We start from the raw sequence: 70,089 nt of genomic DNA on the forward strand, positions 1-70,089 counted from the left end.
CAAGGTCGAAGTTGAGTTGGTCGAAGGCGCGTACGAGGACCTCGAGTTGGATTACCCTGGAGGAGACGGTGAGACGCATCTACGAGACACAAGCCACGCCATTATACTATGGCGCAAGCGGGACATCATCCTCCCTGGGCGACAAGCTGTGTCTCGTGCACCATCTCCTCCGGCTCCGCCATCTCCTCCTTAGGCTCCTGCACCGTCTCCTCCTCAGGCTCCTGCACCGACTCCTCCTCAGGCTCCTATACCGACTCCTCCGCAAGCTCCTTATCCAGCACCTTTCAAGTCAAGGGCCCCCCAAGCTCCACCGCCTGCCCCCACAAGGGCAACGAAGAAGGCAAAAATTGACGCCGCCAAGAACAAGGACCCGGGGTACGATTGCACGCAAGAGGAGCTTGACGCTTATGTGGCATCAAAAGTCAGGAGACAATTGAAGCCTCGAAGTCCAAAAAAGAAGATTCCTATAGACCCGAGTGTCAGGAACTTCTTCAGGGGTATGTCTGCACCTGCCAAGGAGGCCATAAAGCTATCGGACTATGAGCGAACACTCAAGAAAGCATCTTCTGAAAAGTCCAAACCAGTCCCTCAGCTTGGAGAGCAACCAAACCAGGAGATCGAGCCGTTGGTGACCGGTGAAGATTTTGGAATAGAAGAATTTATTACTGACACCGGGCTAACTACAGATCAATTACTACGAGGCGCACCAATCGAAAAGACGAAAGTGAAATACATGTACGAACTCAGTAAACCGCTTGTCAAGCCTGAGCAGCTGCAGTCCCTACCCACACAAATGTACAAGTTCCATCAACTGTACATGGAGATGAGCGCCACCGGTAGAGAGATGATCGGAGCGAGGATCAGGGACACGGACTTCTTGCAAGGAGATGACATTCTCTGGATCAATTTCAAGGGTATCTACGAACTATACCAGCTAGACGCTCTCGACATCTCTATTATGAGTTGCTGGATTTTGTAAGTATCGTTCAGTTAGATTTCTTATTACGTTTCCTTTAATTAATTAGGTCCTTGTATATAAGTAGACTATATATAATATATACTTCCTTTTATCATTGTAGAATGGAGATTCAAAGGGCCCGACGGCGGGGGTTTTCGATACTGGATTCATCGACCCTCAGAAAGTAAACGTCGCAATGCTCGACCAGTATCCACAAGCCACAGAGGACAATCTCGTCCATCTCCTGAAGGCGCAGCATTACAAGACGTTTATACTATTGCTGTACAACACAAAGTTAGTTTAATTTTACTGTCTTCCTATACCAAATTTCATTCCCGTACGAACATGCTAAGTGTTTCATATGTAATGCATCCCACGCACATTGCAGATTCCACTTGGTCCTTTTACTCTTCGACCTGGAGGCCTGCACCGTCAACGTATATGACTCAATGGATAAAAAAGAATCTACGTTTGACAAGGTTTTCGAACTTATAGACAGGTACTGTCATAAGTTCCTATGTTAATTAAGAATCTTGTTATAATTAATTGCTACTACGAATCATAGCTTTAAACTCCATGTAGGGCTTTGTATCGGTTCCGTCATTTGGTCCGCGGCAAATGGAGAGAAAGACTTACGCGGAAGTTCAATTTTCCTGTGAGTACACATGCTCTACATTGAATCTCCCATTCAAATGCATACAAGTGTATATTAATTAGATCTCTCGCCATTTATCATTTATTTATAGTGCGCAAAGCAAAAGCAGGGAACTAACTTGTGCGGCTACTACGTGTGCGAGTATTGCCACTGCCTTGCAGACCAAATCATCACCACAAGAGAGCTCGATGTACGTACAAATAAATTCAAAATTTCATTGCGTACATATCGATTTGTTGTTTAATTACTAATTAATTTCATACATTCATATAGTTTATTCGCATGAGAGATAACCTGATCACACACAAGGAATTTATTGCGGCGGTTCAAGAACAACTCATGGGATTCATCAACGAACAAATCCTTGATCCCAAGGGTGAATTCTACTACGACGGAAATACAATTCATATGTCCTTAGCTTCTGAGATAACGACTACTACTACGTCGAAATCGTAGCTAGCTAGGACATCATAATGGATTGTAATTAATACATGTCTATTTTTCTATATGCATGTACACATTTTCTTTAATGTAAATATATATATATATATATATATATATATATATATATATAAACCATGCAACAACAGGGCCATGAAAAAAAAAAGGTTAGCTCGTTCTTTAGTCCCGGTTGGTAACGGCTCAGCCATGGCTGAGCCATCTTTAATCTCGGTTGGTGTTACCTCGATCTTTAGTCCCGGTTATTTCACCCGGGACTAAAGATAGTCCCGGATTGGTAATCCCGGTTTGAAAACCGGGACTAAAGGGGGGTTACGAATCGGGACTACAAACGCGTTCTTCACCCGTGAGTGTCAATCTCAATGTGTTTTTTTTGTAGTAGTGACTTCCCCAATCCACTGGACGTGATGAATTTAACCCGCCCCCTTGATCCACGGAAGAGGCACAATGCGGGAGGTGATAGGTGTTGGCGACGGGTGTCAACGTTTGCAACTGCAGGTGCCACTCCGTACGCTCGGCCTAAAATAAGGGCAAAATTACAGTTTTTTCTTTTGATGTTCATATTACGTTCTCTCACATTTCTACTACTATTAATTATGATGGTACAATATAAATTCATCCAATCTCTTGGATGTAAAGATATTAATATGTGTTAGATTTATCTCTACTACGGGCCGCAAAGAGGCATAAGGAAATAAACTGCTAGGAGAATGCAGGGTATCGAACAAAGCTTGAACAGAGGTGGCAATTTAACTGGCAATGTGGGCGCGCGGAGTCATGGACCTTCTTCCCACCGATCCTTACCCTTAACTTGAGCTTGTCGGTGAAGCTGAATCGGTTACTAAACCAAACTAATTATTAAACTCTGCTGATGAGTCTCACGGCCTTTTCCAGTTTCTCTATGCAGCTGACCAACAAATAGTGGTGTGGCTTCGACCATCTGAGGATCAGATCGATGTGCCGCTTTTTCTACAGAACACAGGACCATCTCAATATGTCTCATCGCATCGAATGTCCTATTTGGCGAATGACATGCAATGCATGTTAATTTCCTGCTAATTCTACCGTTCGCGTGTATATCGATCGAGCCCTGAAGAGAGATTAATTTAAGCGATGATTATCCGATCGAGACCAGTCGTTGCCAACGAACTCCTGCTCACCAAGTACATACGATCGAGCGAGTATATATATACGTACATTCATACGGCCTTGACGGCTGGGGCCCACACCAATCAACGCCGAAAAATACACCCCGTTCTACGTACACGCCGGAACATGCAGATGTATATACATACCGGCCAAAATGTGATGCAAATACAATAAAGTAATTAATAGTCGAGACGTCGACGCATGCATGCACGTTGCAGAGCTCGGAATTAAACATAACATGGCCTGTCAATTCTTAATCTCTCGATCACTGAATATATGTTATTCATGCTGAAGAATCTTTTTATATTTTATGTATATATATCCGAAACTAACAAACCATCATTATTGCGTTTGTGAACGAATGAAACCGATTAAACGAAAGCGACGGTGACGCACGCACGCAGCAGCTGCCAAACAAACATGTTAATACACACCGTACCTCACATGCCCTGCGTACACAAACACGCACGCTGCTAGGTCGATCGATCAGCTCAAATTAGGGCGCGATTGCCTCGCCATGCAAGCAACTGCTCCTCGACGACAACTACCACGATAACGACTGTTCTTTTGTTCCTTTTTACTACATCCGTCCTAAAAAAATTGTATTTCTAACTCTAAGACTTTGTTCCTAAAAATTGTATTTGTAGCCATATAGGGCCTAGCAAATTAATTAATCTAGATGAGATTCCTAATGTGAGCAGCAAATTTTTGGTGCCAAATCCATTTGGCGCTAAAGCATGTAATTTGAACTGCTAATGCTTGTAATTAAGTATGCTAATTATATGGGTTAATTCTCTCAAACTTCCTTTTAATCATTTGTATATATGAAATGTGTGCATGCAGTGGGTTCATTAAATAAGACTATTGTGGTCATTTTCCAATCATACTGTTTTGTCCTAAATTAGCTAGAAATATAATTTTTATGGGACGGAGGGAGTAAGAAAAAGAACATATATAATTACTCGTAAATACGATTATCTATATAGAGTCAGAGAATTCGAACCAAATAAGCTACATGAGTAGGTTTCTACTCGCAAATATACATGTCCAACTAAAGAAACCTAATCAAGTGAGCTACGCTTAACCCTCACGACGACGACAATTTTCATGTTCTCCGAGCTTTGAAAGAAAAAGGGTTTGAAAAAGAACACACCAAGTTGCTAGTTTAAGGAGCTTTCAGGCAATTTAAGCCTAACACTTTCCATGGCATGTGCTGACAACGAGCTGAGGCGAGAGGCCCCCTGATTTGGATGAAGACTCATCCATCAACTTAATTTTTCTAATCCCTTTATAGCTGAAATGTTGGACTTGGCCTGAACTAGTCCATACACACACACAGTGCGCACATATTTCTGCATGTTATACTAGCTGACCTGACAGCCTAATATACTGTACCTAATTTTGCTTTTGTGTTTGGGTCTAATTAATTAAAGTGGAGCCCTTTTCAGAGGGGGGGTTTGGATGCATCTCCAGGAGTAGTCATCGTCTTTAGCTATTTGGATCCACTTCTACTTGGAATAATAACACAATACCACATTGTGTGTGAATTTGTCTGCTCTCATGCATTTGAGGCCACTAGGCATGTGGGATGTTGTCCATCTTTGCGTGTCCTCGAGTTCACATATTTATTTGGGTATTAATTCATTTGCAATATGAGGCTCTGGGTCCTATCAATGTATGTGTACGTATGGGCATTGCTCCTGCCGTACAGTCCCAGACTTTGGCTGTCTTTGCAGCTTAATTCAATTTATTTTTGGATACGTCGACCACAAGCAAATTAAATCATATGTCATCATATACAAGCATGCACGGTTAATTTGTGATCAGTAGCTATATATACAATTAAGTAGTGATGAAGAATGGCTGGTCAATTTCTTGACGATGGCTTGTTTGAACCGGATAAATTAGAAGCAAATTGTTCGTAAATTGGTGCTGATTTCAGTCCAGTTTCTCCGACGACGACGACCCGAATCAAGTGGAACTAATGTATCCCCCACTTGAGCGAATTCAACCAAAACAAAACAGAGAATTACGTACGCTGCTGCATTTCTGTTCTTCTGACTTTTGGGGGGAGGAAGAAGAGGAGGAATTAGCGGCTAAACTAATCATGGTACTAACATGGCCGGCACATGTGCTTTTGTGGCCACACTAGCTATACAAAAGTTATTCCCACTTTCATTTGACACCGACACTGGTAGTATCCTCATTCTTCCCCTTGTTGCAGGCCCAAATGATGAGCACGAAATTACTGCCAGTGATTGACAAACTCTGCTTTCAATTATTGGAGTACCTGCATCTTGCCTCTCTGCTGGACAAACATTGTAGGAGTACGCTACAGCAAGTGAAATATGATACTGCTCTGAATTAATCTATTAGAAGTTTAGTACTATATACCTTCGTTTAAAAAGGAAAAAAAAACTTCATTTATGATAATGAATTTGAACAAAGCACTACTTTGGTTTAATTGATTAGTTCAAAATAAGAGTTTATGTAAGTGCAAACATGTATACTCACTGTAACAGATAGCAGGTAGTAGTAGTGTCAAGTACACTAATCAATTAACCCAAAGTACATTCCGGTAAGTAACTGCTACAGCTACCACTTTTGGCAAAGATCTGATCACAAGGCTCACAAGCAACCTCAGCAGTTACACCTCCTAGCTAGCCCCTATGGTTGGTTGGTTGGCAAAGTTGCTTGTACTAGTTGCTACTCTATCTCTCTCTCTCACACACACACAAACAAGAAACAACTACAGTACAAGCCCTATACCAAAAGCAAGATTGGCTCTAGGCTCTAGTCTAGCCACAATGCACTTGCCAAGGAAGCAGCTGCAGGTAGTAACAAAGGTGAAAAGAGCGATAGTGCATGCATGGTGGTGGCTTGGTGGGCAAATCCCGATACGTATCCTAATATATGATACTAGGATTCTACCAAACTGAAACAATACTAATCCCGTCTAGTATCCTAATTTTCATAGTATTTTGATATTACTATTTATTTTCACATGATCCTACGAAATCTTAGGTAGTATCTTAATTCTAAGATTCCTACTATCCTACAAAATATTATTTAAAATAAGATGGATTGATAGTAATATGAATAAATATACTCAAGTTTACATAAAAAACAATTAAATTTATCAAAATCAATATTATATGCTTTAACTTTTCAATATATTATATATTTTATATAAAAATATGTACTTTGTAAAATCTATGATTCTATCAAACAAAAAGGATCTTACATAGGGTGTGTTTAGTTCACACCAAAATTGGAAGTTTGGTTGAAATTGGAACGATGTGACGGAAAAGTTGGAAGTTCATGTGTGTAGGAAAGTTTTGATGTGATGGAAAAGTTGAAAGTTTGAAGAAAAACTTTATATCTAAACTCGGCCATAGTATCTCGATACTGAGGCCATGTTTAGTTCCAAAGTTTTTTTTCCAAACTTTCAACTTTCCATCACATCAAACCTTTCATACATATACAACTTTTCTATCACATCATACCAATTTCAACCAAACTTCCAAACCTCGGTGTGAAGTAAACACAGCCTGACTACGGGTGTATTTAGTTCATGTCAAAATTGAAAGTTTGGTTAAAATTGGAATGATGTGACAAAAAAGTTAGAAGTTTGTATGTGTAGGAAAGTTTTGATGTGATGGAAAAGTTAGAAGTTTAAAAAAAAATTTGGAACTAAACTCGGCCTACCTTCTGGTGGTAGGGGCTGCAGCTGCACCATCTTGGTTGCTAGCATCTCTCTTATTAACTCCTATCAACTGATCCACCCTCACTGATCACTCTTGTAGAGTCTTGGTGTACATTTACTCCTACTGCACTGCACTACCAAACTCTCCTTCGGCCCTCACCTCACACCTTCTGTTACTGTTAGTGGGCCCCACATTTGCAACCTTCTCTCTCTACCACTCTCTTGCGCAACTCCTCCTCTATCGATCTCCTTCCTATATATACATGCTCACTTGGACACAACACATTCCATCTCCCAAAGCAGCAGCAGCAGCAGCAGCAGCAGGCCAGCAGCTAGCATTATCAGAGAGAGAGAGCAAAGTGTGCTCTCTTCTTCCTCTTCTCTGCTACTAATCAAAGCTAGCCAGCTAGAGACATCTATAGCTTGGGAGAAAGAAGAAAGCTGAGAGCTCTTTCTTGCTAGCTAGCTAGCAATGGCGGCTTCTGCTGCTGCTCCGGCCACCGTGGCGGGGCTGCTGGTGGCGGTGGCGGCGATAATGGCGGCGTCGCCGGCCGGCGCGCAGCCTTCGCCGGGGTACTACCCGAGCTCGGTGCACAGGGCAATGGCCTTCTCTCGTGACTACACCAACAAGTGGGGCCCGCAGCACCAGACCCTCTCCGCCGACCAGTCCTCCCTCACCATCTGGCTCGACAAAACCTGCGGTAATTTGTTTCATTAGATAACTAATTAATTATATTAGCAGCTAATTATTTGGGTTTAGTTTTAATTAATGGTAGTAATGTTCTCGTCGGAGGAAGAGAAAAATTCTTTAATATACTTTGTCGTGTCACAGCGACAACAGTCGCCGGGCAATCCATGTGGGTCATTTGACGTGCCCAGACTTGTGTTTTTTTTTTGTTTTTTTGGTGACAGTTACAACACTGGCGTAATGTTAATGTGGGTTTTTGTTTGTGCCTTCTGAAACTCTGAAAAAGGAGGGGGAAGCACACATGGTTTTCTCTGTCCTTTTTACTGTTTCCAGTCGTGTGTGGTCCACGTCAGAAAATTAAACAGAACTCTTAACAATATCTCGTGTTTGTATATCCTAATCTTTATCTAAATGTGGTAGCTTATAAATTAATTAACCAAGTTCACCTTTTAGTTTACGTGAAAGAAGAAATGGGTAATTTGTTGGTTAATCCTGCCGCTAATTGTGATGGTAATTGATGCACAGGGAGCGGGTTCAAGTCAAGGAAGTCGTACAGGAATGGCTACTTCGCCGCTCGCGTTAAGCTCCCCGCCGGCTACACCGCCGGCACCAACACCGCCTTCTACGTAAGCTTAGCATATTTCATCAAATCAGCCTCAAATTTCGACCCAATTTCAAACGAACAACGGGTGAATTCAAGCTTAATTTGAACACTATTGCAGCTGTCGAACAACGAGGCGCACCCGGGGTTCCACGACGAGATCGACATGGAGTTCCTGGGCACCATCCCCGGCGAGCCCTACACCCTCCAGACCAACGTCTACGTCCGCGGCTCCGGCGACGGCCGCATCGTCGGCCGCGAGATGCGCTTCCACCTCTGGTTCGACCCCACCGCCGACTTCCACCACTACGCCATCCTCTGGAACCCCGACGCCATCACGTAAAACCCGATCACAAATACTTGTCAGTTTTGACTATTAAACGTTCGTCGCTGACGTAAATTGATTGGTTCGGGTACAGGTTTTTCGTGGACGACGTGCCGATCAGGAGGTACGAGAGGAAGAGCGAGCTGACGTTCCCGGACCGGCCGATGTGGGTGTACGGCTCCATCTGGGACGCGTCGGACTGGGCCACCGACGACGGCCGCCACCGCGCCGACTACCGCTACCAGCCGTTCGTCGCGCGCTTCGACCGCTTCACCGTCGCCGGGTGCGCCCCGTCGGCCCCCGCCTCGTGCCGCCCCGTCCCGGCCTCCCCCGCCGGCGCCGGCCTCACGCCGCGCCAGTACGCCGCCATGCGGTGGGCCCAGCAGAGCCACATGGTGTACTACTACTGCCAGGACTACCGCCGCGACCACTCCCTCACGCCCGAATGCTGAGCTACTTTTTTTTTTTTACACTCGCTTATTTTGATTTATAAGTGGATTCACGAGTGCCGTTGCCGTGCTGATTCGTGTGTGTTGTGTTCTTGTTTGGATTTTGGGAAAGGTAATGTGGGTGTGTGTGGGCCGCTGCCCTACCGCTGCTGCCGCCTGTGAGGCCGGTGGTTGAGGCGTTGGTTGGTCGTTCGTTTCGTTGTTTTGGCATGTTTTTGCCAAAAGGGCACTCGTCGTTTGCTATTTTTTTCCTCTTTCTTTTGGCTTGTGTTTGTCCGTTTTCATTTCACATGCTTGCGTGCCCCAAAGGGGCAGGATTAAAGGTGAAGGTGCATGATCCGTGATATTCTCATGCCTGCTTGCTGTAAACACAGGATATATATATATATATTTGTAATATTGATACGTCTCGTGTCGGTAATGATATTTATGAACCACTGGAATTAATGTGGTTGGTTTGTGTAACATTTGTTTTTATTCTCTCTCTCCAAACATTGATATATATCCATTTTCGTCAATTCAGTTTAAATAGAAGATCTAGTTACTTGTGTTCCAAGGTTGTGTACCATATTTCCCTGTCTGAATTTTGATGCATACGCGTCGGGTGACTAGAACTTTCGTACTACTAATTAATTATCGATCAACTAGTAACATTTTTCAAAACATCATTTGATTGATCCTGGATTTTTGGATGACTCAGTCCGATGGCCAGACACCTTTCTTCAACCTCTCTTTTTTCTCCATTTGCTCTATCTTCTTATCTACCATCAATTGAGCTTTATACTAACCCTGTACGTTTCACTTACCTATTGTCTCCTCAACCACTACTGATTCTTTCCTCGATGATGGCAAGCACCAAAGAAGTTAGGGCATTGGGGTGTTGCAGCTAAAGTACATATACATGGAGGCCTTGAGCAGTCGGTAAACTAGTGGCGGTCAGCGATGAAGACGATACAATGTGGAGAGGTGAGGTGGTGCCACCGGAGCTATGAGTAAAGAGGACCGGATGTAGGCGGTGTTGGCGGCATATGAAATTCAAAGCAACTTAAGGAGTATATATTAGGCCATGTTCTTTTCTCCAACAAAAACTGGATAAAATTTTGGATACTCGTGACACGCTTTTCAAACTGCTAAACAGTATGTTTCGTGCAGAAGCTTTCTATATGAAAGTTGCTCTCAAAAATCACATTAATCTATTTTTTAAGTATGTAATAATTTAAACTCAATCAATCATACATTAATACCACATCGTTTTGCGTAAAACATTTAATCTTCATCTTCAGAAAAAAAAAGACCACCTTAGTACGAGATGGGTAATTGAGCACGTGAGAGTAGCTCTAGTGCGAATCTAAAACCAATTTCAACGCTAAAAATCCGAACAGTACAATCTATTTTAATACCCTAGGGATCGAATAACCAAATTTTTATTCGGCTTTTATAGACCGAACTTGCCGAACGAACACTAGAGCTGATCTAAAAATAGATAGATGCAGAGAAAACCTACCTATCAATTGAATGCACGTCCAACTGCCGCTATGACACATGGACAACCTCATTGAAGCAACATTGATGTTGCTATAGCTAGATTTGCGGAATTTTCTGTTCTAAAACCCTATTTGCATAATATTCTATTGATTTATCGCTGCAAATAGGAAAATTTGAAAAGAAATAAAAAAGAGGTTGCATTGATATCGAGGGGACCAGGATACATGGGAAGAAAGGTGCACAAGCGAAAACATTTGTTGACCATTTCCAGTGGCGGTGCCACTTGCTACAGTACAGGCGCAGGCCCTCATGTGTGGACCCGGGCACGATGCTTCCGTGATACACTCAAGATGCTGTGACAACAGTAGCATCGGTATTATTGTTTCTTCTCCCTTTTCGTGAAGCAAACAGCTGCGACAGTAATAACTAGTCTAGGGTTGTGTTTAGTTCAGCGTAAAGTTTAGATTTTGATTAAAATTAGATATGATGTGACTAAAAAGTTGTGTGTATGATAGGTTGATGTGATGGAAAAGTACTGAAGTTTGGATCTAAACTTTAGATATAAACACAGCCTAGATGAATATGATCGATTTTGGTTGGTATAACCCATGTCACGCACCTTGTGCTTTTGGGTGTACATATATATACATGCATTGGCTATGGTGTTTTGTCTGGTACACATGTGCAGTAGTCGTGGCATGTACTGTAGGTGTCTGTACTAGCTTAGGGAGTGTTTAGAATCATGGGTATAAAGTTTCGGCGTGTCATATCAGATATATAGACATATATTTAAAGTATTAAACGTAGACTAAAAATAAAACAAATTATAGATTTCACCTGTAAACTGCGAGACGAATTTATTAAGCCTAATTAATCTATCATTAGCAAATGTTTACTGTAGCACCATATTGTCAAATCATGGAGCAATTAGGTTTAAAATATTCGTCTCGCAATTTACATACAATATGTGTAATTAGTTATTTTTTTATATTTAATACTTCATGCATATGTTCAAATATTCGATGTGACAAGACGAAAAATCTTGACGGGATCTAAATACACCTTAGTAGGAAAACACTGTTCTCACGGGTACTGTTTTCTTCTGTGGTACTCCAACGAGCAATTATTGTCCGTTCATCGTCGATTGGACGGGTGTGATTTACGCAAAGCTAGTATATATGGTGCGTAGTTCTTTGAGTTTGCTCAATGGAGTTTGATCAATCTAAGTCAGACCATGTATGGTTTTTCTTGTTTTGGGGACGAAATGCAAGCCTAGGGAGATGGCGAAATTCGTAAAAATTGATTGATTTTGTTCAAAATTCGACAAATCCTGAGCAGTTTGGGTGACGAAATCAGACATCGTTTTGGTAGGTATCGTTTTCTTCTACTCTATAATATTATTACTTACACAGTTCGGGAAAGTAAAATCCCCGATCCACCGCCCAAAACAAAATATCATACATAACAATACCCTAACCCTTTATCCTTTTAGAAGGTAAGGGTAAACGGACTATCAAAACAACCTTGCGAATGAAACAGTACAACAGTAATGGATGTTTCTTAGGGTGATCACTACTAGAGAAACAATTTTTCTGAATGAGAACCCTATAGGTGGACCATAATTGTTGCCGCCTGCAAAAATCGTTTTCCAGGGGAGTGTTTCACGAGCCACATGTGAAATACATTTTCATATGCAACTCCTTAAGAAGTCCGCTTATGCAAATAGACTTATTTTTTCAGATGAGCATTTTAAATGAATAAATGGAAAAAATGTATTTTAGAAATCTAACTTACCTCCTATTTTTCTAGTCGACACTTCAAATTTTTTCAAGTCATCATCCTTATATCCTCACCTTCTCTCTCGCATCCTCTCCTGTATATATTATCTCCCACTCCTCTCTCTCCCTCGAGTTCCCCTCTCAAGCGACGGCGGCAGGTGGCTAGCTAGTGGTCGGTAGCAAGAGGTGGGGTGGCTTAGTGACCTCGTGTCGTAGATTGGATTGGTCTGGCAGTTTTTGAGACGGGGAGTTGACTCAGATATTAAGAGTTTTTTCTTTTTCAAGGATTATCCTTTCTCATCTATCTCGAAACAAAATACCCTTAAAATGAGGCTTTTCCTAATCTTACCTAATCTGTTCCTCCAACCAAACACGTGTCAGAGTTTCGAAAAAGATACATGCATGGTTTGGTATACAGCATATTGGGCCTTGGTAAGGGACAGTGGCATACTCGTGTACATGGCTGGGCCTTCAGTGAAGCAGGCCGTACGTGCGCGTCAACGGCGGCGGCCGCCGAGACCTTCGGAATTGCCCTCTCGGGTGGCGCCAAATTGGAGGTCGCAGGATCGCAGCCTCGCAGGTGATAAAATCACCAGCCACTAGCGCCCGCACGTACGTGTCGCGAACTCGCGCCACGGCCGCGCCGCTCGCCGCCGTCGAGCGACAGGCGTCCACCCCTCACGCCTGCATGGCTGCCACTTCGCCTCCTCCTGCATCTTCCAACGTTGATATAAAGACCAGTGTCATACCACGCCAAGATTCTCGATCTCTCCCACCACCATGGCTGCTGCACCTGCACGGCTCGTCGTCCTTGTCCTCGTGGCGGTCGTCGTCGTCGTCGGCGGCGACGGCGACGCCGGCGTCATCCGGCAGGTGACGGACGGCGGGTACTGGCCGCCGGGGCTGCTCCCGGAGGCCCAGTTCGCGGCGTTCGTGCGGCGGCACGGGCGGGAGTACTCCGGGCCGGAGGAGTACGCGCGGCGGCTGCGCGTGTTCGCCGCCAACCTCGCCCGCGCCGCGGCGCACCAGGCGCTCGACCCGACCGCGCGCCACGGCGTCACCCCGTTCTCCGACCTCACCCGGGAGGAGTTCGAGGCGCGCTTGACGGGCCTCGCCGCCGACGTTGGCGACGACGTCCGGAGGCGGCCGATGCCGTCCGCCGCGCCGGCCACGGAGGAGGAGGTGTCCGGCCTCCCCGCCAGCTTCGACTGGCGTGACAGGGGCGCCGTGACCGACGTCAAGATGCAGGGCGCGTGCGGCTCCTGCTGGGCCTTCAGCACCACCGGCGCCGTCGAGGGCGCCAACTTCCTCGCCACCGGCAACCTCCTCGACCTCAGCGAGCAGCAGCTCGTCGACTGCGACCACACGGTACATCACAAATCACATCACACGCACACGCAACACTCCTAATCTCATCTCTGAACTAATCGAGATATGGCTCGTGATCGTTGAAGTGCGACGCGGAGAAGAAGACGGAGTGCGACAGCGGGTGCGGCGGCGGGCTGATGACGAACGCCTACGCCTACCTGATGAGCTCGGGGGGGCTGATGGAGCAGAGCGCGTACCCATACACGGGCGCGCAGGGGACGTGCCGGTTCGACGCCAACCGGGTCGCCGTCCGCGTCGCCAACTTCACCGTCGTCGCGCCGCCGGGCGGCAACGACGGCGACGGCGACGCGCAGATGCGGGCGGCGCTGGTGCGGCACGGCCCGCTAGCCGTGGGTCTGAACGCGGCGTACATGCAGACGTACGTGGGCGGGGTGTCGTGCCCGCTGGTGTGCCCGCGCGCGTGGGTGAACCACGGCGTGCTCCTCGTCGGCTACGGCGAGCGTGGGTTCGCGGCGCTGCGGCTGGGCCACCGCCCCTACTGGATCATCAAGAACTCGTGGGGGAAGGCGTGGGGGGAGCAGGGCTACTACCGGCTCTGCCGCGGCCGCAACGTCTGCGGCGTCGACACCATGGTCTCCGCCGTCGCTGTCGCCCCGCCGCCGCCGTGATCGATTGATCGATATCGATCGGCCGCCGGCGATCTCACGTTACCGATGTGTTATGTGAAGTACGGAGTACTACTGTATACTGGATGTGCTTGATTAAAGCTTTGCTTGGTTAGCGGTGGGAGACGTGGCGGTAGTAGGTGCTTAGTACTACGTTTTACAAATGGTTTTACATAGTTGGGTTGTATGTCGATCTACTACTAGTGAATACAGAATAACAAAAAGTTATGGACGTGTACATTAAGCTAGGGTATATTGAAGTCATCTTCAAGGGCTTTATTATTAAACCAACGCCCAATTGTGTTGTGTATCAACTATCAAGCACTCATCGAGTTCACAATAGATTTTAAACATAGCTACCCCTGCAAAAAAAAAAAACATTGTAACACAACACACTAGTTCACAGAGCATTTTTAATGTTCTGGATTGGGACCCATTTAGATTGCAGATCGTTGGGAAAAATCGTTCTCTCATTTTTAGGCATTTTTAGGTGTTCTCCCATTTTTAGGTGCGGTCCCATTTTTAGGCATTTTTAGGTGTCCTCCCATTTTTAGGCATTTTTAGGTGCGGACCTAGGCCCGCAGGAGAAAATCAAGAGAAAATCAATTTTTACATGTGAGCCGGTTAAGATCCACACACAAAAATAATTAAAATTTTTTTAATTATTTTTGTGTGCGGATATTTAAGAGACCCGCAGGCGAAAAAATAAATTATTTTTTACCCGCGGGCCTCTTAATCGTCCACACGTAAAAATAAGCTATTTTTGCGTGCGGACCCTTAAGAGGTCCACATGCGAAAATTGATTTTCCCATGCGGACATCTTAAGACCACCGTGCGAAAATTGATTTTCCCATGCGGACATCTTAAGACCACCGCACGGAAAATACCCTCCCTCTTTTCCCCTCTCAACACTTCAAAAAAATTCCATCCTCGTCCTTATCCTCACCTCCACCTCCCTCCCTCCTTTCTTCTCCTCTCACAGGCGCGACTCGGCATCCCGCGAGCGACGGTGGGAGGAGCGGGGCCTCGACCGCCCTGCTGCCGTCGCCGCCGCCGACGAGGTGGCCGGGATCCGATAGCGCGACGCCTCTCCGCTGTTCAGATCCGACGGCAGCCCCCCTCTGCCGCCCTCCGTAGCCCGGATCCGGCAGCGCCGCCCCTCTTCCGCCCTCCCCCACGCGACGGCGGCGGCGACGACGAGGAGGTGGCCGGGATCCGGCAGCGCGGCGTCTCTCGGCCGCCCGTATCCGGCGGCGGCGCGGCGCCTCTCCGCTGCTCGGATTTTTATTTTTGTGTGTGGGCAACATAACCACCCCGGACGCTAAAATGTGATTTTCGTGTGCGGGTACAAAAATTACGATTTTTCTAGACCCCTTAGTGTATTTAAATTACGATTTTCCTAGACCCCTTAGTGCATTTAGAGATTCATTTGTAAAAAAGTTTTTATTCTGAGAAGAACATTCAAATATTGGATTGAAATTTCATGATTTCGAGCGGAAAGTTTATGAATCTTTTGAATTTATTTGGAATTTCATATGTACAAAGTTCCTTCGCAAAAGTTTCTACATTTGAAAATTTACGTGGATAAAGTTTCTGCGTGTTTTTGTGCACAAAGCTTCTACATTCACAAAATTACATAGATCGATAAAGTTTTTGCACTAGAAATTTATTATTACTCCGAATCCGATATTCGCGTGCACGTGTTCACGCGTGAGGATTCTCGGACAGTTCGGGACCCACACAGCCACACTCCAAACCGCACAGGCCCAGTTTGGGCCCAAAAGAACAATCCCTTCCTTGAGACGTCACCGAACTTTGGGCTCTATGGGCCTAACGAGCTCCACTGGGCCCAAATCACAAATGGGCCCATTTCCTCCCACTCCATAATTTTTTTCATTTTTAAATTTTTATTTTTTAATATTTACATAAATATTATAACATCTAAAATATTTACAGAAATGACCCCTGCCGCCTATGTGGAGTTTTGCCGCCCTCTGCAAGGGCTGTAAGGGGGCAAATGCAATTATCGTCCTGCCAAAAATACATTTTTATAGTTTTTCTTTTCATCTTGTTCGTCCCTCATGCCAGGTCTACTTCTGTAAAATATTTTCGTCGTAACAATATTTCTTTCTGTAAATATTAAAAAAAATTAAAAATGAAAAAATTCCCCACTCTAGGGAACGCCGAGACTGAGAACGCCCCCTTTCCTTTCCCCCTCCTCTCGTTGGAGGCGGCCGGGGAAGCTGGTGGGCATATGGAGTGCGCGGCGAAGGGGCTGGTGGCGGAGCCGTGTGCCGGCGAGGCCCGCCGGCGCTGCGGCGGTTGCGGCGCCGTCGCCTACTGCTCGCGCGCCCACCAGGTAGCGCCCGGTGAAAACTTTCTACCTTTTCTGCCCCCCCGTTAAATCCGTCCAGCTGTTGCCGTTCTAGGGAGGGTTTCGAATGGCGGGCGTATGCGTATGCCTCGACCAAATCTGTGTTTCGTAAGTAAGGATTTCTGTTGGGATTTCCTGGAATCCCGGTAGGTGAGAGTATCCTAACGTTGTGGGTGAAGCTTTGAGTTTAATCTGAAAATTTTAAGGAGGAGTTATTTGTATTTTACATATATTTTCTTTGCAACTGTGTAGCTATGTGTAACTTTGAAACCTACAATTTGCAGACTGTGCATTGGGGATTTCATAAAGAAGAATGCGCAAGGCTCGCAGAGCAGATGAGCCGCATCGATATGCTGAAACAATTTCCATTCACGTTCTCTGTGGAATCTCCTGCTCCGGTACTTGACTCATTGTGATCTCCATTTTTTTTTTTGCATCTGAAGTTCTCTCCGTGCATCTAAAGTTATTTTTCCCCCTCTGTCATAAAATTGTTTCTACCTATGCTTCCTGAAATGATTTGGTTACCCCTTGTGAACCTTGTTTTGTCCCTTAGTAGTATTATGTAGCTCTCTCTCACACTTACTGTTCTTACAGAATCATACATTCCCTAGTCTAAGATGTTTCCTTTTGGAATCATTCAAACTTCACCAAAAAGGACTCTGGAAATCAGAATGCATATGTGATCCAGAGGTTACTTCAGTCAAGGACTTAAGGTTTGCTTTTGCCCTGAGATCTCATGATCCCAGCTACCAGCCAACTCGTTAATTCTATAACACTAGTATATTTGCTCGTGCGTTGTAACAGATCTCAAATAAATATGCCATAAGTTCTAGGCTTACACAAATGCATAATAGTTACCCCCACTTTTAAAGCATTCGCATCAGATTGACCTATGACCATATATTTGTATGCTCTAAGAACTCAAACCTCTGGAAAACTATACGGTTAATGATATCAATGTCTTGTTGTGTATTATACAAACTACCAGGCTTTATGTCCTTTAATTTTTACCTAATTTTAGTCTCAGCTAATTTTACTTTTATGCTCTTTCTGCATATTATACAGCAAAACAACTGACTGGAGTATGGGAAGCGCCCTCTGCCCATGCACAGGTGGATATCTCATTGTAATGAGGTGGTTGGCACTATTTTCATTTCATGGCTCCTAAAAGCATTTGATTTTGTGTACAGAGCCTGAACATAATGTATCCACACCCCTGACAAGCTGGAAAGACTACTATAGGTGGAGATCGCTTCCTTTGCAATCACCTGTTGCTGTTTTACTTCACTGGGTATGCACACCACACCAAGTTTTGAGAAATATTTTGTTGTACGATCGTAGATATACGATTCTCTTGTTTGTTTTTGACGAAAATATGATTCTCTTGTCAATCCAGACCAAAGGTTCGAATTCATTTAGACAGGTGCACCAAGAAATAATCGTGTTACTTATGCTATGGAAGGACAGAATGAAAACAAGATGCAAGCTTGTATTGTCAGTATCAATAAAAAAGAGAATGATAATTTGTTCATTATCTACTTTGGGTGATGCGGTCATTGGTTTTTATAATTTGACATACTTCAAATTTACTGATTGATTTCATTATTTTGCAAATACATCCAAGCATGCTGTGCTTGTGCTTGCTATATTGCCTATATATGCAATCTTCTGCTTAAAAAAAAACAGTTGGCTACTACACTTCCTGTACGTGGGATGTTTTCCTTAAAATATTTAATTGAAGCAAATGTCAGCTTGGCAGAATTTGCGTTATTAAAAATATGGTGATGTTTCCTATCATGTCTTCAGTCTTATATCTACATTACTAGCTATTTCTTTGAAAACTTCGGCAAAGAACCAGTTTACTGAAGCATTCTTTCCAGTTTACATTCCTGGTCCTCTTTTGTTGAGAAAATCGCCTTGATTTCCTTTGTAGATTCCTCTTGACCATGTCTCTTAATATGCTGTATACTGCATTTATAGCTCATATCATACATGTTGAGGTTATGAATGTGTATTGTGCATTACTGATTATTTTGAAAGGAGCATCACTTTTTTTACTAATATCTGTTTACACCAATGACTAGTATATTTATCGCACTTCCAATTTTGCAGCCACTTACTTTATATCATTGCGTTCAACTATCGCACCTCCAAACCTCAAAATATGATGGCCAAGACACTCTATGTATTCACTATTTAGGTAAAGTATATTGTGCAACTCTCTTCTCTGTTGAAGTACTTATATACATATGTAGGAATCCTTTTCTAGTCAGTCGGTCATTTGCTGCCATCATGGTTTTGGGCTGAACTATTTTTCGAGTTTTAAGATTATTATTATATGCCACAACTATTGAGGGCAATTAACTTTCTGGCAAAATTCTTGTAAGTGTTATGTCACTTGAACGCGCATTTCACACAAAGTAAAGCCGCTTGTTTGTGCCCACTGAATACTACTGGACACAAGCCAGTTCTTGGATTTGCTCGATGCAATTGTGTCTAATTGCCTATACATAGTTTTGGCTGGCACAATGCTCAGGGTCATTATCAGTAAATGTATGAGCACAGATATCAATCATTGACTAGTAAACAGTCTGGTGTGCACTGTGCAGTTCAGGACACTAGTCTTGTCTATCTGCACTCATGTATTTGTTGTTAGAATGCTTCCTGTTGAGCTTCCTTAGTCTGTTATTATGGAGATCACATGAAGCATTGATAGCTCTAGGTACTGTCACATGAGAGGTTTTGTCTTCCATTGTTATAGAACAAGAGGAATTAATTCAGATGTACTCTTGGAGGCCCGTGTACATTTATAGTTGTATGTTTTATTGATTAAGATTGCAGGGAATTAACTAATGATGTTTCTTCTTCATGCCTATTTCTCTAATTAAATGTCTGAAGGACCTGAGAAAGAACTACATCAGCTTGCGGTGTTTGGGGAACTACGTGCACTATTTCCAGGTGTCCATATTTACATTGAACTTGTGGGACCAGCAGTTCCAAAATCTAGGTTAGCAACAGACGCTGTTTTTCCCCTCCAGTGTTTCATGAAAAATTTTTCAATTGTTTTTTATTTCCTGGTGTTCGCTCACAATTTGACTGGTTTACCTTTTTCATTTCATCAGATCTTATACCTTTGTATCAGTTAGTTAAATAAAAAAACAAATCTAGGTTGTTTTTACTGCTGCACTAGTAGGCATATTTTGGTGACTTACTACATCTATTGTCAAACAGATGACGTTCTAGAATGTGTGTAGTCAAAATTTGAAATCTTAAATCATTAATAGATGCAAAAATCTCAGGATTTGCTATGTGAAAATGATATTAGTAGATTTGTCATGAAAAGCACTTTCATATATTTTAATAATTTTATAAATATATAATCAGAAAAAGTAATGATAGTTAAAAATAATGAAGGTAGTATTTATTACTGTGATCCTGGTTGAACATGGTTGTACATGTTCCATTATCTGTTAAAAATGTATAGTTGGTTATGTATTCTTGCTTTCCTGATTTTGATATTATACCGGCTTACAGGGATGGAGAGCTTGTAACTATTTCAAACTATGCACATTGTTGTGATGAGAGCTGCTTTTGTAAATCTTCCATTGGCTCCAAAGATTTAAGTTGCAGTGCAGTGACATTCAAACTACGAAAAGGGCTGTATCATGAGAGATATAGTGATATTGTGAAGGTTCTATGCACAGTAACTCTTTACTTATTTATAATGTGAAGCTACCCATCATATGTGTATCAAGCCTTTTTTTATTTGAATGTGAAGTGTTTTTTATAATGTGAAACTATAAACTTTCCTACTTGCTACATGCAATCTGTCATTTTGTAATACCCAATTCCGTGTGACAAGGGTATTTGCGTGTATTCCCTCTCACAAATCCAACTAACTAGGTTTAGAGCTACTAGGCTTCTTAATATTACTTGATCATGTCATTTGTAGCTTGAATTTCTTAATCTTCTGTTCAGTGTTTTCGGAAATACTTACTGGAATGTTAGTTGTTATGTACTAGAAGTTTCATTGATGCCATATATGATGCACTAAATCACAAAGAGAAATTGGCATTTAATTCTATTGGCATGTGTATTGTGGTCAGGGAATACTAGAAGCTTTGACTTTTGTACTGAATATATATAATTAGCCCACCAAGCCAATTCATTTGGGAATTAATGATCGAGTTATTTTCATTCAGGATTGACTTTCTCTGCTAATACTTTGTTTCTTGGTAGGATTCAAAGCCTCATCTCATTGTTGCCCCAAATGCTGGTATAGCTGCATATCCTAGTTGGATTCCAACTATTGTAAGTATAAATGTTCTTGATTAGCAACCTCCTCCCATTTTGGATATGAGCATGATTGGCTATGAATTTCCTTGTGATACTACCACTCTTAACTTCACAAAGTTGACATTGTTCCAGCTAGTTTCATGCTAAAGCATACATCTGGAACTTAAAGTGTATTCTTCACAAATCGCAAATCATCCCTTTATCTCAGTTGATGATATTCAAGTAAAAATCGATGCGTTTAATTGGTCATCTTTTCTTCTCTAACCCAGACAATTTTCAACAGACATGTTATCTATGGAAGAAAGTGTTAGCATTATATTGTCCTCATGTGAACTTAAATTAAAAATACACCACACTATGACAGCTTTAACTGATGATTGCCAGTATAACACAGTATACTCTATGTCTTAGCTTGTAACAGACTTCCATTTTTTGTGCTCATTCTATTCAATTTTCATTTGAAGGAAATAATTAGGAAAGTTGGGATTCCTGCAATTTTCACGGACTTCTGTGAAGAAGCTGCACATCTAGCTTCGTCCTGCATTACCTCCATAACTGGTCAACCCCTCAGAGTCCCAGTATGTGTTCTGTTTTTCCATCGTTTCCTTTCTGATTGTAGTTATGGAGTATCAAACTAATACCATCATCATCTATCATCTCCTCTCTCAGATTCAGGTAAATCCTTTCAGGCAACCGGTTGCAGTGGATAATAGTGCACTATGCTTACCATGCTACTCCAACTGCTTTGTTTTTGGGATGCAGAATTGCAAGTTTGTATCACCATGAAATGTTCAGAGATTCAACTCTTAACAAATAATATCACTAACTTTTTCAAAGAAGGCAAGGATACCATGAAATATTTTCATGGACGAAATTGCCACCTGTTTTTATTATTTAGTCTTTCAGAATAGATGCCTTGGTTACTTGTAAGAATGTAAGATGCACTCATCAGCTCATGCTTGTAAATACAGTTGTCGTATAATTGTAGACCTGTAGTAACTTGTAAGATACTACATATATAATACCCTAAAGTTGCAGAAAGACTTGCTAGTAGGTAGTAGCAATCCCATGCTGGACATGGTGAAATATGGATCAGTTATCAACAGCTTTTGTGCCAAGGTACTAATGAGGTAGTGCCGAAGAAGCTTGTTGGAGACAAACTTTCTGCAATAGTACCATTCATATGGTGAGTTTTCTGCTTTTCATCTAATTCAGTACCTTTAGTTATCTAAATGTCCCTATCACTGCATTTCATTTTAAAACTGACGCTTTCAAATTTCTTGTGGATGAGAAGTTTAGATCTAACTTTGATTCATAAATAGAATGACCAGCGTTAACATTTTTTTTGTCTATGAGAATCATTTCTTGCTATTCTTGTTCCAAATTTTGGAAATATTCCCAATATAAAGTAAGGTTCTTATGGTTTTAATGATAAAACGGTTAAGTTTTTTGGTCTCATCTTGCAAACTTTTCTTCTCATCCACATAAAATCTGCATATATGATGAAGCAGTCATAAATCCAATTACACACACTGCCTCATATAAAAAAACTAGCATTGCACACGCCACTGCAGTGAACACACTGTTGCATATCCAAAACTAAAATTCCACACGCCACTGCAGTGAAGTAAGGAGTCCAATCACAGAGAATCCTATATTACAAAAGGATAAACTCATTTTCTATGTTAGTTCATCATGTTCAGTACTGTTGAGGAGAAAGCTTGCTGAACTCCTGCTTCTGCATTCTGATGTTATGCCCTTTCCTGGCATTCCCATCTGCAATGAGAACATCATCTATCCATGAGACAATATTGTAGGCTAAACTTTCCAGCACCCTCGAGTAGCTTTCAAGTATTGCCTGCCCAATGTCCTGTAGCAAAGTAAAATGGAGACACGCCAGCATTAGCAATGATGAACATTCTTTGATCCAAAGGAGATGGCTCAATCAGTTATTTCGTATATGTTTGTATGTTTATACCATGTATGATAGTTCTAAATATTTTGTATTAGCATTCAGTATACTTCTGTCTCTTAAATTGTAGAATAAACACACAGTACACTTTTATGTTTTTGCTTCCAACATTAATCATATCTGGTGTAAGGAAAATACAGATGAACTCTGAGATAATCTGAAATTTGGGTATTTCTTATGTATAAGCATTACCTTGTTGTACTGAATCTTGCTTGTGTCCAGGGTAGTCTGTGACAAGCCTGGAAACCTCTGCTTCAAGCACAACAACAAACTCCTAGCCCTACTTGCAAGGATCAGATTCTTGTCCCCATCAGCATTCAGCTCAGTAACATTTTCCCATTTTGACACCACATGGGTCATGCTTGCTTTTCTCCGCCATACGTACATCGCAGCCTCAACACGGTCTGCAATCTCAAGTGCCTCATGTTCTGAGCTCAAGTTGAGGAAGTTGAGGAGGTGGTCTGGTGAGAACTGATCCCCTGCAGACATGTACCGGTATATGGCATCACCCACGCCAACCTTCCCACTCTGTTGAGTAGCAGAAATGCATTTATCAGGGGGAAATGATAATTTCAGTAATCAGGACCATAGAAAGACCCAGATCAAGCAGTTTCTCTGTACCTTTGGCAGTGTTTCTATGTATGACAGTGGAACCTGCATTTCAGAGAGGATGCCGCTGTTGATCTCCATGGCCATCTTGTGGATTTGGCTTGCTTGGTCCCTCTTTTGTTGCAGCTCACGGTGCATCCGATCAGACAGGCCTGACTCTGGGACACATGGTTCAGGGAGCCACCACTTGTCCTCGCTGCGCTGAAACTTCATGCTGTCACTGAAGGACTGCTTTCTCTGATCTATGTACCAGAAATCTGTCTTCTCAAAGCTATCCAATATTTCCTGCAAAAATGGTGTGCAATTATTGGTCATACATTGTACTACAAAAGTTGTTCGAAAGGAGCCTTCCGGAATTCCGCAAATCGGGACTTTACCAGGAGCATAGTTTCCAGTTTTTCAAGTGCTGGAAGGTTCATTAGTATGTCTGATCTTGGTGAGGTTGCCATCACCTGTAGAAAACAGAAATTTGTGCCTAAGTAGACATGCCATGAAGATGAAACTTATCAGAGTGTGAGACGTGATATTCTTGCAATGGAATTACATCATGAGTGCTTCCATCTGGCATGGCCTGGACTTTTGGTGAGAATTCAACAATGTATTCGCAGATGGAGAGGAGGCAGTCCATCTCCCTGTTCCACATCGCCTTCTTCTCAGGAGGCAGTGGCTGCAACCTGTGGCAGGTTCCAAACACAGTTGCTGCAGCCAAGAACAAGCACAGAGGTCAACCCACTGTTGCCTGCATCAAAGACCAACTTAACAGAAGATTCATCTGCAATTCTCAGAACTACCATATAGATTGGTGATGGCATTGGAGATGGCCACAGCCGTGCAGACACCCTTCCCACTCCCAGACATGTCCTCTCCAAGAAGCAGCTTGGTGTACTTCTCCTTCATCAGCTCCATCTCTGAACAACACCCATCAATCAACCACCAGAAACACCAGAGGACACTACCAGAAATCAAAACAGGTTGGCATATCTATACCTTCATCCTCCAGGGACTTCTCGTTCACAACTTGCTGCAGCTTCTTCATGCTGAGCTTGCTCACCGATGGCGAGAGGCGTGGTGCCGTGGACGTCGTGCGGCTCATGCTTCTCCCTCGTGGCGGCGATGGCGTATAGTGCTCCTGCTCCTCGCCACCGCCATTGTCGGAGAACGACGACACACGGAACAGCGGTCGCGCGTAGTCGCGATCGTAGCCGTGTTTGTGGAAGCCAGGGAAGCCTGAACCTCCACTCATGGTTGCAGCTGTTCTTGCTGCCTGCTTCTGAAGACCTGCAAGAAAGACGATGAATGGGAATGGCACAAGAATGGAGGCATGCCAAGAACAGAGAGGATAGGTACCTGGTGTTATTGACTTGCTTTCCCTTTTTTGGTGATCATGTCATGGCTGTCACTTACAAGTGTATGGAACAATAATAAAGGCATAGGGGCTATCTTTCCTTGACATGGGCTGTTGCAATCAATATGGTTTGCAATTATGCAGGCATGTGAGCGATTTGCCCCCACAGTGTAGGACAATAAGGTTGGATTGGTTGGATGTCTTGCAGGTTTGGTGAATGTGTTAACTGTCAGGAAGGTACAAAATTTTGGCACTTGGTGCTGTCACATTGTACCCAGATTTTGACTCACATTTTCGGTGACCATCTATTTCTTCAATTTAAGTAATTGCCTCTCAAATTGTCTGGTGGATTTGGAATGTATTTATTGCCTCCATTTATTTGGAAATGCATGGTTGTTTTTCACCGAAAGAGAGTATGCAGTGTATTCATGTAATTACTTCACAAAAAGACAGAGTAGCCTATGAATGGTTGGGACTTGGGAGTTGAAACGAATGGTGAACATCTTTAATTTCTAACCCATACCTAAGCTACATTTATTTATTTTTACTTCAGTTTCCTTGCATAAATGACATTGTCCTCTATTCCAGCTCATGGAGGCTGTGTCGGCATGTGAACCACGCTACACATATGGTAATGTTTTTTCCACATTTGATCTGCCAATGTATCGTAGAGAGATGTTATTGTCCTGGATTCCTCCTGGTTATAAGCAGGGTTCAGACAAGACAACCAGCACAAACCGTTTTCCAAAAAAGAGATTATAAATCCAAAGTACGTAGTACTACTCTATGCAAATATTAGATGTAGAATACCCATAAATATCAGAGAAAAATTCAGGCATCTTCTACCCTAAAGTCTCTATGAAAAAAAAAACTCTTTTTGTCTGAAAAACCAGCGGAAAATTTGCTCTGAACCGGTTCTTGGATCTGAATCAGCAAGTTTTTTTTTTCACTCCTCTGTTTTTGTAACCAAAGCCTATAGGTCATATAAATATGATCCTGTGGGCAAACAATCTTCCCAAATACGTTCTGGGACCAAAGGGATGATGCTTCTCAAACATGCAATCCATAAACCGGTCCATTTGATTCAGAAGACTTCTAAGCAAAGCCACATCTATCTATGAAACTTAGTGCTTGCCATGATCGTCTATCATGATGTATTTTAAATGCTACCTAGGCAAACATAATGGCTGTCACGTAGTAGGATATATAAGAACAGCTCAATCTCTGGACCCCGAATATAAAATAGGGAAGGAGTGGAAGCCCAATCTGAAGAAACTAACTAAAATCCCTTACAATCTTGGAAGACACATGAAAAGTAGGAAAAATCTCTCACGAACTCATTAGAAAGAAGGAAAAATCTCTCACAAGCACATTTGAATTCTACACGTACGAGTACAATATATCAAGGGATGATATGATCTATTTGTAAGAGATTTTGGCTTTGAGAGCCAGTTATTATTATTTTTTTTGGGTTCTCACAGGTATTACAAGGTGATATTGTCTGGTGGCAATAATCAAGAGGCATAGTTCTATGTCTGTTTTTTAATATATGGCGTCATTGTTTTTTTATCATTTATTTTATTTAAAAGTTGTGTGCAAATATAAAAAATTTAAGTAATGCTTAATAAGACGAACGACCAAACGTTTATCAACGACGTCATATATATTAAAAAAAATAGAGGGAGTACTAAGAAAGATAGATCGTACAGGAATAGCAAAATTAAGGAGCCTAAAAACTGAAATCGCTAATTCGCGATCCGTCAGATTATTATTTTTTTTTGCCAGCACGAATTGGGCCGGATTTTCTATTTTGCGTGTTTAACGATTGGGTTTTCTCTTTTTTCCCCCTTTTTAAGTCCATGTCCATTTTCTTTTGGGCTTTTGACCTTTTCTCATTTCAGGTTTCTAGGGTAGGTAGGCTGAATTCAAATGTTGGGCTAGGCATGCCGGCCTCACAGCCCACGTACCTTTTGTTTTTCTTTTCAAATTTTCTTGTGAATTCGTATCAAATTTATACGTACGTGTACAAAGTTTATATTTTTTACGTATACTAAAAAGTTTGTAAGAGATTTTGGCTTTGGAGCCAGTCTATTATTTAATGGTTCTCACAGGGTATTACCAGGTGATTTTGTCTGGTAGCAATAATCAAGAGGTATAATTAATATGAAGGTAATGAATCGTACACGAACAGAAAAATTAAGGAGCCCAGAAACTACTACTGCCTCCGTCCCAAAATATAACAACTTTTAGTCCTTATAATTTGTCCCAAAATATAATAACTTCTCCACTAACATTCTCTTCCCAACCAATCACAACCCTCCACCATTCACTTTTCCCACCTACCTCCACTACTCATCCAATCACAACTCTCCACCACTCACTTCTACCTACTTTCTTAATAACCGTGTCCAACTCTAAAACTTCTTATATTCTGGGACGGAGGGAGTATCTATTTTCGATGCTGAACTCGACTGATTATGTACATATACCGTAGCAATCGTTCAACCATCGGTCACACTTGTGCAATTTTACCAAAGGGCTTAGGCGTTCACTTGTTTCGGACTTATCGAAACATCACAATAGTTTGTCAAACTCGATTCATATGTACCGAGATATTTCACTCTAATATTTTGTTACAAATTACTCTTATATTTTGTGACAAATTACATGATCATCACAGCAGTTCTCATTGGGATTACCTAATTTGAATTGCTCCAAATTTTGACGTACTAGCATTACAATGTCCAACAGCCCAACACATCCCATTGGGTATGTGCATCCTGACTAACATCATACTCCACTCCATTTCCTCCAATAGCTAGCACATCATTTGAATGCTTAAACCATGCATGGTATGCCTCAACTCAGCCTCAGTTATTGCAGAGAGGCAGTGCCCGCTTATTGCGGGCTAAGCCCTGGTGACTATGCGGTGGAAGGGTTGTAAGTTCGCAGCGTTGGTGGTGGTGGTGGTGGTGGTCAGCAGCGGTGCCAAGAGGGGTAGGGGAGGTGGTGCTGGTAGAGCAGGTCAACGATAATGGCTTGGAGGCGACGGCTTGCTGACAAGATAGGCTATGATGGTAGCTCAACAGAGTCTTCCAGCGACGACGCCTATGGCGGCAATGACTCTTCGGCAAGATAAGCTATGACAGTTTGACAGTTGTTGTGGTTTAAAATGACAACGACGTGTTAATGGCAGTCTTCTGGTGATATAAGCTTTAGCAGCTCGACGGAGTGGTGATAGATAACCACTTTTGGCGAGATAAGCTTTAGCAGCGATGGAATATGTGGAGTAGATTGGTCAAGAGGCGTGAGTTTTTTCTTGGCAACTGCAAGGTAGTTGGCAGACTACTATTATCCCCTTCCTTTGCTCAATGGCGGATCAAAGGAACTTTTGTAGTTGATGCAACGATAGTGAGATGGTGTGGCAATAGTAATGCAGGCTAGCCCCGCATCTCCTTATAGTTCTAAGTGAGGAAGAAAAGTTTAGGGTTAGTCTTCTAGTTTTTGTTTCCGGTTGTTCGTTGGTTTATGTTTATCGGTTATGAAATTTAGAATGTCAGCACTCGTGTAATCTTTGGCTGTTTTATATCCATTTATGGAAAATAGAGGCCGGATTTCTATCCATTATCTAAAAAAACTCAGCCTCTACTTCATTGAGAGCCTCACTTCCCCAGTTAACCTCAAGCATGCAGATGCAAGTGGTGCAACTTAATCCCCTTATTTTGCCCATCCTTCATCAACAATCCGCATTGAGAATTTCGAAGAACTAGTCCTCTATGAAAAGGGATGCAAATTGTGGTACCAAACTCCTAATCTAAGGACACATGGTTCATCAAAATTATAGGCAACACAATTTTTTTAATTGTCCATCATGACATCCTTCTTCCATTATTATTCCATTATATGATAATAAAACTTTTTATGGTGTTTGGTAGCTACTTAGATATTCAGAAATGAAACAATGTAAACCATTCATTAAGATATGGATAAGGTACGAAATAAAGCTATTCTAGTTTTATCTCATTATTCATTGTCGAGGTACCTATTTAGGTTACGACAAATGACATACGATTAGATTTTACACATCGAACAATAGATTCACTCTCACTTTGTTAACAGGCCTCCCGGACCGTAGTTTCAAAAAAGAAAAACCAATCCCAACAAATCAAAATTTAAATTTTCTCTACTCACTATAATACCATCTATAAACAAGGCTGTTGTAGATCATAGATACCATCCATTTTCATTTTCATGATAGTATTTATTTCCTCAATTTACATCCCTCCCAATACATACAACCACTCCACCAGTCCATCATCAGTACTAGTACTAAACTTGGAAAAAAAAACAAGAAAAAGGTGAGCAAAACATTTTTCTAAACAGAAAGCAACCAACCGCAGTCCACAGCACACGTGGGACTCTGAACAACTTCTCCTCTCTTCTCTTCTCTTCTCTTCTCTTCTCTTCTCTTCCATGCCAAAATTGGATTTTTTATTTTGGTCTGCCTCTTTCTTTCCCCCACCTTGACCTGTAGTTGCCGCCGGCCGGTCATCCTCCCTGAGCTCACCTTAATCTTGCCTGACCTCCAAGAAAAGTAGCTAAACGCTGCTAGCTACCGTGGCCTCCCTCTCTCTCGCTTCGCTTCCCCTGAGGCTTCACCTACTCGTCGTCGTCTCCGATGCCTTCGTCCTCCCCACCGCTCCGAGGTAGTCCTACTAACAAAGGCCGTACCTTTGCCTTCCCCTCTTCAGTCTTCTTTCTTCCCCGTGGAGGCTTCCCTTGCTTTGTGAGTTCTTGTTTCGATCTCTTGCCCTGGAAGTGAAGTTTTTGATTGGGTAGTTTGTGGGTGGTTATTGAGAGAGAGAGAGAGAGAGAGAGAGAGAGAGAGGCGTAGAGCAGTTGCGGCAAAATCGGTGGTGTTTTGGTAGAGAGGTTCTTGATTTTGGATTATGCGGTTGCGGCGGTTGGAGGATGGATCCCTAGCTTAATCGATGAATTTCTTGGGGGCCGGGAATTCGATCTTTTATTATCCCTGAAATTTCTGTGTAGTGTTTCTTGTTTTCAGATATATTTTTCAGTACTCTCTTTCTTGGTTTTTGAGGTAGGTAGTCCGCCGTCAATTCTTATCATGGAATTCCTCGGTAGAAACACCCAAATTCCAATTTGTTTTGTGATCGAATTTAACAGCAATCTCAATTAATTGTTAGAATACTGAACCCGGTTAAACTCTTCTTGGAACCTCCCTGAATAACCCAACATTTTGTTTTTTTGCAGGCCTTCCACTGTTCAGTGTCTCACCTCTGAACTCTGAAGCTCCACTAATGTGATGTCAATCGCATGCTGCTTGCCGGTTGTCGAGTGCGTCTACTGCCTGGCGTGCGCACGGTGGGCGTGCCAGCACTGCTTCCACACCGGAGGCTATGACAGCGAGACCTGGGGCCTTGCCTCGCCGAATGAGTTTGAGCCGGTGCCGCGGCTATGCCGATTGATTCTCACGGTGTATGAGGATGACCTTGAGCACCCGCAGTGGGCGCCTCCTGGGGGATATGGCATTGAGCCACGGTGGGTGGTGCACCGGAAGACATATGAGCACACTGGTGGACATGCCCCGACATACTTGTTGTATGTTGATCACCACCATTCGGATGTCGTGCTCGCTGTCCGTGGGATGAACATGGCGAAGGAGAGCGACTACGCCGTGCTGTTGGACAATTCGCTCGGCCAGAGGAGGTTCGACGGCGGCTATGTGCACAATGGGTTGCTCAAGGCTGCTGAGTGGTTGTTTGATGCTGAGTGTGATGTGCTAAGGGACCTTCTGGAGAGGAATCCTGGTTACACGCTCACTTTCGCAGGCCATTCTCTTGGTTCTGGTGTCGTGGCGATGCTTGCGCTGGTAGCTGTGCACAATAGAGACCGGCTGGGTGGTGTTGAGAGGAAGAGGGTACGGTGCTTTGCCATGGCACCTGCCAGGTGCATGTCACTCAATTTGGCAGTCCGTTATGCAGATGTCATTAACTCAGTTATTCTCCAGGTGAGATTAATTCCATCATTTTTTTTAGATAATGGAATAGAATCCCAGCCTTTGCTCAATGAGCTACAGCCAATTATTACATCAATTCATAGAAATAAAAACGCATGGCAAAAAAGTCATAAAAACATAGGCCTAAAAGGACAGGAACACACTCAGTACTAAAAACCAACGCAAGAAAAGATCACAATTAATTCCATCATTAGATGTTGCCAACATGTGTTTATATACCTCTTTTCCAATTGTAAATTATGTACCTCATTTGCATGTGATTGTGCATGAAATTTCATAGGTAAATTTCTTTCGGAAGTAAAACTGTAGGAAACACTTTACCATTCCCACCTGCTTTCATAATTTGTTTGATCAACAAGTTCAACTGAAATCTGTTTTCTGATTCATATTTTATTAGAACAGGATGATTTTCTGCCTCGCACAGACACTCCTTTGGAGGATGTATTCAAGTCACTTGTCTGGTAATGGAACTTTTTCTTATGTGTAGTGAACACTTGAACTCGTATTTGTAGAGATTTATGATCTTCTTAGTCTATCTTTTCAGGGTACCTGATGTAGTCCTTTGTATACAGCTTGCCATGCCTTTTATGTGGAAGGTGCCTTATAGACACGTGTATACCTGAAAGTGCGATGTTGAGAGATCCAAGACGTCTCTATGCACCAGGCCGCCTTTATCACATTGTTGAAAGGAAACCATTCAGGTACGACTTCCAGTCAGTTCTAACCATACAAGTAATTTTATTATCTGTTAACACAAGAATAACTATGCAAATATATTCAGTATATGCTTATATTCATCTTCATAATAACAATATAATATACTAACTGCAATACACAACTAAATGCTCAGGGAAAATATTCTTTCAGTTTTTACTTTTTCTAATTTTGATACCTCAAGTTTAGAATAAATATTCCATTGAACGCTTGCTGGTAGCTGCAGATGTGGAAGATATCCCCCTGTTGTAAGAACAGCTGTTCCGGTGGATGGCAGATTTGAGCACATTGTGCTATCTTGCAACATGATTTCTGATCATGCTATTATCTGGATCGAAAGAGAAGCTCAAAGGGGACTAGATGTAAGTCTGAATTTGTTGTTCTCTTCTTGAGTATTCTACCATGACAAACAGATAATTGTTTCTGGCGTGTAGAAAAATGGTAACTAATTCTAGTTCTCTTATATCCATACTGCAACCTATGGATCGTCATTATTTATTTCACAGACGATGGAGCTTAAAAGTATTAGAAACAAACTAGGAATATAGCCCGCGCACATGCGCGGGCATCTTATGAGATGTTGTTTTAAATTGTGTTAAGAATGTTTTATGTGTGGGTGACTTTTCTTAAAATTTTTCTTTGACACTATTGTAAACGTGTTTTTGTCACTAATTTGTTTGGGATTGCGTTGAATGTTGGTTATTATTTTCTTATATTTATCCTTGGAAGTTTAAATTCTAAATTAAAATTAATTGGAACTACGCCGTTTTGAAACTATGAGAAAATATGGTGTCATAATAATGGAGCTGGTTCTTATAAAACTATGATTTGCACTATGTGTATTTACTTTTTAATATTTAGCATATCTTATCTTTTTTATGTTTCTATGCTTTAAGTAACAAAATTGCTTTTATACCATATATGTATTTATGAATTTTTGGATATATTAAGTGAATATATTTTCTATTAAAAAATATGGTTAATAGGAATGTTTCATCTAATTAAAAAAACTTCTATTAATTTGCTTCTATTCTCTTCTCTTTTTTTTCATACGTTTTCTTATTTTCTTTGAAAAATAAAATTGATTTGAAAGAATAGCACAATCATATAAATTTAATTAGTATGTGTAAAGCGTTTATAAATATTTAAGTGCCATGGGCTAAATTGCACTTTTGTTGGATCAATTCTTTTTATCAAGTATGTTCTACTGCATGCATTCTCATATATAAGTTTAGTATGATTTCCCCTAATAAACCAATCTTAGTATGAAGTTCCCATATACCATGCGTACTTAATAGAAAGCAAAGAGAGAAAACATGACTTGTAGTTTGTCTATTATTTTATTATTATTTAGAGGATTAATATAGTCTCTAAAATGTAGAACAATGGTAGTGGTAAATATGATTGATACATTAGGTTATCCCGGTATATACGGATCAATAGTATGGACCCTATATATAAGCATATTTAAACGATGATATAATCTATATCATTATTTTTTTCATGATTTGTCAAATCTCCAATGCCATGCAAAGTACCAAGATTTGTGAACTGATAACCGATATATAGTGATATAATTTATATTGTCATCTATTTTCCATAATTTTCATATCTGTTTGCATTGGATTACATGAAAAGAATAAAAATACTATCTAAAATATAATTTCCTTTCACAAGTTGAAATATAGTAAATATACATAATAAATTATTAATTTAATGGTAAATAATATAATTATGTAAACTTTGTTTTAAAATGCGGTAAAGCTAATCGAGTTATGCTTGTTTGTAAAGTGATTTAAATAATTTGTTAAATCCGATAGATGTTTTGTGTTTTTCTTAGACTTTCTAGGATTTTCTCTAATTTATTAGACTTTTATTATATGATTGAGGCTCTTTGGATGGCACACAAAAGCAAAGTATAGGTCCGCATGTCTGTTTTCAAAATATACATGGTTTTTCATTGTTGTTATTTTGGCCATGCATATTTATAAAGTTCTATACTTAATAATCTACACGGTAAATTTTGTTTTGTATACTTTTATGAGTAATTGGATGGTGTAAAAAAGAGCAATAATCTAAGTCAACATGTTAGTCTTTTTCACAACATATACGGGTCTTAAAATTGTTGGTTTAATTGCCAGGAATACAACTTTTGAATTAGCCTTTTTAATATAATAATCCAATGATAGGGTTTGTCGGCCGAACGTAATCTTTTTTGACACGCAACACGTAAATACGAACTACGTATTAGAGATCGGATGAGTGATTAGCCGGATTGATCTATATACATGGGAAAAGAAAAAAAAGAAGGTAAAATACGTACGTACGTTCATCCTTTTTTTTTTATCTCTACGTACGTTCATACTGAACGGAAGGAATAGTGAGATATGTAAGGGAGGAGGAGGTTGGTGGGTCATCGGTTTGTTTTAAGAGATCTAATCTAACGGTTTATAATATTGGACCCACCGATTTAAGTGAAAATCGATGGATAGATGTTTTGTTTTTTCCTCAGTTTTTCTATGATTTTCTCTAATTTATTAGAGCGCCAAGTGGTGGCTTGAGAGCGTTTTGAGGAAGTTTAATGGACTTTTAGTATATATTTAAACTAAATATATGATATTTTGCGGGCATGCGTTGTATGGTAGGTTTGAGACACTTATAAAAGCGAAATATTAACCGGAGAATATCTGCCATGATTTCTTTATAAATTGTTTTCATCGGCATTAATTGCTTTTATAATTTTCTAATCTGTTACCTTTATATTATATTATATTTAAGTAATAAATGAGTCAGTCCTGTCTCGTTTATTCGATGATAATAATAATACTAATATAAATACTAATCTGTGAAAACAATTTGGAGATACAAAATCACCTTACAGTAAAAACAAATACTAATAATTAAACCACAAAAAATTGCAACTACACATATATCTGAAATTCCGACACAACACGGCTGATTGATCACCCTGTCACTACCCAACCCCAGAAATCAAATTTGGAACTACTAACATGAGGATTATTGTGTAATCTATTTCTTGAATGATCGATCACTGAGGTCGATTTCAGGAGGTGGCGTTGAAGCTGAGGAGCTTCGACGTCTTGGACTCGATCCGGGGATGCCTAGCCCGGTTTTTTATACTCCGATCTACAATACTACTATATGGTAGAAGATAATAATGTATTTGATTATATAAAACAATGGTTCATCAAACAAATTAGAAATTGAATATATTACTTAATTTAGAGTTATAAGCATTAATAACTATCTAATTATTACTTTTTTTATATATTTAGTTGTTAGTTGAAAAATAAGAGAGATTAGTTAGAAAATATGAGATGGGAGGGAAGAGTCGGTGGACATTCATATTGGGAGGAGGGGGCACATACGTAACTTAACTGAGGGGGAGGTTAAAACTTATTTAATCATAATAGATTCAATGAATTTAAATAGTGGGCCCGCTGGTTTTTTAAGTACCACGTGGCTTTGTAGGAGTGTTTTTAGAAGTCCCATGTAACGGCTTGAGAGTGTTTATAGTAAGTTTAATGGACTTTTATGATGGTAGGCATGCATGTATGTTATAAGTATGTATTTGAAAAACTTATAAGGACTGAAAATCAACCATATAGCCAAGCTTCAGAAGTACGTTTTCTTCATAAATTTATTTGTCATCTTTGCTTAAATAACTTTTATTAGGTATTTGTTGTCTTTATACTATGTAATATTTAATTCATATGTATAAGTAATTATTATTTTCTTCTTCACCATTTAAAAAGGAGGTAGACTTAGGCTGAGTTATTTCCCCAACTTTCCCAACTCACTTTCCCTTTGTTTTCCACATGCACGCTTTCAAACTGCTAAACGTTATGTTGTTTTGCAAAACTTTTCTATACAAAAGTTGCTTTAAAAAATCATATTAATCTATTTTTCAAAAAAATAATAGTAAACACTTAATTAATCATAAGAAAATGCGTCACTCCGTTTTGCATGCGTGGGAGGTGAGTACCCAACCTCATCTCCACACAGCCTTAGTTTGTCTAGAAAACATGTCTGAAAGTACAAATTAAAAATAAGGTGCTTTTTATTTTTGAATTGAATGTTTTGGGACTTTTTTTTAACAAATATTTAAAAAATATTATTGTTTATAATGTACCATCAAGCTAACCCTCCTTTTAATTGATTCATAATAACGTAATTTGTTATTTATATACAGCCTTAGTATGTTTAGAAAACATGTCTAAAAGTTCAAATTAAAAATAAGGTGCTTTTTATTTTTAAATTGAATGTTTTGGGACTTTTTTTTAACAAATATAAAAATATATTATTGTTAATAATGTACCATCAAGCTAGCCCTCCTTGTAATTGATTCATATTAACGTAATTTGTTATTTATATATACACATGGATCAATAAAGATGGATTAGATATACTTATCCTGATCTTTCTTTCGGGAGACATGCACATGTACGTACGACATTAGAAGGAGAGGAGTTTTGTTTCCTTTGAGATAGATCAAATGGTTTCACCAACTTAAGTTATCTATATTTACAAACATAATAGTGACCCAAAGTAATGTACTTATTAAATATCTATTTTTTAATTAAAACTTTTTATTATTGCATATTGTTCTGTTAAAATATATGTGTTGTTAAATAGATCGTTAAAATATCAATGCTTTTCCCTATAAATGTGTTTTATTTCTTTTACTTACTAAATATAGTTACTTTGGGTCTTGAATTATAAATTTTGTGGTAAATAATCTAATGATGAATTATGTATTTTCTATATAATATAGTATGAGAGGATGGAAGGATGTATGGCGTAAGTACGTGTACTGGTGCACGTAAATGATACGGATTTAAAGTGGGTCCACCGTATTTAAAGTTGTAAATGATACGGATTTAAAGTGGCTCCACCGTATTTAAAGTTTTCCTTTTTAAGAATTATTAGATATTCCTCAAATTTATTAAAATGCCACATGACGACTTAAGAGCGTTTGTAGGAGTTTCACGTGGCGGCTTGAGAGCGTTTGTAGAAAGTTTAATGGACTTTTAGTATATAATAGATAGATAACGTTAGTATTCATCTCTGGCGCCTTGTTTTAGTATCAGCTCTCTTAATCATCGACACAAAAAAATATTTAGTTTTTCGTCAACTGTAGGTTCTGTCATGAGCTTTCTTTACAGAGCACAAATGATGTGTAGACTAACAGTCTTGTCATTTCAGTTGATGCTGGAGAACGAGAGAACCATGAAGCCACCTGAGACGCAAAGAATGGACGATGAAATCGCCATCGAGAGGGATCATGATGAGGAGCAGAAGGCGGCATTGAGGCGTGCCGTTGCTCTAGGGGTCGCAGATGTTAATGTGCCATCAGCATATGGTACATTCAGTGAAAATCTGACTCCTGAGGCTGATGAGGCCTCTCCGGTATTGCCCGACAGTGGACTGCGAAGGACGGTCTGGGATGAGTGGATTGCAAGGATATTTGAGAAGGATGAATCTGGCAAAATGATTCCACGAACATGATTATGGTAGAACAGGGCATTATGCTATGAAATTAGGAAAAAAATAATAAATAAGTATGCAGGCAATATAATCTGAGCCGATTATTATTGGCATCAGTTCATCTTCCAGCCTGTTCAAGTCTGTTTTCAAAACCTTGAAATGGTGATGGAAGGAAATAGGAATTGTTGGCAGAGCAATGATGTGAAATCTGATGCAGTTTCAACCTCAGAAACAAAGATCCTAGTAGATGATATGGGGCCTGTTTGGATCGGAGGGCTATTTATTTATTTATGAGTATTAAACGTAAATTACTGATAAAACCCATTCCATAACCCCTAGGCTATTGTGCGAGATGAATCTAACGAGATATATTAATCCATGATTTGCTACAGTGATCATCCGCTAATCATGGATTAATATACCTCGTTAGATTCGTCTCGCAAAATAGGCTAGGGGTTATGGAATGGGTTTTGTGAGTAATCTACGTTTAATACTTCTAAATAGCAAGATTCCGGAGGGATATTTAATAGCTTGGAGGAGCCAAACAAGGCCATGGTCGCACGGATGTAAATGACTCCATCCATCCTAAAATAATAGCAAACTATAGTTTAGGATGAAGGGGGTAGGAATTAACAAAAGGGAAGGAATATAGGTGAAAATTGATATAGGAATTAGCAAAATGGAAGGAATATAGGTGAAAATTGATATAGGATTACATATATTTGTTATCAGAAAATGTCCTTTATACACACAATTGATTAAGTAATTAGTTGTACAGTAAGCTATTAAGGAGAGTAAGATTTGTATGCAAACCATGAGATAAAAAAGAGGGGCATCCTATCTTTTGGTAAATTTTCAGCCAGAAAGTACGAACTTTGTTATTATCAAGACAGTGGAATGCTGCAAATAGTCTTCTCTCAATCTTTAGTTATTAAGCGTACCATTTGTTCTTTTAGAACTCATGAACTTTATTGAAGGAAATGCTTAAAAGCACAGTACATGAATGATGTTAACTTCTCCACAAGGAGATTACAAAGGTTGCCTAAGGTTGGGCAACTTGCAAAATAGCAGGCAAAGCATGACAAGAAAACTATTATGACAAGAAAGTTATTAGGAGAAGAGGTTCTTGCTTTATGTCAGCATGTTTATTGGCCTCCCTTGGAATCCATCTGATTGCGATTTGTTTACCTGCAGATAAAGCATGCAATTCAAAGAGTAATGATCTCAAAGACCAATTGTCTTGGTTGAGCAATGAAATCTTGCTGCTGTAAGGTTGAGACTAAAGTTTTATTGTCTGACAGGAAAAATGTATGCTGTAACTGTAAAGCCAAGCAAAATTTTGTAACCTGAAACAAATGCTGCAAGATCAACAAGAGGAGAAGTAAAGCTCTTCGAACGTGCTTTTATTAAGGTTACTGCGTGTGAACCAGGATCATGTATAAAAATGCCAAAATCTGATATATTAATTTTCCAAGAAGCATCAACATAACAAAGAGTACAGTACCTGAAGGGATAATCAAGTTAACATAAGGAGAATGTTGTTCAGTTTGTGTTACCTCCGAAGAATCATGTTGTGTTTGATGAACACTATTATAACTTTGCACCATGGAGATGGTTGCATTACAAACCTGAAAAGGCTCCCAATTTTTTGCTTTAAAATTATGATCATTCATAGCTTTTCAAATTTGCCAAAGCATAATAGCAATTTTTTGAAGGGCATTATCTGTGGACATAGTAGCTAGGAGGTAAGAATAATATCATACATAGATGTCATCAAGCTAAGAGCATCCGTTTTATGTTGAAAATCAAAGATAAACCAAACTAGTCTACTAAAGCAACAGTGCAAAAAGATATGAGTTTCGTTTTGTTGTTGACCGCATGTGGAACAAGTAGGTTCAATGTCCTTGATTCTAGAATGAAGAGTAACAGCAGTAGGTAAAGCGTTTCTGAAAAGTGTCCAAAGAAGAATTTTAACTATAGGAGAAATTGTCTTATTTTTCCAAGCAGATTTAATAAGATTGATAACTAAGGAAGGAATAGGATGATGATTATAATGGAAAGACTTGAAAACTTCTTTGTAAGCACTTTTAGTATTACACTCAGCAGAAGAAGTGTGAATCCAACAAAGCTTATCTTCTGTATCCTGATGAATTACTCTTACATGGGATATAGAATTTGTAGCCTCCTTAGCAAAGACTTGAGAAATTTTATCAAAGTCATAATTTTTGTTTTGACCCCACAAGCCATCGAAGGTAAATGATTAGGAATATTAGTCGGATTTAAGGATCATGAATAATTTCTCAAATAGAACACTAGGGTTGATTCTAAATAGAAACCTAACCTTTAGAAATTTGCCCAATACATGAAGTGAAAAGGTATTTTCGGATTTTAGAAATGGAAGACCAGAGAGTTGACTGGGAAACATTAAAAGGAGCTTTCCAAAAGGAAGCATTGTTGAAATATTTGGTTTTGAGAATAGAGGAGACTAGGCCCCCTTTTTTTTTTCTTAACTCCAAACTTTAACTTTCTTGTTTTCCATTAGCACACCTTTTAAGTTGTTAAATGGTGCATTTTTTTTAAAAAAGTTTCTATATAGAAGTTCTTTTAAAAACAAATAAATCTATTTTAAAATTTATAATAAATAATACTTAATCAATTATGTGCTAATGAGGTTTCTCGTTTAATTGCATAACATGTACTTTGTATAGATAATTGCTTAAACAGTGAAGAAGTGATTTAGGTGCTGACATTTTTCAGTTGCAAGGCAAGTCCTACCTCCCTCTTTCTTTGATCACTTTGAACCTATGTTTTGGAGGTTATTAAAAATGTTGGCAAATCTTGCATGTCGATTGTACATTAATAAATTAAAATTTTGTTAAATTTGTTAGACAAACTCCTATTATTTGCATTATCGCCTTAACCCCACATATATCCATATCCCTCATTCCTAACCTTAGGAATCATATTCTATTACTATTACTACTTGGAATATGAGTTATATTGTCACTAGTTTACTATATTGCTTAGCCATGCTTAGAATGGTTTTACTTATCACTTGGACTCATATTAACATAAAAAATGATTTTATTAAGATTCTGAACAGAGTTGAATAAATGAAGTATTTGACAAATAAAATGATGGAAAATGAATTTTAGATTTGGGGCACATATGATGAACAAAAATCAATCTCCAAAACACCACACGTGGAACGGAGCCTAAATCATTAGGTTTAGAAACAATTCTCCAACACAGACTGTTTGAGTGAGAAGACCTCGATTAAACAGCCAAAAGGACGGACAGCCATTTATCGGTTACTCCGACCAAAAAAATAAAATAAATCAGGAAACAGTCTCTGCTTGCTTGCGTAAGCTGACGACAGCCACGACCCAATCTTCGCTGCGGTTGACTTTAAATTAAAACGACGTGGACGCCAACAAGCTCTCGTTTCCTCCGATCGACTAGCCGGCGTTGGAAGCCACGCCACCGCCGCCGCCATGATCGCCACGGCGGCGCTGCCGCCCGCCGCGCGCTCGGCGGAGGCGCTCGCCGCGGAGGTCGGCGGCCACGCCCACGCGGCGGCGGACGAGCTGCGGGGGCTCGCGCGGAGGCTCGACGCCGTGGGGGCGGCCGCGGCGGGGGCCGAGGCGAGGGAGGCCCGCGACGCCGGCGCCAGGGCGTGGCTGCGGGAGATTCTCGACGCGCTGTACGAGCTCGGGGACGCCCGCGACGACTTCCGCCGCGCCGCGGACGCCGCCGCCAGGCCCAGGAGGCAGCAGGAGGAGGGACGGAGATCGGTATGGCCTTCTTCTAATCTTTCGATCCCCTTGATGAATTGTGAGTTTGAAAAATGCTACTCTCAAATGAATTTGGGAATTTGAAATGCTTTGCTCAAACGAATACATGTGCGCTGCCGCCTTCTAGTTTATACCTCTACCGATAGAGCCATTTCCAGTTACTACTTTTAGATCCTGAAACACATTGGAAATTTCTTAACATTTCTATGAAAATCTTGGAAATGTATCATGCAGTCTCAGTTCTGGCTTCAACATACGCCTTGATTGACTTACTTCACACATGCAATTCTTTGGGGAGTAATTCGTTACTTCTAATATCACGCAAGTGCAAATCAAAAGTTTAGCCATTGTTGCAAGAACAATATTTTAAGTGCATAAAGCCTTGTCAAACAATTCATGGCAATGGGTTTTTTAAGTATGATGCAAATGTGGTGCCATGAAAATTCAGCCTACTTGTGCTCGTTCTCAGCTAATTTGATATTATACTTCCTGATGATAACCTCCTGTGCTCAAGCCCTCAACTGTAACATTTCCAAGAATGAACAGATGAAATATTAGCATCTCCATGTTTTCTTTTGATTTCTTTAAACATTTTACCCTTTCGATCGCACTAACTATAAATGCAATCTTACTATCAACAGTTTCTCCACTGGTTTACGATACCACCAAACCTTTATGGGATGCGATACAAGACTTTAAAAACCAGTATCAACAGTCTGAATATGAAAATGGATGGCATTTTACAGAAGGGCTCTGAATTAGGTCTTCTACCAATCGATCAGGAGATCCTGAATGAAAGGTCTGAAATCTCTTTGGAAGTGATACCTGATGATTACATTGTGGGTGACATTGAAAATGAAGCAAACAAATTGATTGATATATTGACAGACAGGAAAAGTGCGAAGACACTTGTTGCCATAGTTGGTGGTAGTGGAACAGGCAAAACTACACTGGCATGGAAGATACATGATGATCATCGCACAAGAAATGCTTTTGGTATGATCGTGTGGGTTAGTGTTTTCAATGACTTTGATGATATTGGATTGTTGTCTGCAATTGTAACTGCTGCTGGCGGAAATCCTAAAGAAGCAAAAAACAGGACGCAGCTTGAGTTAATGCTGGCTTCCATGCTTAAAGGAAAGAGATTCTTGCTGGTGCTTGATGATGTGCGGGGTCATCAAATTGAAGAAAATTCCCTAGAAGCTCATTGGCATGTTTGTGGTCATGGAAGTAGAATTTTGATCACTACTCGAGATGAGAATGTTGCAACAAAACTAAATGCTTCTTACATCCACCAGGTAAAGGAATTGAGTTTTCAGAACTGTTGGTCCCTGCTTTGCTGTAATGCATGCCTTGATGAGAACCTTCATGGAAACACTTTAAGGAATATAGGGATAATGATTATCCAAAAGTGTAAGAAGATTCCAATGGCTGTTAAGATTATCGGCGCTGTTCTAAGAAGAAAGGAGCAAACCCAAGAATCCTGGCAGAGAGTTTATGAGTTTGAAGGATGGTCTTTTGATGACCTTCGGGGTGATGTTCAAGGCTTAACTGGGGCCATATATTTGGGCTACCATGATTTGCCGTCTCATCTGAAACAATGTCTTCTTTATTTATCACTCTTTCCTGAAGGCTCTACCATCAGGCAGCAGTTTGTTACTCAACTGTGGATTTCAGAAGGTTTGATTGATCGACAAGATGACTGTAGTGCTGAAAAGATCGCAGAGGAGTATTATGAGGAGTTGATATCAAGAAATTTTCTGCAGCTGGAGACTGGAAATCGCGATATAACTAGGTGCACAATGCATGATCAAATTAGATCCTTTTTGCAGTTCTTTGTTAAAGATAAAATTTGCTCTGGTGAAGTGAAACCTGGCACCAATGGAACTTCTAGTGAAGGACTGAGACATGTGTGGATTAGCGGCACCAGTACAACAACTAACCTCGAAGAAACTGTGACCAGCTTGAAGACAGTTATTCTCTACAAGAACCCATTGAGAAATCAAGGGTTAGACAAGCTATTTAAGGGGCTCAAATATTTGCATGTGCTGGACCTTGGTGGTACTGAAATTAGGTACATCCCAAGGACACTGGAATTTCTTGTTCACCTTAGGCTCCTAAATCTTTCATTAACCCGAATTACAGAACTTCCAGAGTCCATTAGTTATCTCAGAAATCTACAATTCTTGGGTCTCCGGTACTGCAATTGGCTACACACCCTTCCGAAGGGAATTGGCAACTTGCATAGATTACAAACTCTCGATCTTCGAGGGACTAGTTTGCATCAAGTCCTGCCAAGTTTGGTAAATCTGAAGCAGCTCTCTACGCTGCACGGTTTCACAGTAAATCGAACACCCATACCTGAGGATGATCCGAGTGGGTGGCCTCTTGAAAACCTAAAAGATTTGAATGCATTGAGAAGCCTGCAGATACTGAAGATGGAAAAAGTATCAGACTTTTCAAGGGTGAAAGAAGCAATGCTAGAGATGAAATCTCAACTTAAGGACCTTGAAATATGTTGTAGCAATGATGATAGACTGGCTGAAGCACGAGAGGATGATTCTAGGACGCTGAAACAGATATTTGATTCACTTTCTCCTCCACAGTGTCTGAAATCTCTCAAAATAGTGAGCTATTATGCAAGACACTTTCCCAATTGGCTTCCTTGCCTCACAAATCTCCAGCGGCTTGTTCTTAGTGATTGCAAATTCTGTGAGCATATGCCTGACCTGTCCAAGCTAAATCAACTGAAGTTCCTTACCATAACTGGATGCTCTAAGTTGCTTACAGTGGAGCAAGAGTCCACAGGTGTCACACAGGCATTTCCCAAGTTGGAGCAGTTGCACCTCAAAGATATGCCAAAGCTAGTATCATGGATAGGATTTGCATCTGGTGATATGCCCTCCCTTGTGAAATTTTGTCTCGAAAGTTGTCCCAAGTTGAAGTGTCTCCCAGAAGGCCTCAAGTACTCCAGAGTCCTAAGAAGTGTGCAAATACGACATGCTGATAGCCTTGAGGTCATTCAGGACTTACCTGTGCTAAAAGAATTGAATGTCCAAGCCTGCAATGAGCTCAAGATAGTCTCAAACCTTCCATTACTCGAAGTGTTAACAATCCGCAGATGCCCTAGATTGGATGATGTCAGTGGTGTTCACTATCTAAGTCATGTCTGCATCACAGATAAAGAACTGAGGAAATTACCAGATTGGTTGTCAATACATGCACCAGTGCTTCAGACATTCAATATAGTCGGCGTATCAGAATTGCTTGATAGATTACTTCCCAATGGTGAAGACTGGGAAATCATTCGTCAAATTGACAAAGTTTATGCTAACTTACTTGATGAATCACCATTCTTCACTTACACAAAGAGCTCTGGTGATTTCCATGTCGATCAAAGAATTGGAGAAATAAACAAACCACCTGTTGTGTTAGGACATGGAACTGCAGTCGGAGGCTTGAGCATTCCTGATCACTCTGTTGAGATAAGCTCTCAAATTGGTGTGTCTAGAGTACCTATGAACCGAATATCCACACTGAGGTGGGTCGTAAGGAGTTACCTTGTTCCGTACCTTATCATGGTTATGGTTGTTATGCAATTTCTTTCGTATTATCTACACAACAGGTCAACTAGGGAGATCTGGCTGGTTCAGACCCTTTTCATCTTCTTCGCGACAGTGTTTTTGCTTCTGCTTGTATTTCTGGACTGATGGTTTTCTCCTACCAAAATTGGAGAGATGAGACCAGTGAAGAAACAGAGTTTTTTTTTCTACCATAATTGGGAAAATGAGACAGCTGGCCCAAGAGACAGATAGTTACAATGAACTTCATAATAGTGGGCATAATCATGTATCTCCTACAGTTGGGGGTGTGCTGCAATTGATTCATGCTTGCTTGGTGGAAGGAAACAATGAAAACAGTGCCTTCAACAACAAAAATCAAGAGAAATGTTGCCTCAAATATTGAAGTTGTGATGTGAGATTTGTTAATAAAAGGGTGCAATATCTTATTGTCATTCTTAAATGAGCCAAGAAAAACAGATTCTGCCAGCCTCTCGCAGTTGGTTTGATTAGTTGTATACTTGTATTGTATTGTTGTATGCACAGTTTAGGTTATAGTGCTCTTTCATATATAGTTTGTAGTGTTTGACTTGCCCTTTTTCAAAGAGATCATAGGGGGTTGTGATGCCTACAGAAATTGATTTGTTTTGTTTAGGGCACAGAAATTGATTTGTTGTATATTTGTATACAAAAATAAGGGTGAATAAACAATTTGTTCCTCCCAAGTTTAGCTCAGGGATGAATTTGGTCTCACATATTTGGACAAAATAGAGCATTAAGAGTCAAATTGACTATGGTGCAAAACTTAGGGGGGAATAAATTAGCCATTCTCCCTAAAAATAAAACAAAACCATGGAGAGCCTTGCAATTAAGTTGTCATCTTTTGTCCTGTGTACTTTCTGTTATATATTCTTCAATGTTGAATTCGATTCCGTCGATAATCGTGACCAAATATTGTATGACACTGGATATTATTACCCGTCATCGTCACAGTGGTTTTCAGATTTTATATGACGTCCATATGCGTAGTTTTAATAGATAAATCTTCAGTATTTAGCTTGCTGCCTGTCAACAGATATTCTCTCTATTACCTATAAGGCTTTATCATAGTAAGCAAAATACATGAGCAAAACTAAAACTCTTCATGGAGTTTTCTGTAACATTCTTTTTCAAGTTGCTCACACACCTCAAGTAAAACTCTGTAAATTTTAGCTCACAGATAACTCAATAATACAACAATTAATGTGTCAAATAGGATAAAGGTGTAGTGACAAAACATAAGATTTTACAGTCATATTTTAAACCATTTCCATATGGTGGAATTCTTTTTCACCAATACATTAGCTTAGATTTTTATAAACCGTGCCAATTCAAGCAAAACATTAATATTTGAAAGCTGTAAGTAAATTGTGACAATCAGTGCAAGTTTCAGAAGTTACCATACAGTAGAGCCTGGGACCATGAGAACAGAAACAATGAAGGTACAAAAACTTGAGCTATTATTTTCATCACAAAATATGGAGTCAAAGAAAAAGTACATTAATCAATCTCTTAGCTCCACATAGCAAAAATATATTGCTTTACAATACAAAGATGCACTTGTTCAAACAAAGTATATGATCTTATTTTATTTGCTCTAAAAATGAGGTAGAGGCACACAAATATTTTTCTAGTGGTGTAACCATTGACAAAAGTACATATTACACAGTCCAACCTAATGGGTGCAGAACAAATTGGAGCTTAGAAAATATTGAAAAGAAAGGAATATGGACTAGTTGAAACTATTTTTCAAATAGGCTACAAGAACAAACACAGGTACAAGATGAATTTTTTGCCAACAAAATGGTACATCAGAAGGTCATGGAATAATCATCAATATTTACTCTGCCTGAACTGACTGAATTCAATGTGAAGAAGCATGCGTGGTTGACAAGAAAAACAAGTGGGCAGCAACAAACAGAAGAACTGCGAAAAGTTCAGTCCTCACCCATGACTGACTCCTGGATCGGCCTATTTCTATTCGCTTGTTTCTCCTTATATTTTCTTCTGGTACAATAACATCATTGCTCGGCGTAATAGAAGGCATAACGAAGCTCTGTGAACTGTATAAAGATCGTGCAAGGGACCTTGCGCTTCTATGGAAGTTGCTGTTACTTTTGGTGTAAGAGAAGTAGAAAGTATCGTCTGGCAGATAGGCAAAGACATGATCGGCATGTTGAATGGCGGACCAATATGTGCTACTGGCAGAGGAGCATTTATCTAGTAGCTCTTCAGTCCCAATTATATCCAATCTCTTGAGAACGAATGGCTGTTGTGGCTGCAACCATTGTGGCAACTCAGTTGAATTTCTGTCATCTGAATGCACAGCGCGTAATGAAGGGACACCATGTACCACTTTCAAAACCAAGCAATGCACAACTTTCAAATCTTCAAGACTTTCGAGATTTAAGATCCTCTTCAGTTTTTTGTTCCTGTGAACTTCAAGTTCTCTAAGTGAAGGCAGATTCTCAATTGTTTTGAGGCTGTCAGCATGATCTATGCGCAAGCTTCTCAGTGCAGTACAATGCTCAAGCCAGCGAGGAAGTGAATCCAGCTTGGGGCATCTTTCAAGCCTGAAATCCACTAGTGAAGGCATATCTCCTTCTTCGATACCTGACCATGACTTCAAGTTGCTCATCTCGCTGATGAGCAACTGTTCCAGCTTGGGAAATGCCACTCCATTATCTGGTTTTCCGCGAAGTTCAGGGCCAATGGTAGCTGACAAATTAGAATCGATTATTGCAAGGTATTTTAGATTACTCATCTGGCCCAGAGATGGCAGCTGCGAGCAATGTGAACAACCATCAATGGTTAGCCTCTGCAACTCTGATAGACCGGGAAAGGATAGCCAAGATGGAAATTCATGTCCATAATAATTTGCCATCTTGATAGACACAACAGAAGGTGCTGGCGCCAGTTCTTCAAAAACATCTTTAATATTCTCGGCTCTACCTATCTGTGTTGTTTGCTCATCAATGCTGCAGCATAACTCAAGCTCTTTGAGGTGACGCTTTTCTCGCAATGCCGATTGTTTTGCACCTTCCGCATTTAATTCCCTCTCTATCCGTAACATCTGGAGGCTTGTCAGCTTAGATAAGGAACTCAGCTCCTGAAAAGGCCAGCCACATTTATTTTGTGTACCACTTGGGCTTACAAGGAAACCTTGTAGGCAGTTGAGTTCTCTCATCTGGGAGAATTTAAATGAAACAATATTTAGTCCAGCACCTGACATGTCAAGGCTTCTCAAGTTTTTTAGCCGGCCAACAGATTCTGGGAGAGAATTAAGACGAATGCAGTTCCTGAGGATTAAGAAGCGCAACATCCTCAGATTCTCAATACTACCAGGAATTTCTCTAATTTGAGTGTTGGCAAAACTAAGATATCTAAGGTGTGCCATCCGTCCCAAACTCGCAGTAACACAGTCGATCTGTGTATTTCCAAGGTCTAGAACTCTTAAGTGTGTGAACTTTAGGAAAATATCACTCAAGGCCCTATCATTTAGCGTACCCCCAGATAGGAGAAGTGTCCTCAAGTTCCTGAGCTTTTTAAGACCATTTCTAATGGATTCTACACCTCCATTTGTAACAGACAAACGGCATGGTTTGAAAACATCACCTATATCTTGAGGGTTGCCAGTAAAGTTTTCATCTTGTGACTGAAGGAGTGCAAATGATCTGAAAAGATGAGGCATCTTTGATCCCACCACATCGCAAGCTTCATTCTCTGGGAGAAGAAGGCCTCTTCCTAACAATTCATCATAACATCTTTCAGCTTCTTCTTCAACTGTTGCAGAGTGCCTCTGTGTTGAGTTTGTCTGGGTCACAATGAATCCCTCCGCGATCCACTGCTGGGTGATGCACTGCCGCTCGATAACAGATCCCTCTGGGTACAACGCACAGTACAGAAAACACCTCTTAAGGTAATATGGCAGTTCCAGGTAGCTCATGTTAATAGTGCTCCGTATCCTTGCAGAAATGCCACAGAAATCGCTCGAGTAGACTCTTCCCCATTCATCCTCCTTATGATCCACATCCCGTAGATGGCATCCAATCCTCCTTATTGCCATTGGAAGGCCATTGCACTTTTGCACGATTCGTCTTCCCATGTCCTGCATGTTGCCAGCACCCTCATCAAGAAAGGCCCTTGTACGAAGCAACCACCAACCATCATCCTCATTCAGCATCTTCACACGGTGAAGATGGATAGCCCCCATCCTCCTAGCAACACGCTCATCCCGGGTTGTCACAAGGACTCTACTGCCAGGGGCGCCATGTTGGGCTTGTATCTCTAGCCGCCCATCCCAAACATTCTCTCCCCATACATCATCAATGACCAGCAGGAACCTCTTATCTTGTAAATATGATAGCAACAGTGCTTGTTGTTCTGCAATTTCTGCTTTACTGAACATCCCATCAGACCACATTGTTAAGTGCCGCAAATCTTTGGAGACGTGTACCCATAGCCTGGTCTCAAACATGGCTGCTGCCTTATGGTATACTTTACGAGCAAGGGTAGTCTTGCCTACTCCAATAGTTCCTATGATAGCAAACAAAGGACAAGTAGTATTATAGTCTCTGGTTAGCAGCTGTATGAGATTATCGGAGTCATTCTCAACCTCTCTGCCTACGATATCAGGCTCAAGATGTGGAGCAACATCAAGATCTAATCTGATTTGATCTTCTGCCACTGGATTCAGATGGAGCAGTGTACTCTCTGATCTAATGCTCTCCAGTTCCTGATTTAGTTCATGTATATCATTTGCTATAATGTAGTCAACAGCGACATCTCTGCAGCACTTAAAAAGCGATGAAGGATTGCACTCCTGCACAGAGATTGTAAATTTAATTCATGTTTGAATAACTAGATAGTGCAAAATATGAAGATAATATGAAAAATGTACTACAGAATTTTCTCCTTGAGACTGGAATCAGCAAGATAAGCACATTAGGCTATTTCCTGGTGAATAACATATAAATTTATGCAATGCAAATTAAGATAAGGTACTATCTTTACTCGCGGTTCATATGCCAATTCCAGTGATCTTGGCCTCTTGACAGGAAAAAGGAAAAGAGCACTACCAGTTCTACTGACTAGGACTGGTAGATGTCATACTGATTAAGAAGTGATTTCATACTTTCTTTTTTATGTAGTCTTAATGCTAATGATTTTATCATTTTAAAGGACCAAAAACAGTAGTTTTATCCCTTAAAGAAAAAACACAGTAGTTCTACCAAAAAAAAAAGACGAATCAAATAAAAATAGCAAACCTGAACTACCAGCTAAGGTCTGGTAATATTTCAAATAATCTTTCTGTCATCCAAACTATCAACAACATGTGGCCACAGAAGCAGATGTTAGCAGTACACATATATGTTAAGGTATATTTAGGATATGCAGCCCAAATTGCCTTTGATTAAATATTAGTTCGCTACCACAGGAACTATTGGAGTGTTATTAAGTATTAGTTGTAGAGAATGTTGGTTACGATAGAGTGAATGGTTGTTTTTGCTAGACACATGTATATTCAGTACACAGTTCGTGGTCTTACATGTCTTAATAACCATTCATAGATTTATAGAAACTAAAAAAAAAGAGTGTACTGAATACTGATACTAATATCTGTTAAAATTTCAGCAGAAATAACACACTAGTTTCCTATATATCTGCAATAAGAAACTGGACTGAGTCTGAAATGTGTCCAAAAGTCCATCATACATTTGTGGTGATTGATTGGAGCATTCCTAGAAGGACCGAGACAAGCTGAATAATGCCCGTTGCCTCCAACCCCATCTAAAAGTTGAGGCTATACACATTATGTTGGCATATTTGAGTATCCTTAGACAACAGTGAGCCCTCAAAGGCTCAAAGCTCACAATATTCAAATACATTGTATGCAAGCATTTTTTTTTTTGGACAAGCATTGGAAATGGTCTTCAATGAAATTACAAATCTAAATAAGCTAAAAATAATTATCAACAAAAGCAGAAAGGAAAATAACAATTTGGAGAAATATGTTCCCGGGGTTAAAACAAAATTGATGAAGATTTGAGAAATATAACCTGTGGTTGGAACATTTGGAGCCTCTCTTGTTCAATCCTGCAGCGGTCAATTATGTTTTCTGCCTCATAAGCTATTCCTCTCAACTGCTTCAACCAATCCCTTGTGGTTTCATACTGCACAACTGTCTGCTCAGCATCCCTGATGATAGCCGACATGGTCTCAAGCTTCCTCTTAAGCTTGTTGATTTCATTTTTGACGCAGAGCACTTTGGCGATCTCGTTAGCAGCTAACTCACCAAGTGACCTGACAACATCCTTGGTGTAACCAGCTAGAATTGTCTCCATCAAAACTCACTTGAGACTTTCTCTACAGAGAGTCAATAATTCATGCATTATTTCCCCGCAAAAAGAATCATTCTTGCATTAGAAAACAGACATGCAGTAGCTTCTAGCCTTTCTGTTGATGTTCATCAATTATTGATTAACATGTGACAACTAGCAATTCTTTTTCTGAAGGAACTATTAAAATTGATGCAATAAATTAAACAAGCTACATGAGCATTAACACATCAAAGCAGGACAGCAAGTGCAGAGCCACAGCCACATTGCAAGATGCTACTAGTATGCAACAAATGCACTACCATCCGAGATATAATCCTCAATTTCTCAACCAAATTTATTTGGCCAATCCATAGCAACAAAAAGCTAGGTATAGGTACATAAACAAGGAGAGAGTTTGGGGGGACACCTTTCGAAATCTTGAAACCCAGCTCCACCTGCAAACCGCGCCAAGAAACAAACTTGCGCGACGCAGTCGAATCTGCAGGAGGAGAGAAACGGATTGGAACCAAGAAAAGAGAGGGGAGACGATGCAGCAGCAAAGATCAAAGATTTCAGAGAAAAAAAAATTAAAAAAAGAAAAAATTTCAGGCACACCTGGAACCGCAGGATCAGAACGGCGCGGCCGGCGTTGCGCAACGCGGCGAGCAGGAGCGGCTCTTCTGCAATTTCCATTCGATCGCGTCGGCTCCTCGCCCCGCGAAAATTCTTTAATGCTCGGGGAAAGTTCTCCGTGGAGGGGAGTGGCCGGCCGGAGCAAGCTGTGTTCCTGCTGGTTGTTGCTTTCTTTAATTTCTCTCGGTTGACTTGCTTATACACAATTAATTTGCAGTCCACCCCCCTCTATTTGGCAAAACTGCAAAAGGAGTCTAATTTGTGAATAAGCGAATTTACGGCCCCCTTTATTAGCACACCGCGCTACTCCCTATATCCCATAAAAAAATAATCCTAACTATAAATCTGAACACGTACATCATAAAAATTGAGCTTTTCATGTGAGGACATATCCGGTGAAAACAAGCTAAATGTTAGAAACTCGTGAAAATCATACCTAAAGTTTTGTAAATTCATAAAAACATTACTAGAGATAGTTATAGATATGAAAACATTCTCATCAAATCTCAAATTTAAAATCAACTTCGTTTGAGAGAAAAAAAGATAAATTTCGAGTAAATAGTGTCGTGTTACTATTCACCTAAAATTTATCTTTTTTTTTACTTCCAAACGAAGTTGAGTTTGAACAAAAGATTTTGTGAGAATGTATTTCATATTTACACATATTTCTAGTAATTTTTTCATGAATTTAAAAAACTTTTAGACATGATTTTCATGAGTTTCCAATACTTAGCTCGTTTTCACCGGTTATGCTCCCATTATTCAATCTATCTATATTATTCAATCAATCAATCAATCTATTTATCTGTAAAGAACCATGGCACCACATTCATTATGGAGGCTATAAAATCTCACATTAATTGAAGAAAAATAAAAAAATAAATTTTTTAGTAGGAACATAATTTAGAATAGTTAAAATTAGGAAAAAAAATATATATAGAAAGAACAATCCATCTAAAACACAACATGAGATTAATTAAAATTCAAAAAAAATCAAAAATGAAAATAATAATAATCAAAGATCAAGTAGAAATACAACTTACAAATAATTAGAATTTAAAATAAAAATAAAAAATATTAAAAGATCTGGAACACATCACGAAATTAACTAAAATTCAAAATAAACATTAAAATAATTCCGAAATTAGAAAAATAAATATGAGAATTAAATTTATAAATAACTGAGATTCAGAACAAAAGTTTCCATATTAATCAGAGAAAAACAAAATTTAAAGTTCAAATTCGAATGCTATTTAGAAATAACTAAAATTCAGAATAAAAATAAGGTATATCAAAAGGACCGTTTATCTAAAACACAACAGGAGATCAAAATTTTGAAATAAAAAATAAAATTAAATATAAAATTACAAAAAGAAAAATTGAGAGTTAAAGTAGTAATATAATTTAGAAATAACTTGAAAATCATAATAAAATATAAGAAATATTTAAAAAAAAGGAAAAAAAGAACCATATAGAACACAACATTTTTAACTAAAATTCAAAATAATAAATAATATATTAGTTGTCGATTCGACAACTGCGTCACGTCGAAAGACGCGGTTCTCTCAAGAGTGGTTGGAAATAAAGACAATTGTATTGCTTAGTAAAATTTTTTCAGATCCCCCTGTTACCTGGCCCTAGGGGGCTACTTATATCACTATTACAGACTCTCTCTTTAGGGTTTAGTTTTTACAGGGGAATTTATATGGTTATCCATATGATAGGGACATTATTATGGGCATATAGTGTCTTTTGCTTGTATGGGCTCCTAATGGGCCAAGTGACTCGGCCCAGTCCTTGGCGAAGCCTCCGGAAGGCGTGTCGACTCGCTGGACGTTCTCCTGGCGAGGTCCGATATTTGGCGAAACCTATGCCCTCCGTGGCTAGGCCTACGCCTCGCAGCCTTCGACCGTATGTCCCTCCGGAAGGGTCCACCTTTGGCGAAGCTTGTAAACTCCATGCCACGGCTTTCGCCATGTGGCTTTCGCCTATGCTGTCTCTTTGACCTTTGTCGCTTGCCTCCGGCCCGCGTCTTTGCTTATGTCCTTGGTTTCGGTAGGCCCGGCCGAAGGTCCTCGTGGTATACCTCCAACAATATTATATTACAAAGAGGACAAGTCTAGAGGCGGCAAAGGAGTGGGGCAATGTCGGATAGCAAGACTTCTAAAATCTATAAAAAGGAAAACTGAACAACGATCAGGTTTGAGTTTTAAAATCCTAATGATACTAATAAATAGTATGGGCAACATGCTGGCCATTAAAAAGTAAGGTCATGGAAGTTTATAGGACATCTAAAACTATAAAAAAAGAACCCCAATAATAATTAGGTTAGATGTTTAAATTCTAAAAAAAAAGAGGATGGGTGGCGGGCAAGTCGTAAATGAGTAGGGTGGTGCCTGTTGACGAAACTTCTAGAAATTAAAAAAATGAACCCTAACAATGATTATTATTATATGTTTAAAACCCAAATGACCATAAATAGGAGGGGTATCGGATGAACCGTAAAGGAATAGGTTGTCGTTTGATGGAATTTCTAAAAACTATAAAAAGGGAACCTAACGAGACCATGAACTCTATAAATTACAAGTCAGTTTTTAAAGGTCTCAAGGAGAATAGAAGCCATGGTGACCAAGTAAGCAAATATAGGGAAGGAAAATGAGTAAAGGGTGATGGTTTGTGTGACTTTCAAAAGCTATAAAATTGAAAATCTGATGATGATAAGGTTTGATTTTTTAAAATATTCTAAGAAAACGAGATAACTATTTAACAAATGTTTCTAAAAAATTATATGTAGAAAAATTAGATAATTTTGTATCGGTGCTAGCCGCGCAATTACGCAGGCCACCTGCTAGTTATGATCACATGAGTATTAGAAATTAATGCGTCGGGATATGTTGAATAAAGTAAAACTCAAGCAGATAATAAGTTGCAACCCGTTTGAACTAAAGTTGCAACTTTTCTATATTATGTAAGTTTAGTCTACATTTTGTGAAATGATAGTGCGTATACATATCTTTGAGGTCCTCAATGTTTTAGGAATATTAAAAGCTTTATGCAATACTAGCTAAAGACCCATACGTTGCAACGAATATTATAAGAGATGAAAGTAAAAATAAAAAATTACAAGTTTATATATATAGCATAGTTAGTTGGTTAGGTATATAGTGTCACTACTGGAGAACCGATCATTGCTGGATGGAGTAAAAACTATATTAGTCCCAGTTTGAATAGGAACCGGGATTAAAGATCATCTTTAGTCCCGGTTTAAAAGCCCAGGGTTACTTTTTAATTTTTAGTCCCAGTTCAATAGCTGTCAGGCCCCCCAACAAACTTTAATCCCGGTTGGTATTACCAACCGGGACTAAAGATTATATATTTAATCCCGGTTGATGATACCAACTGGGACTAAATATCTCTCTCCCATTTCATCGACATCTCTCGCTCTCTCTCTTCATTATTTCCTTATCTTCTCCTCCTCCACTCCTCCTCATCCTTCGTGATTCACCCTTTCATTCCTAGAGCAGGGTATCTCCAATTTGAGTAACCAGCTTGCCATCCTTCTCAACCCACAATTGGAATGGAATTCATCCCGATAATCCTTAGTTAGCTGCCCTGAAGGCGATCCAAACAATAGCAGTATCAGCTCATGGGGATGACCCAGAATCTCTTTCTCTGCTCTGTCGAACCAACCTGCTACCATGTAAACAACTATACCATGACTAGTTGAATTATATTTCCACTTAAGCTTTTTTTTTATTTTTCTTCAATTAATGTTAGGTTTTATAGACTCCACACGGAACGTGGTGCCGTGATTCCTCCTTTTAATGTTATCTGAATATATAGATAGATAGATAGATAGATAGATATATTTGTTTTACCAATGTTGATAACAACTAACTATGTATTATTTGCAAGTCTAGATTAAAAAAATGTTTGTTTCAAATAAAAACAAGAAGCTAGAAAAAGAACATTATAGTAGGAGTAATTAGTTATATACTGATGCTCTAGTATAAAGGAAACAGTGATTTATAGACGTAAGAAAAAGATGAGTCAATTAACAAACGGAGATAGCCCCAAGTAGTATATCATTACTTACCCATGCATAATAAGTCTCTAAAGGCATCATGCTCCATGAAACATCGGCGGGCATCATGCCCTCCTTATTCCGCATATCCAATCGTACCTGTGGATGCCTAAGGAGGTCATAGACAACAATAAAATCTTCAGTACGGACAGCGCTGTGCAGCGCGGTGTCACCTTTGTCGTCCTGCAGATTCAGGATGGATGACAACTCTGACGACCTGCGGACAACATGGCGAACCACTACATAACTCTTGTTCTCAACGGCAGCATGGAGGAAAGTTCGTCCTCTCGCATCTCGCAGGGTAGCACAGTCCGGGCATTTCTCGAGCAGGGCCTTCACGGCCTCCATGCTGCCAGCCGATCGACGCAGCAGCGTGTATGGGGTACTGCCCTTGGTTGTCCGGCTGGTACGCCGTGGACACGTTGGCATCCGGCAGCAGCCTGGTAGCCGATGGCCCTGCCGACATCGACCCTAGGGACGGCAGCCCAGCCATAGATGCGGCCAAGTGAAGAGGGGTGCTCCCGTTGTCATTGTCCCTCTGGCTAGTGAGCTGCTGCATGTCGACGTCGGCCGTCGTCTTCAGTTTCTTATTCTTGAGCCATTCCAAAACCATAGGCAGAGCCTGCAGTGCTGCATCATGCATGCAGGCAGTTGAATATATGTATATACTGGGATCGATCATTTATTTTCTTCCCTTGCATTAATATTAATTTATCGTTTCATTTATTTTCTTACTCCCTCTAATTCACGACCATAAAGAATAAACAGTTCATATATTTTGGCCTTAATTCCCAACGTCCACAAGTGTACCTAATAAGATGAGTGTATGCTACGTCCTACGTACACCCTTCGTTCAAAACATAAGCTATATATAGATAAAGTTTTTTTACATAGTCTCATATACTATACTTTGACTAATAAATTAAGAATTAACATGGTTTAATCTTGGCCCTAGAAAAAGACAGACAGTTCACATTAGGTGAAATCCACTTGGTGGAGTTGAGTCCAACGCACCCGTGATACGTACATGTCGTGAGCCGTGCGATGCAGTCAAGGGAGGTGCCAATATCTACGACGTGCAAGTGCTGCTAAATCGCGAGTTCATCTACAGAATAATTTGGCGGCAGTAGTGATTACTAGCTGCATGCAGTCCTGGTCAAGGCCATGAAGAGATTTCGTGGAAGGAGAATAGGACGGATAGGCTTGCATGACATCTACACGTCGCATTAGTTTCAGGAGAGTATGGCGCAGTCTACGCATGGATCGGACTGGCCACTAGTATCTTGTTGCATGTACTTCAGTCTATATATATATATGAATGAAAACGATGAGAGCTGTGTGGCTTGCATCGACCAAAAAAGACTTGTTGTGCTGCTGTACTTTTGCGTGTGTGTGTGACCAACAAAAGGCTATTGTGTTCGTGAATAGTGTGCAACGAAAAAACAACAGGTTGTATATATATGATTTATTCCACATATGATATATAATTAAGGATAATTCAGAAAATAGTACATGAATAAGCCACATATTTATTGATTATATATCTCTCTATACGAAGGGATACTTTATTACAAATTTATAATATGATTATAGTACGTGATACAATCATTTCATTCAGTAGGAGATAACATGATATATCGGAATGAATGAATTAATGATGTGAAAGTAGCTAGATCGATATACTTACTTTGCCCTTGCCCAATATTAGTACGAAGGACCAAAATCGTTCCAACAAATAAAGAATGGAGAGCAACACATCCCGTGATGACAGTTTCCGGCTGTTTCGTCTCATAACAGAAACGCTTATTGAGATCGGATCAACACAGCCTTCCGAATCCTTGGTGAACGCAGCAATTGCAAGCATAATCATCACGACACCGATCTCAATCGCAATTGTTCGGCCAACTGGTGGAAGCAGAACCACGTAGAGGCCCAAGGCAAGAGCAGCAACCAAGCATCTTCCACAGTTCATCATGAGGCTGTATGCACAATCGATACTGTGGAAGCGACTTTCGAGGTTAAAAGCAGGCACTCCGGCATAGAGCAGTTTGGCCGTAGCAACGAACGAGAAAACGAATGCCAGGGCGTCGGCGAGGATAAACGCATCGAAAGCGTAGCTCCCATGCCTAGCAAGCACCGGTGTGCCGGTGGCACCACCATCGTCGCCGGCTGATCGGTAGCCTCCGGGCAACGTGAAAGCCGATGCAAATGTTACAGTTGTGATGAGGACGGAGAAAAGGGCCAAGACTTGCGCTGCAGCTGTTACATTCTCCGACATCTTTTCCATGTCCCTTTTAGATTCATCCATGATTCTAGTGTGCTCGAAGAGGTCGCCTCGACTTTCACCAAATGGAGCCCTCAGTATCCAGAGTAGTTTTCGTATGCGTAAGCTTTTATCCTGCACGCAATAATGTACATGTATATATAAAAATTTTTGTGTCATAATTTTTTTTACAACCTATAGAAACTTAAATGTAAAAAAATATCCTTGATTTTTGGGTTTTTCTTATATGTTTAGTTTAATAAGATGATGATTTTTTTAGGTGGCAAATCTTATGGTCCACTGATGTTGACCAATGATGATGGCAAAATTGAAAGGAATAGTGAAGGGACATTTTGGTTAAAGAGAAAGAAGCGCAAATTTTTTTATGGCGTAGGAGGGAATAGGCTTATATGAGTGGAAAAAAGGAAAATATATTCTACTTTAGATAATGTTAGAGGTGGTGTCTGAGGCTGTCTCCAACACCACTAACTAACATGTGAGGCCATAAACATAAGGTCCAAGCAATACTTGAATGGCTGTGGAATTGCTAATTATAGAAATTCTAAGGTGTTACATCCGAAACCTTCAAATTCACCTTTCACCCACAAATGAATTATAAGCATCCGATTGTATTATCTAACCGTATTGCTTGTAGAATTAGATGATGATTAAAAAAAGTGATCTAGCAGCATATTTCAGTATGGTTGTCTTTAGAGATGACACTATATGCCTAACCGACTAACTATCCTATAAACCTGTAATTTTTACTTTTACTTTCACTCTTATAATATTCGTTACAATGTACAGGCCTCTAGTTAGTATTGCATAAAGTTTTTAATATTCCTAAAAGATTGAGGACCTCAGATATATGTATACGAATTATCAGTTCACAAAATGTAGACTAAACAAGAACCACGTTGAGCTCGAGCACACATCAGGCCATCAGCAATTCGGGCCAATTATGAAACGGAGAAAACACGGTCCTCATCCTTGCAGTGCTAGTGGAGCACAGGAACGGGAGAGCTAATGGCGGTGGCTCTTACTATAACAGAACATGAGCGAGCGGCGGTCGGCGGGGTGGTGGCCAATGTTAGCCGCGAGGAAGGCATACCAATCCGACGTATTGACAAGCGGCTCACCCACCGACTGGATGGAGGATATGAAAGGAGGAGAGAAAGGACAGGGCACAGCGGCGACCGGCAAAGTTACTGCATTTTTGGACATGCAGTTCTGGAGTAAAGGTGATCTGCTGATCTCAGCCATAGAAGTAAAAGGATGGCTCAGATTAGGTGAAATCCACCGGGTGGGGATTTGCCCCCAACTCCAGGGGATCTGGACCCTACGTATCGAACACGTACTGCTCTGTATTTTCGTCGGTACCGCTCACTACTACCATCTGCAAAGCCTATACAGATAGTTCGCTACGTGCATATGAATAAAATATGCACTAATGACAGATTATTGCTAACAGCAGTCGCGTGCGCTTCAATTCCATTATCTCCGATGAGGAGTGCTGATGTGGACTAGGGTTCTGATTTTTCGATAGGTTTTGATAACCAACTATTTGGGCAGAGTCGCGACACAAATCGATCTGGCTTATTGAACGAACACGCTTTTGAGCCCCACAATCGCAGCACCACGTCTCCTCTGGTTATCACCTGTGTCGAAACACGGATGACCTCGCCGAGAAGGCTAATCCCTGTTTGCGAATCGAAGAACACAAACAAAAACAATGTAGAATACAACTAAAATTGCAGATGAATGATTAAGCTCACAAGTTGGGGTCTTACAAACCGATTTAGCGGCGAAACTGTTCTCGATAGAATAATCTAAGCGACGGTGGGTACTGATATATAGAGTTTAGGGTCGTGCAACCAACTCTTGACACAACCCTAATGGGTTCCAACATGATACACGGCCCAAAAGCCCAAATACGGAGACGCAACACCGGAACAGATTCTGGGCATCAACTTGTTTAGTCGATTCCTGTTGACTAGGAAAGAATTTGGATGTGGGACCAAAACCATTGGAAATGTTATCTTCTTAGTTTTCCATCCATATAAAGAACACCCCAATCCGAGCACGTATGCGACCTGGGTGCCCGTTTTAGTGCAGACTGGTCCTAGACTCCGAATTGCACTCGAAGTCGACTTGGTTGGGGCCTCCACCTTGACTTGGACGTCCTCGATGATCCTCCATGACTCTAAGTCCTTCTCCAAGTCTCCTTGTCCTCTCCATTGTTTCTAATCACAATATAATCATTAGGTAGCAATATGTTCTCAAATTCGTACCAACAAGAACATAGGAACGAGCTCACCTCTAAATTCAATTGTCGCGAGCTCTTCTTATTGGTCCTTAAATGACCGGTGGAGGATTGTTGTGTGTATCCGAAGGAGTGATGTCTGCATCAAGTGCGCCACATCCCCAACCTCGCCGCCTGGGAGGGTCATCAAGAGGAAGATCAGGCAGACACCAGCGATGACAGAGAACTCCTTGGCGAGCTTTTGTCCGGTGAAGCTTATGCAAAATCTACGACTCAACAACAAACCTCGAATAGTGTCGTTTTCCTGGAGGTAGGCGAATGGGTCACCGGTCTGTCAAGTGGTGTGCACGTCTTCAGTAGAGGCTCATAGACGTAGTTGTCGCGGCAATGCCACAGTCCATGTCGATCTTATCCATTACTGTTGTTTGGATTATCTCGGAGAATAGTTTTTTTAGTTCAGTTGGTTTTACCTTCAGAATGGTTGGTTTTGCTCTCTATATTTTATTTTTTACAGACAAACCTAAAGGAGCTTTGTCTGTAATCCTCATAATTGGAAATAAAGTTATGAGTTTTCAAAAATAAAATGTTTCTAAAAGCTATGAGATGAGTGGAATTTGAGATATGCACCAAACAAAATGTGAAATTGGAAATAGGCAAAATTTGCTACATAACACCTAAAGCTCTAACTCTTTGCTCGAGGATACCACGAGAACGTGTTTCTGCTAGAAGACACTATAGAATAGTGGTAATTAGCTAGCAGACACACATGATATTATTTTGTCTGAAAATTTTACATTTTGGTCCTTTTTGAAAACTTATTTTACAAATAGACCCTTGGAAAAACTTAAACCGGAAATGGTCCTTTTTGGGGCGCCAGAGTGGCTGGCGCCGTCCCCCAACATGGCGGCGCCAGCCACAATGGCGCTGCGCCCGTGCCACCGTGGCACCAAGGCCTACGTGGGCTTGCTGAGTTGGCAAAGCGGGGCGCCAGCCACCCTGGCGCCGCACCGCATAAGACGGCGCCAGCATGTCTAGCGCACCCCTCCTCTGTGGGCCCCACCAACTTTCTCCCCCCTCCATTTTTCGCCAAGTCTCTTCTGCCTCCGGGCAACGGCTGGCGCTGCCCCCTTCCCCACCCGAGGACCTTCTGCCTCCGGGCCGCGGCTAGCGTCGCCCTCTTGGACCACGGCGCTAGGGTGGCTGGCGCCGCCCTCCTCCCCCCCCTGAAACCCTTCTGCCTCGTGGCACTGGCTGGCGCCGCCCTTCCCAACCGCGGTGCTAGGGTGGCTGGCGCCGCCCTCTGCCTCCCTACAAATTGAAGATCTATATTGCACAAATGTACCAATTCACAGTTCGTAATTCAAATCACAATTCACAGTTTCGTACAGACTAAAACAAGTTCCAATTGCACAAATCACAATGCCAAAAGTCCATCACATATTCCACACATCAAACAATGCCAAAAGTCCATCACATATTCCACACATCAAACAATGCCAAAAGTCCATCACATAGTCCACACATCAAACAATGTCAAAAGTTCATCACATAGTCCATCACATTTTATATTACATAGTGCACCACATACGTCATACTACCAACAAATAGATTAACTTCATACAAATCAATTCTTCCATTAGCGCTGAATAGCTTGCGAGCCCGGAGTATACCTTGAAAATCCAATGTTTAAAACATTTAAAAAACAAAATGAGGGAAATCAAATAACATTTAAGAATGGTAAGCTCATTTTACCTCTTTTTCGCTGTCCGAGTGGATCGCAAATTGTATTGGGTGGGTTGCGTCCCCTGAGGCGCATCGGGAAGCTGCGACATGTCTATCTCCTCAGCGTCTGGTGCGACGTAGTCCTCATCCTCCTCCTCATCGTCGTCATCGTCATCGCTAGGTGGAGCCGGCGCCTTCCCCTTTCCCCTCCCTTGTGGAATGCGTGATGACGACGAACCACCAACTTCTTCATGCTCTTCTATCCTGATGGAGTGTCGAGCGGTACTTGGACACGCGGATTGAGGTAGTGGTGGTGGTTCTCTCCGCGGTTGGTACACATCGTCCAATCCAACCGACCTACAACCTAATCTTGCTGCAAGTTTCCGGCACCTTTGACGAACTTTCTGCATTTAAAAAAAAGAAATTTGTTAGTCATAAGTCAAGTAATGCAAAGTGCTAAATCAATTTTACCTCTAAGACATTGCGGAGTGTGTTCTCCGTGTCCTCACCACCCCTTGGAGATTGGAGGGCATGCCCCATTTCATTCACACTCCTGAGGAGCTCTCTCGACTGAAAGTGTGAGAAGATGTTTGTTAGGGTGTAAAGTGCAAATGGAAATCATTTTGACAAATGCAAGAAAACTTACGACTCTGTCTCTAAGTGGGGTGTGCTCCATTTGATATCCAACCCTAGTCCGGACATCGTAGGGATTCCGCCCCTCATCAGAGTCGCGGTCTTCCTCTATATCGGCTTCCGTCCAAGACAAACAGAGATAAGAAATATTACTTATGTAATTCAACTCCAGTTGAGATGTCCTCAACCGACCAATCTTGTTTCTTCCTGAACTGTCGCATGACACGGTGCGGAAGGTGGTACTCAACTGCCCAGAAACAAATCAATGGGCACTGGTACATGAAGTAGTCGGAGTCTTGATTGCACAGCGAGTTCAGGGTCAGACTTGAAGCCTCATTGGTGTGGTATGGTAACCACTCAATCTACAAAAGTTGAAGAGATGTCGTAGGTTAGTACCTCAATTATAGAAGTAAATGTTAAACTAGAAGTGATATTGGAAGTACTTACATGTTGAGGCTGTAAGCAGTCCATCTCATTGACATAATGCTTGTATGCCACATCCCGGTGAGCATGTGCAGTGGCAGTACTCTCAAACAGGTAGGCCACTGTCTTCTCCATGTCCAGCTCATTGTAGGGCCAAGGAGTGAAGCTTTGCCTCCACTTAGGCCTGCCAACCGGTAGTCTTAGCCACATCCACATCTGAATTAATAGCACACAACCACTCATGTTGGACGATGGTGCTTGACGACAACAGGCCTCACAGAGCTGTCTATATGTCCACGTTGACACTGCTGAGCCCCAACTGAAATGGCCCAGATCACCAAGGTTGGCGACCAAAGGAATCCATATTGCCGAAGCAATGTCACCCCCAGCATCTGGAAATAGAACCCCTCCCAACAAGTGCAAGATGTATGCACGGGCATAGCACTCAACACGCCATGGCTCAGCGTTGTCGTCAAGATGTGAGAAGTTCTGGCTCAGCCAAGACAGGGTATTCCATTCTGCTTCTTCTTACCCCCTCGCCCCTGCTCAATGTTGAGTGGAATGCCAAACAGCTGCTCCACTTGTGCACGCCATCCAGGATTCTCTGTCCTGCCCGTCACCGTATGCCCCCATAATGGGAGGGCCAAGATCATAGCTACATCCTGTAGAGTGATGGTCATCTCACCACTAGGAGGTGGAAGCTGTGTGTCTCAGGCCTCCATCTGTCCACAAGTGCTGTCAATGCAGGAGCATTGAACACTGGCATTCCTCTGCTCACGACCAAGGCCACCCCGAGCAACCCGGTCGTCCTTAGGTACGGGATGTACCTATCGTCAAACACTAGGGGGGCATGAGCTCTAACTCAGAGCGGTTGAAGTACCTGCATTAGCAATTGTAAATCAATTAGTTAATATAATGTCAATCACACGCTACCGATACTTAGGTACAAGTGAATCAATGCCGATTCATACCCTCCCGCCTCGATCGCAGCCCCGCGATGACGGGCCTCGTAGTACTCCTCCAAGGCTGGGTAAGTCGGCGGTTGTCCCTCCTCGGCCATCCTACATGAAAAAGTAATAAATTCACCGTTAGTTACCAACATGACATAACTTAAAAGAAAATGAATGCGAGAATCCAAAATATAAGACATTAAATAGACAAGAATAAAACATGCATTGACTTAAGTAGGAAAACAAAAGATTTACCTCCCTAACACTTCTATTTTTTTTTGGACTTCTTCTTTTTTGGACGCTTAGGACACTTAGGTTTCTTGTGACCCTCCTGGTGACACAACGAGCATCTATTTTGCACCGGCGCAGCATCAAGTTGAACACCTGAAGGTGGTTTCCTTCTAGAACCACCAAGACCCGAGTCCATTTCGTTCTTGAATCGCTTCGATCTCCTCTTCCCTCTTGTTTTAATCTTCAAATCTGGGTCAGCAACAAATTCTTCACCATCATATGGTGGCCACTGTGTGGGGTCGAGGTATGGCTCAAAGCGACTTGCCCATGTGTTCACAACGGCCCTTGAAGAGAACTGATACAGCATTCGGTTGGGAGATTCCTCATCAATTGCATGAATCAGATAAATGTGGATGAGATGTGAGCAAGGCATATGGCAGAGCAATGGCCTTTGGCAAGAACATGAGTTCCCCTCACCTTCAACTTTGAAGGCTCTTGCGCTGAATCTAACACCACCACGCGTTATACCACCCCTCTCTGTGACCTCGTATGTCTTTTTCTGCTTATCGAAACACCTTGAAGTGTGTTTGTTCGCCTTACTTTTTTGCACCTTCATCTTACTAGCGACCTTGGCGGACCAATGCTCCTCTGACTGGACTCGCTTCACTACTTCATCATGTTTGTTCACAAAGTAATCATTGCACTTCATGAAGGTAAATGATACTATGGCCGTCACTGGAAGCTTACGAACACCAACTAGCACGCTATTGAACTGTTCGGCCATGTTGGTTGTCATGTAACCCCACCGGCGGCCATTTCTATCGTATGCACGAGACGACTTATCTTTATCCAACAACTCATCTTCAAGCCATTTACGAGGACCTTCGGAAATACGTTGTCTTAGTGCCTCAACATCCCTCTCAAATATCCACTTCTCGTCAATCTGACATATCCTTAGGAGCTCTTCTGTTTGATGCTTGTCCGCACCGGCCTTGTGGAAATTAGCACTGAAGTGCCTCATGCACCATCGGTGGTGAACCGGTGGCAATCCTGGAACAGGAGTCCTCATGGCATTCATTATACTAGCATGTCGATCTGAGATAATACAAACCTCCCTGTGCGGCCCAACCACAACCCGTCAGACAAGATCGATAAACCAGCACCAGTATCGTGAATTCTTTTTCTCCACCAAGGCAAAAGCTAAAGGTACAAGTTGGTTCTCCGCATCAATTGATAATGCAGTCATCAAGGCACCACCGTATTTCCTAGTTAGGAAGGTTGCATCTATAGCTAGTACTGGCCTGCAATGCTTAAAAGCCTCAATGGAAGGACCAAAGCACCAGAATGCACGCATAAAATTTTTCTTGGTCACTCCATCAACGTTGACAACCCTATCAAGATGAGTATCGATGTGGTAGACCATACTGGGATTTCTCTGCTTAATGGCTTGTGGCAAAGTGGGCAAACGGACGTACGCTTCACCCTATTCACCGTAAATGAGCTTCATAGCCTCCTCTAGTGCCCTCCAAGCCTTGCCATACTTCACCCTATACTGGAAAACCTCAAATATATACAAAGCTAACGCAGAAGTACAGAGTGTATGTTGCAGTTTTATGGCATTGCATAACCTATTTGCTATGAATTTAGATGTCAGCTGCCGGTGGCTCCCTGAACCTTCGGCAGTAACACAACTATGTGCCTTACCAACCCGTGATATCCTCTGCATGCCACTAGACCTCTTAGTTGCATGGATCTTCCATTTGCACCGTGGGTTTTCACATTTAACAGTGTACCTCCTATTTGCAGTAGAATTGACAACACGGTATGGACGATGGTGCACGATGGCGTACTCCTGGAGCCATAGCTTTTATGCGACCATGGATGGGAACTCTAAACCCTTTCTGAGACCATCCATCCTGAATGGTTCTGGCAACTGATCTAGGTTGATGCCGCCATCTAGGTTGATCCCTAAACTCAGGAATGTCCGGCTTCCTCCCAAACACCTTTTCAAACGCACGACATTCCTCTAATGCTAACTTGTCATTGTTAGTTAGTGGAGGGAATGGACGGTCATCATCAGAGTCTTTAGCAAATTCAACATCATATTGCTCAACACTTGCCTCCTCGTCAACCTCCTCTCTATTGACTTCTACTGAGACAGAATCGTGACCACCACTCAATTTGACAACAAAGTAATCATCTGGATTCACATATTGGCTTGCTATTACTTGCGTCGGGTATTCAGGGTTGCCTCCGTACGATGACCAATGCACACTCTCCGACAAATGTTCACTTAGATCAAGCTCCTCTTGTACTAACTCCCTTTTCATCTCCCTCGCTGCATCCACATCACCACTACCGCAATGTCTCTTTGATGGTCCTACCTCCCCTAAATCATTTCCAAACAAAGGTCTCTTCTTCTCTCCTTCCCCCTCTAAGTCTTCTCATACCAACTCAATCTTACTTGCACCCCCTCCACGACGAGAAGAATATGTCACAAAATTCTTCTCAACGTAATGATAAGAAGGAGATTTGTTTAGATCCAAATTTTCTACGGTACGTACTAACTTTGATGCAAACACCTCTAGAGATCTAAAATGAGACTCTTTTACCAAATCAAAGTAAACTTCCCATTCCAACTGACCTATCACATTTAATATATACTTATGCCCTTGACCAACATCGTATCTCCCATAAAAACGAATCTCCACATTATCCTCGGTCTATCGAAGAACTTCTTTCACTCGTGACCTTAATTCATCTAGAGTTGGGTGGGTGGGAAACAAAATGGTCTTCAATGACATATCCTCAAACTCAACATGTGCACCAACATAAGGTTCCATCACTCTACCACCGTAGTAAACACGAACAAGTCTATCCATCTACACCAAAAAATCAAATGTAACTTTGCAACAAAAATTAAATCTTCCTTCCTAAACGTAGTCCAAACCGACATATTATAACCAATGCATAACTTAAATTGTCCCAAAGCTACTACTCCAAAAAAAATATATTTAATCCACCTACAACTATCAACAAGTTTACAAGTGCATTACACATCGAAATATTACAAATACTCTGTCATACAACCCAACCTAGTTCTAATTAATTATAATCAATTTCTATAATGCAACCAAAATTTTGTCCCCTTCATATAATTAAAAGTTTAACCTATAGGCTATAGCATCAAGTCCATCAAATTAAAATTACTTTCATGCCTCAACCCTAATTTTTCATCCATCCATCCAACCAAACCATCCAAAAATTAACATTACCACAGATATGGTTCAAAAATTCGTGACACCAATGAGTACATTGCAAACATGTAACACTACAACAAGCCAATCCCAAGAACAAATGCTAAAAATCACAAATTTGGGCAAAAAAGGGGTTCTAGGGTTACCCTATGATCTACAAATTCAACAAATAAAAACGAAAAAAAAGAGGGGGGGAATGGAGGAGTCAACCTTTCTCTTTGATTTCCACAAAAAAATCCCGCGAAAAACGAGTTCAAATGGAGTGGATTTGAGGTGGAGAGGTGAGGGGGAGAGAGAGGGGGTGAGCTGCTGCTGCTCAGCTCGGGCTGGAGATGGGTGCGAATGAGGGTGGGGAGAAGAAGATGGTGGGGCCCATGCGGGTTTAAGGGGGTGGCCCACGCTGAAGGGGTGCGCCAGCCATGCTGGCGCCGTGGTGCGTGGGGCGGCACCAGTGTGGCCGGCGCCCCCACCCCTCCTAGTCAGCACAACCATGTCGGCCCTATTGCCACGGTGGCACGGGCGCGGCGCCAGTGTTGCTAGCGCCGCCATGTTGGGGGACGGCGCCAGCCACTCTGGCGTCTGAAAAGGACCATTTCCGGTTTAATTTTTTCCAGGGGTCTATTTGTAAAATAAATTTTTAAAAAGGACCAAAATATAAAAATTTCAGATTATTTTGTTATATTCAAATGAAATGGGGAAAGAGAAACTTTCATTGAAGGCATGTTTGCCCATGGGCCAACTGCTTTCATTAAAGATTTTGATTAGGTTTATGCAATGGAAGAACCCTATTAAGACGTTAAGTACTACTAGTATATATCTTTAACTTTTGATTGCTGTCATTAACTTCTTAATTAGAATTTTAAAGGTCGTCGGGCCCTATTAACGCGTTGATGGCCATGCACGGCGGCAGCGCTAGGGGCGCGCGGCGATGCCGACCCACGAGCCCACCAGCCGCGCCCGCGCATGCAGCTCCCTGTTGCCCTGTTGGCATCCGCGAGGTACGTTGCCCACTGTCATCCCCACCGTGCACTGATGTTCATCAGTAGCGTGATCATCCGCAGATCCGCACGCCATGCAAGAGCTTCCTCCAGTCCTCCACCACCACTACCTGCTCCGGCCCAGCCACCGCCTGCTCATACATACTCTCCTCCGCCGCGTCGCCTCCCTAAGTCCTGCTGCGCCTACTCGAAAGTCGAACGTCCCGACGATGCCAGGAAAGTAGAACAGGCCTGACACCGTGTAGTGTGGCCTGACTGAGCTCGAGATACATGAGACTACTGGCTCCAGTGTGAGAACAAAGGCGACACCTTGCAGAGCTGTGACGACGCCGACGTCCGGCGACAACACGAGGAAGTGACGACAGCCACCCGCGAGGACACACACAGGGAGCGCTCGGCCTTGTCAACTCCTTTGCCTTCTACGCGTTTGTGGGTGTGACGCTCATGGTGGCTAGTTGCACATCTGGCCGCTTCTTCCTCAGGAGTTTGCAGCAGGTACAGGCACAGAGCGATGCATGACAGCATCGGCGTCGGCCCCACCACTGTTGCCTGCTGTTCGTTGGGGGCGTTGAGGCGTTGAGGGCTGATGGAGTCGGGGAATTTAACTATTTGCCACTTTTACTCTTTTAGCTTTGTCACTTATCTAAATGCCCCTGTAAGATTTGCGCTTAAAAATTTGCCACTCGAGAGAGGTGATTTCTTAACTATTTGCCACTTTTGCCCACATGGCGAGCCATCGTGGCGTGCCCGCGCGAAAAACGACGTGGTCCCCATCTGTCAGTACCTCCCCTTTACTTCTTCTCCACCTCCGGCCATCGCAACCCCATCATCTTCGCCCTGAGCTGGCCCAGCTCGGCTGTGAGCGCCGCCGCCGCTGTGGTCTCCTCCGGTGCCACATCCCCGAGCCCCACGTCCTGCATCACCCGCCCTGGCGACGAGCGTGAGCAGCACCAGCAGCGCCGCCGGTGCGCGCGCGCCGCGCCTCTGGGCTCGAGGAAGCGGCGGCGGCCCCATCAGCGTCGCGGTCGGCGTCGTCCTCCTCAATGGCGTCCTCTCCTCCTCATTGTCATCAAGAAGCTCGCGCAAGTGGAGCAGCTCTGACGGTGGCAAGAACCCGCGGCCGCCTCCGCCTACCCCGCCGCCACGGTCGCCAGCTGTCGTCGCAGGAGGTGGTCGGCGCACGAGCATCTGTACGAGACGCGAGGTGAGCCAAAGTGGAGGAGATACGGCGGCCGGAGGTGGAGAAGAAGGAGACGGAAGGGGCTGACGGGTAGGGACCACATCGCTTTCCATGCGGGCACATCACGTTGGCTCGCCACGTAGGCAAAAGTGGTGAATAGTTAAGAAATCACCTCTCTGTAGTGACAAATTATTAAGAGCAAACCTAAGAGGGGCATTTGGATAAATGACAAACTTAAAAGTGGCAAATAGTTAAATTCCCCGATGGAGTCATGGAGACATGGGCAGATTTATATTTTCGTCATTATTTCTCTCTCCATTTTCTCTACATATAATAAAATAATGCCATGAGTATCCAGCAGTTAATTATCACTTTTTTTCGGTGCCCTTTAGCAGAAAAGTATTTTCTTACTGTGTCCTCTAGCAAAGAGCACAAAAGTGTCATATAACAAATTTTGCCTTGGGAATATGTATCGATCGGTACACATATTCGTTTGTTGCCTGAAAAAAGAACATGTGATCTTATTCATATAAAATGAACGTGTGTAAGGCGCCCAGATTGAAAAAAAAATGAAATCCAGATCACACAAACAAAGAAAAAGGTCATACCGTCATAGCATGTGGTTCAGTCATCA

The 70,089-nt window shown here is 41.4% G+C and overlaps 7 protein-coding genes across 10 annotated transcripts; 5 read left to right on the top strand and 2 right to left on the bottom strand.

Moving 5' to 3' along the window:
• The first annotated feature begins 7,211 nt into the window (after positions 1 to 7,211).
• On the top strand, positions 7,212 to 9,455 carry LOC4343230 (probable xyloglucan endotransglucosylase/hydrolase protein 32). Its single transcript, XM_015789926.3, has 4 exons — positions 7,212 to 7,628; positions 8,141 to 8,241; positions 8,338 to 8,555; positions 8,636 to 9,455. Exons 1-4 carry the CDS (start codon positions 7,400 to 7,402, stop codon positions 8,991 to 8,993), a joined length of 906 nt encoding a protein of 301 aa, XP_015645412.1. The 5' UTR covers positions 7,212 to 7,399; the 3' UTR covers positions 8,994 to 9,455.
• Positions 9,456 to 13,017: 3,562 nt separating this feature from the next.
• LOC4343231 (probable cysteine protease RD19D) lies at positions 13,018 to 14,485 on the top strand. Its single transcript, XM_015789932.3, has 2 exons — positions 13,018 to 13,621; positions 13,708 to 14,485. Exons 1-2 carry the CDS (start codon positions 13,034 to 13,036, stop codon positions 14,248 to 14,250), a joined length of 1,131 nt encoding a protein of 376 aa, XP_015645418.1. The 5' UTR covers positions 13,018 to 13,033; the 3' UTR covers positions 14,251 to 14,485.
• Positions 14,486 to 16,470: 1,985 nt separating this feature from the next.
• LOC4343232 (uncharacterized) lies at positions 16,471 to 25,181 on the top strand. Of its 2 annotated transcripts, none has more exons than XM_015791814.3 (12): positions 16,471 to 16,606; positions 16,906 to 17,019; positions 17,216 to 17,334; positions 17,687 to 17,733; positions 17,812 to 17,912; positions 18,734 to 18,821; positions 19,520 to 19,628; positions 20,156 to 20,312; positions 20,861 to 20,932; positions 21,382 to 21,495; positions 21,587 to 22,103; positions 23,112 to 25,181. In XM_015791814.3, exons 1-11 carry the CDS (start codon positions 16,502 to 16,504, stop codon positions 21,701 to 21,703), a joined length of 1,143 nt encoding a protein of 380 aa, XP_015647300.2. In that variant the 5' UTR covers positions 16,471 to 16,501; the 3' UTR covers positions 21,704 to 22,103; positions 23,112 to 25,181. The 2 variants fall into 2 exon arrangements, with proteins under 2 accessions (XP_015647300.2, XP_025882625.2); XM_026026840.2 differs by having other exon boundaries at positions 23,117 to 25,181.
• On the bottom strand, positions 22,432 to 24,741 carry LOC4343233 (rop guanine nucleotide exchange factor 3). The gene is made up of 7 exons (XM_015791811.3): positions 24,486 to 24,741; positions 24,290 to 24,406; positions 24,043 to 24,197; positions 23,876 to 23,950; positions 23,511 to 23,783; positions 23,082 to 23,417; positions 22,432 to 22,787 (listed from the first exon to the last, which is right to left on the bottom strand). The coding sequence occupies exons 1-7, from the start codon at positions 24,739 to 24,741 to the stop codon at positions 22,617 to 22,619; spliced, it is 1,383 nt and encodes a 460-aa protein (XP_015647297.1). The 3' UTR covers positions 22,432 to 22,616.
• Positions 25,182 to 29,316: 4,135 nt separating the features above from the next.
• On the top strand, positions 29,317 to 37,302 carry LOC4343234 (uncharacterized). 3 transcript variants are annotated; one of them, XM_015789132.3, is made up of 6 exons: positions 29,317 to 29,629; positions 30,118 to 30,874; positions 31,286 to 31,344; positions 31,456 to 31,584; positions 31,818 to 31,959; positions 36,824 to 37,302. In XM_015789132.3, exons 2-6 carry the CDS (start codon positions 30,170 to 30,172, stop codon positions 37,124 to 37,126), a joined length of 1,338 nt encoding a protein of 445 aa, XP_015644618.1. In that variant the 5' UTR covers positions 29,317 to 29,629; positions 30,118 to 30,169; the 3' UTR covers positions 37,127 to 37,302. The 3 variants fall into 3 exon arrangements, with proteins under 3 accessions (XP_015644618.1, XP_015644617.1, XP_015644619.1); XM_015789131.3 differs by having other exon boundaries at positions 29,317 to 29,549; XM_015789133.3 differs by having other exon boundaries at positions 29,317 to 29,549; positions 31,824 to 31,959.
• A 3,246-nt stretch (positions 37,303 to 40,548) lies between these two features.
• LOC4343235 (disease resistance protein RGA2) lies at positions 40,549 to 45,178 on the top strand. Its single transcript, XM_015792495.3, has 2 exons — positions 40,549 to 40,899; positions 41,541 to 45,178. Exons 1-2 carry the CDS (start codon positions 40,600 to 40,602, stop codon positions 44,607 to 44,609), a joined length of 3,369 nt encoding a protein of 1,122 aa, XP_015647981.1. The 5' UTR covers positions 40,549 to 40,599; the 3' UTR covers positions 44,610 to 45,178.
• Positions 45,179 to 45,941: 763 nt separating this feature from the next.
• Positions 45,942 to 51,594, bottom strand: LOC4343236 (putative disease resistance protein RGA3). The gene is made up of 4 exons (XM_015792203.3): positions 51,434 to 51,594; positions 51,246 to 51,317; positions 50,558 to 50,864; positions 45,942 to 49,320 (listed from the first exon to the last, which is right to left on the bottom strand). Exons 3-4 carry the CDS (start codon positions 50,840 to 50,842, stop codon positions 46,363 to 46,365), a joined length of 3,243 nt encoding a protein of 1,080 aa, XP_015647689.1. The 5' UTR covers positions 50,843 to 50,864; positions 51,246 to 51,317; positions 51,434 to 51,594; the 3' UTR covers positions 45,942 to 46,362.
• Positions 51,595 to 70,089: the final 18,495 nt, after the last annotated feature.

Source organism: Oryza sativa, chromosome 7 (assembly GCF_034140825.1).
Source record: "Oryza sativa Japonica Group chromosome 7, ASM3414082v1".
In the NCBI taxonomy this organism is placed as follows: domain Eukaryota; kingdom Viridiplantae; phylum Streptophyta; class Magnoliopsida; order Poales; family Poaceae; genus Oryza; species Oryza sativa.

What these genes read in the sequence shown, in the direction of transcription:
- LOC4343230 (XM_015789926.3), top strand. Translation starts at nt 7,400, where the DNA reads ATGGCGGCTTCTGCTGCTGCTCCGGCCACCGTGGCGGGGCTGCTGGTG. An exon ending in CTGGCTCGACAAAACCTGCG is followed by an intron (nt 7,629 to 8,140) that starts GTAATTTGTTTC and finishes ATTGATGCACAG; the next exon opens with GGAGCGGGTTCAAGTCAAGG. An exon ending in GCACCAACACCGCCTTCTAC is followed by an intron (nt 8,242 to 8,337) that starts GTAAGCTTAGCA and finishes ACACTATTGCAG; the next exon opens with CTGTCGAACAACGAGGCGCA.
- LOC4343231 (XM_015789932.3), top strand. Translation starts at nt 13,034, where the DNA reads ATGGCTGCTGCACCTGCACGGCTCGTCGTCCTTGTCCTCGTGGCGGTC. An exon ending in TCGTCGACTGCGACCACACG is followed by an intron (nt 13,622 to 13,707) that starts GTACATCACAAA and finishes TGATCGTTGAAG; the next exon opens with TGCGACGCGGAGAAGAAGAC.
- LOC4343236 (XM_015792203.3), bottom strand. Translation starts at nt 50,842, where the DNA reads ATGGAGACAATTCTAGCTGGTTACACCAAGGATGTTGTCAGGTCACTT. An exon ending in TCCAAATGTTCCAACCACAG is followed by an intron (nt 49,321 to 50,557) that starts GTTATATTTCTC and finishes ATCTCTGTGCAG; the next exon opens with GAGTGCAATCCTTCATCGCT.
- LOC4343232 (XM_015791814.3), top strand. Translation starts at nt 16,502, where the DNA reads ATGGAGTGCGCGGCGAAGGGGCTGGTGGCGGAGCCGTGTGCCGGCGAG. An exon ending in ACTTCAGTCAAGGACTTAAG is followed by an intron (nt 17,335 to 17,686) that starts GTTTGCTTTTGC and finishes CATATTATACAG; the next exon opens with CAAAACAACTGACTGGAGTA. An exon ending in GATATAGTGATATTGTGAAG is followed by an intron (nt 20,313 to 20,860) that starts GTTCTATGCACA and finishes GTTTCTTGGTAG; the next exon opens with GATTCAAAGCCTCATCTCAT.
- LOC4343235 (XM_015792495.3), top strand. Translation starts at nt 40,600, where the DNA reads ATGATCGCCACGGCGGCGCTGCCGCCCGCCGCGCGCTCGGCGGAGGCG. An exon ending in AGGAGGAGGGACGGAGATCG is followed by an intron (nt 40,900 to 41,540) that starts GTATGGCCTTCT and finishes TACTATCAACAG; the next exon opens with TTTCTCCACTGGTTTACGAT.
- LOC4343234 (XM_015789132.3), top strand. Translation starts at nt 30,170, where the DNA reads ATGTCAATCGCATGCTGCTTGCCGGTTGTCGAGTGCGTCTACTGCCTG. An exon ending in GTATTCAAGTCACTTGTCTG is followed by an intron (nt 31,345 to 31,455) that starts GTAATGGAACTT and finishes CTTTGTATACAG; the next exon opens with CTTGCCATGCCTTTTATGTG. An exon ending in GTTGAAAGGAAACCATTCAG is followed by an intron (nt 31,585 to 31,817) that starts GTACGACTTCCA and finishes GCTTGCTGGTAG; the next exon opens with CTGCAGATGTGGAAGATATC.
- LOC4343233 (XM_015791811.3), bottom strand. Translation starts at nt 24,741, where the DNA reads ATGAGTGGAGGTTCAGGCTTCCCTGGCTTCCACAAACACGGCTACGAT. An exon ending in AACTGGAAACTATGCTCCTG is followed by an intron (nt 23,784 to 23,875) that starts GTAAAGTCCCGA and finishes CCATTTTTGCAG; the next exon opens with GAAATATTGGATAGCTTTGA. An exon ending in ACATAGAAACACTGCCAAAG is followed by an intron (nt 23,418 to 23,510) that starts GTACAGAGAAAC and finishes GCTACTCAACAG; the next exon opens with AGTGGGAAGGTTGGCGTGGG.